Source organism: Podarcis raffonei, chromosome 8 (genome assembly GCF_027172205.1).
Source record: "Podarcis raffonei isolate rPodRaf1 chromosome 8, rPodRaf1.pri, whole genome shotgun sequence".
NCBI lineage: Eukaryota > Metazoa > Chordata > Lepidosauria > Squamata > Lacertidae > Podarcis > Podarcis raffonei.
In genome coordinates, this window is record NC_070609.1 from 22,587,886 (window position 1) to 22,659,974 (window position 72,089).

General features: G+C 43.9%; 1 protein-coding gene across 1 annotated transcript; it reads left to right on the forward strand.

Annotated features, from left to right (window-relative positions):
* The first annotated feature begins 14,412 nt into the window (after positions 1–14,412).
* MATN1 (matrilin 1) lies at positions 14,413–32,827 on the forward strand. Its single transcript, XM_053399962.1, has 7 exons — positions 14,413–14,686; positions 17,391–17,737; positions 25,967–26,189; positions 27,471–27,596; positions 30,601–31,008; positions 31,889–32,041; positions 32,736–32,827. Exons 1-7 carry the CDS (start codon positions 14,599–14,601, stop codon positions 32,825–32,827), a joined length of 1,437 nt encoding a protein of 478 aa, XP_053255937.1. The 5' UTR covers positions 14,413–14,598.
* The last annotated feature ends 39,262 nt before the right edge of the window (positions 32,828–72,089 follow it).

Consider the following 72,089-nt stretch of genomic DNA (forward strand, 5'->3'; position numbering starts at 1 on the left):
TTTTATGATATGATGGTATAGAAATACTTCCATAAATATCTAAAAGAAATAAATTTGCTATGTGGTGACCACACTTAAGGAAGGAAGGATAAATTTTTATGTGAAAGATGATACCTGTTTCTATTTCAAGTACTTTTATGAAGTTTCTGTAAAATTCAGCTCAGAATAGTACTCTATGATAGATATTATGCTGATGATTTATGCTTACAGTATCAAACAGCTCCCAAATCTACCCTAAATATCACCATTTTTATCATGTCCATCAACGCCTTCTGCATACTGTCTACATGTTTTTTGGGTCTTCTTTCTTCTTTCTTTGGCGATCACTTGTAGCCGAGTAAGATTGTCTTCCATAAACATGGTTTTAACAGTGAGTCCGTAAGTGACTGTGGAGGCCAATTCTGGATCCACATGTCCTTCCACAGTGGGGACATTGGTTTCCGGGCAGGAGTTGATCACAGTGTGGATTTGCCAAGCGTGCCTTCCTCTTAGCTCATTTCTCCCTTTCATCCTGAGTTCGAGTATCTTCAAAGCCCATGACACCTTTGGTAAAGGCTGTTTTCCAACTGGAGCACTCGTAGGCCAGCGTTTCCCAGTTGTTGGTGTTTATACTACATTTTTTTTATTTGCCTTGAGAGAGTCTTTAAACCTCTTTTGTTGACCACCTGCATTACGCTTTCCATTTTTAAGTTCAGAATAGAGTAGTTCTTGGGTATTGTAACCTGGATTTGAGACATGAGCAAACTGCTGTACCACATGGGGATTATGTTGAATCTTACACTTATACTAGATGATAAGGCTGGCTCCAGTTTTTGGGTAGCTCTTGGCATGGGTCTTTGGAAAGCTTCCTCCATTGTGGCTCCCATATAGTAAAAATAAAGGTACCCCTGCCCGTATGGGCCAGTCGTGTCCGACTCTAGGGTTGTGTGCTCATCTCACTTAAGAGGCCGGGGGCCAGCGCTGTCCGGAGACACTTCTGGGTCACGTGGCCAGCGTGACGAAGCTGCTCTGGCGAGCCAGCACCAGCGCAGCACACGGAAACGCTGTTTTCCTTCCCGCTATAAAGCGGTACCTATTTATCTACTTGCACTTAAGGGTGCTTTCGAACTGCTAGGTGGGCAGGAGCTGGGACCGAAAGATGGGAGCTCATCCCGCCGCAGGGATTCGAACTGCCGACCATGCGATCGGTAAGCCCTAGGCACTGAGGTTTTACCCACAGCGCCACCCGCATCCCATGTGGCTCCCATATACTGGTAGATAAATATGGGTAGCCAGATCGCCCTTCTTCCACTCCTTCCTCATATTCATTTCTGCCTGGGCATGCAGGCTGGGTGGGTGGGGCTGCTGGTGATGGCAACGATGAAGAGGATTGATAGCAGTAATAATACTATGATCAAGATGTGCAAAAAGTGGTCGAGGAGCAAGATAGTGGCAGGAGGAGCCCCTCTCTGTCAAGTAGCCGCCTAGGAATCATTGGAACACCAGAAACTTGCTCCCAAGGTGCCTGCACCAGCAGCTGTGGCCCTTGGACAATGCTGGCACCAGACCTCCCTGATGATACCTAAAATCAGAAGCAGAGGTTATATCCAATGCTGGCTGTACTCAGATATATTGACACTAATGGGCATTACCAACTTAGGTCCATTAATTTCAATGGGTTGACTCTGAATAGAACTAACTTGGATATAACCCCAGGTGCCTTACCAGATATAGTAGTTTGCTACAATGTAACTATGGGACAGCAGTTCCAATCCCCACGTTGGCATTATCAGCACCATGCTCTAACCAACTGAGCTATCTTTTGTGCCTCATTTGCTCTGTTTGGGTTATGGCTCCCCCCCCCCCTCACTTGGTTCATTCATTTTCACTTTACTTTAATTCAACTTGCAGATTTTCTAACTCTCTTAAGTATAATTTTAATTCTTAAAAAAATGAAAGAATCCACTTTACAGTTAATTGCAGGCTTTTTTGGGGGGCTTTTTTTTTTACTTTATCAGCATTTTTAACTGAATACTCTTACACAAAATCAGGGACACTTTTCCAGACTGAGGGCCACATTCCCTTCTGGGCAACCTTCCAGGGGCCACATGAAAGTGGTGGGTGGGGCAAAAATGGGCAGAGCAACAGATTTTAATTTTACATGTGCAGTAACACAGCATCTCTAACCTCCACACAGGCAATCAATAATCATAACAGAGTGCAAGGACACATTCCAGCCAGATAAAACACTAAAGAAGGGTGCAAAATGCAGTCATTGAGGGAGTGTGGCTTGGAGAATGGTGAGAGTCTAGAACAGGCACCCCCAAACTAGGCCCTCCACATGTTTCAGGACTACAACTCCCATCATCCCTAGCTAACAGGACCAGTGGTCAGGGATGATGGGAATTGTGGTCTCAAAACATCTGGAGGGCCAAGTTTGCCTATGCCTGGTCTAGAAGTCCTGTTAAAGAAGCCTGGGAGGCCACAATTGTCCCCCAGGCCTGAGGTTCCCCTTCCCTGATCTAACATACCACCAGCAGATGCTTAAGCTGATATTTTTGCATTGCAGGGGGCTGGATTTGATGACCCTTGGTGTCCCTTCCAAGTCTACAAGGCCAACAATGTAATCCTCTGCATGCCTTCTCAGGAGTTAGTCTCATTGATCTCAACGAACCCGACTTCCACAAAAGAGTGTAGGATCACAGTCCAAATGTTGCAGTCTAATATTATTTTTAAATAGTAGTTTGCTTTATGCATACTAAAACCCTCCAAACCCAACAGCAATGATGCAACATGGGGACTGGCGCGTTGTGCTGTTCTGCTCTGCTCCGTATAACCTACACAGAGACACACATCACTGACACTCCAATGGAGAACTTCCAAAATGAAGTTTGTTGGTCCCAGAAAAAGAGGAAAGACTCCCACTTCCAGAGACCAAATCAAACGTGAATCCTTGTGGCAGTAAAACAACTTCCTTCCTGATGAGGTAACCAGGACTCTCTAGGGGGGAAAAGGATACTGGGTGAATATGATTAAGGACTATCCTTAAGATATGGTCTCACTTTCGAACATCTTTCCAGATCAGTTTTTAAAGGAGGAGTCACAAACCTTTTTGGGGGGCACCCCTTGGCACATTTGCAAACTCTTGTGGGCATTGCGGAATAAATTAATGTTTTTTTTTAACCATCGACTGGCCATTATATATGTAAACAAACTCACAGCCTCAGAAGAATAAAGGTGAAAGCTGACAAGTGAGGAATTAGCAATCATTGTGGGTCTAAGAGATACCAGAACATTCAGATGTATTGCCACCTGTTCAGGAACAGATTTATGAGGCCCCTCAAGGAAGGTACTCAAAAGGGTCTCTGAGCATTGACCAGGAAACTGCCTCATAGGGGACTAAATTATGTGTTCTCTGACCCCTTGATAGAATCTACAGTAGAAAAACACATTAGAGACTGTTTCAAGCTCTAAATGATTGCGAGGGCAGAACCTTTCCTTGAAGGAAGTCGCACACAGAGAGAGACAGCAATCTATTCTATTAGCTACAATGGAATGCTTCTGTTAAGTCTACTTTCCGCTGGGGAGGAGCAGGGGGAGATAACCCTGTATTAAAAACCGATGTATAAAAGCTTTCAAAAGAAAGAGGTGAGCACTTGTGCCGATGGGATCTTTCCCCTATATGCTGTGGCCCTGAGGAAAATAGTTTCCTGTGTTTATTACGAAATAAACTCAATGTGTTTCAGGGATCAATAGCTGTTGGAATGTTTACAGCTGACCGAGGTTCTGTGAGTGAAAGGAAAGGTAAGTTTGTCTGGAATTATAAAATCTCACAGAGGCCTTGGGGACAGGAGTAGCTTTGTGTGCTAGACTGTGAAGGTGTCCCAGAGGATAAAGATGTTACAGGGAAAGAAGCCAGGTGGTTGAAGAAAGGAAGCAGAGTAAGCAATGAAACGTACAAAAAGAGAAGGTGAAAAAAGGTGACTTGAGAAAAGGGACTAACTGAACTGAGGCAAGAATGAGAGAAAGGGCTGTATGCATTGCCAAAAAACACACACCCAGAAACTGCATCACCACAAAAGAGGACACATATTTGCATAGAATTTGCCTGTGCCTGTTTATATTCATAGACAAAAAAATTACAATTCATTACTATCATTTAAACAGAAATGCAATCCATCACAGAATAGTGGAGAAGACTGCGAGAAGGTGCCTCAGGTGCCTCCTCATTTTGCTGCCCCTCTGCTAACAGTTGATCAATAATTTCAAGGTCCTTCTTAGGGTTCTCCCTCCTTTGAGTTTTCTATCTTCACATTTCCTTTAGACTGGTTAGCCCTTTAAAGAGAAGACGCCTTCCTAGAGACCAGGTATGTCCAAAGTCCGTTTCGGGGGCCAGTCAGTTTAATCTGGCCCCTGTGCCTCAACAACTTCAATCCAATAGAAAGCTCAACAACTTTAATCCTAAAAAAAGGTCAACAACTTTGGTCGGCCCCCACGGCCCTTCACTTCATCAAATCTGGCCCTCTTTGAAAAAAGTTTGGACACCACTGCAATAGACAATAGTCCTTTGTAAAGCGGGACATTTGGTTGGTCACCCTACTCTAAAGAAGCATTGCAATATCACGATAACCTTAAACGGGCAATGAGGACCAGAAAACAGCAAGGAGTGTAGAGTGGATTTCATACATCAAATTTAACTCCTAAGCCAATTGCTTGACTGCAGGACTTCAAGCCATGGATGTTCTATGCAGAATCAATGAGCACATTATGCACAAAGATGCATTTTGTATGGGGATTCTTTAGTCTAAGATGACTCAGAAGTTCAGCCCTGTGTACTTGGCTTTCTAAATGGACTTCATGTTCTAGGGGCTTACAAAGCCAGGCAATTGCTTTGCACTCTCTATATTATTTTAGACCCAGGACTGAAAATAGTGCATCTCACACAAAGCTGCCTCAAAGGGGTCTTGCAAAATCAGATTTTTTTAAAAAATGCATGGATTTATTGTGAGTTTTTCGAGCCTGGTCAGGAGCTGGATGCTAGACAGGAAATGATTTTGGTTTCACGAAAGGGTTAGATGCTTTGGCCAACCCAAACTAAAGGCGAGCTGACACAAATCTGCTAATAATAAGTCAAACGGCGGCAGTATCAATGCTCCATTTGAGCTTGATAAAAAGGTCTCTTTTCGAGAGTGCTACAGTTACACTGTTTTGCTTGCTGATCTGATTTACTGAAATGACAGCTGGAAATGCAGACTTGGGAGTGCAGGTCATGAAGTAAGAAAGTAAAAAAACCTGCTGATGGATATCATCACTCCTTTCGCTTGCAAAGGAAGAAAGAATATCTTACCATTGCTTCTCTATGCAATGGTGGCCTTCAGTGAAAAGGGTGTTGAAACAACAAAGAAAACAGAATCCTTTTGAATGAACATATTATCTTGCTCCAACACTGAGGCTGGTTGATCCTGATGTTGCCAAGCACTGCTTTAGTGACCTCGGGCAATCAGTTGGTAAATCAGCTCCCCAGTATTAATGCTAAAGTTGTAGAGAGCAATTCTAACCCCACATACCTAGGAGTAAACCCCACTGAATTCAATAGGATTCACTTCTGAGTAGAGATGTTTATGATTGTATTGCAAGGCTGGAATCTTATACACACTTGTTGTTGTTGTTTAGTTGTTTAGTCGTGTCTGACTCTTCGTGGCCCCATGGACCAGAGCATGCCAGGCGCTCTTGTTTTCCACTGCCTCCCGCAGTTTGGTCAAACTCATGCTGGTAGCTTTGAGAACACTATCCAACCATCTCGTCCTCTGTCGTCCCCTTCTCCTTGTGCCCTCCATCTTTCCCAACATCAGGGTCTTTTTCCAGGGAGTCTTCTCTTCTGACGAGGTGGCCAAAGTATTGGAGCCTCAGCTTCAGGATCTGTCCTTCCAGTGAGCACTCAGGGCTGATTTCCTTCAAAATGGATAGGTTTGTTCTTCTTGCAGTCCATGGGACTCTCAAGAGTCTCCTCCAGCACCATAATTCAAAAGCATCAATTCTTTGGCGATCAGCCTTCTTTATGGTCCAGCTCTCACTTCCATACATCACTACTGGGAAAACCATAGCTTTAACTATACTGACCTTTGTTGGCAAGGTGATGTCTCTGCTATTTAAGATGCTGTCTAGGTTTGTCATTGCTTTTCTCCCAAGAAGCAGGCGTCTTTTAAGTGGCATTGAACTCAATGGAAGTCAGCTCTGAGTAGAAATGTATAGGCATTGTATTGTATGGATAGCAAAAGCATAAAAAGAGCCCTACTGGATCAGGCCAAAGACCATCTTGCTCTCACAGTGGCCAACCAGATGTCCATGGAAGGCCCACAATTGCATCTGAGTCAACAACACTCTCCCAACTTGTGGTTCCCAGCAGCTGGCATTCAGATGCATGATGCCTCTGACAGTGGAGTTAGAATATCACCTTTGTGGTTAGTAGCTACTGATGGCCTTATCATGCACGGATGGTTCTAATTATCTTTGAATGCTATCCATGTTGGTGGTCATCACTATCTCTCATTGAAACAAGCCAAATATTGACCCCAATGGAGCAAAATGCAATTGCAAAAAACCTCATTGTTAGTATTTCATGGATGTTTCAGATGTATGGTGCTTCTATTCCTGGTGGTGGTAGAGGGGAGGAGAAAATAAAATTATAGATCCCAATTGCATTGTCAGTTCCCTGAGTGCTGAAACTGTGCCATCCACTTGTAAGAAGGTAAAATAACAAAGTCTGCATATATATGGAGAGAGAGAGAGAGAGAGAGAGAGAGAGAGAGAGAGAGAGATAATATCACCACCATATGAAAGATTGAGCATGCTTACACTGACACAAACTCAGATACAAATCCCAGAGTAGAATCCTAGAATTCCATGGAAATAGGGATTCGACTCTGGACTTATATCTCTCTGAGCTCAATAGAGGTCTTCTAACAACTTTCAGCACCCTTAAAGAATGACAGTTCCCAGAAGCCATGACTGTTTTCAGTGACTCAATACTTCTTTAAATGTACAGTGCAGAAGGGACCTTGGTGAAGGGGAAGGGCTACTCATGAGGAAGGGCCCCTCCTTATGAGACGTGATCCCCACCATTAGCCTTCCCACTTTTCCATAGCTAGTATTCAACAACAACAATCCAGGCAACTGATACGCAACCTGGTATCTAGTTTGGCCCTTGGGAGACAGGAATAACAGCATAAACTGCTGGAGAAGTTCCAGTAGGAGTTATCAAGGCACTTTGCTCCTTCATGATTCAAGCTCTTACCACCTTATATCATCCTGCCCTTTTCTTGCTGGACAGGTATGGCACAAACATGGTATCAACAGGTTCTTTTTAGGGATCCAGGGAGCAGAGGAATATAAATACTGGTTCTGGAGAAGATTTTTTTGACAACAACTGGGTTTACTGCCTAAAATTAACCTCTACAGTCACCTATGGTGTAAAGAACACATTATTAGTTATGTAAAAGTCCTTTGAGAACACAAGCCGCAAGCAGGCAGTGAGCAAATGTGATGGTGGTGGTGAAATCTAAATTTAGGAAAGAATAGAAGCCAAAGAACTGAATGCCTCCCAGATAAAACAAAATGATCATTGAGATCTGCTGATTCAACGACGCTCCTTTCTCCACCTCCTAGATCCCTCCTCTGCTCTCTCCTCCCTTCTTCTCTTCTCATTGGTAGAGGTCCAATGGAATTTCTCCTGGCTGTGTTGACATAGGAGAAAGAGGCACTGGACATTTGCCTTGGCTATTACACAAATGTTTAGAGAAATCTGTGGCTATGTGATAAAGAAATCCAGAACATGGGTGGACAATCACATCACTCGACAAACTGCCTTTTCACATGCCTGTTAGATGCTTATTAAAGTCACATTCATATGAGAAAGCTTGGGGACAGACCATAGTTCAGGAGTAGCACATATACTTTGCATGCAAAAGGTCCTGTGTTCTCTCACCGGCTTCCCAATGTGATGTATAAATTGAACTAAGAGTTGGAAAAATAGAAAAAAAAATTACCAGTTGCAGCTGTTTGCATGACGCTGTAGTCTAAACCACTGAGCCTAGGGCTTGCCGATCAGAAGGCCAGTGGTTCGAATCCCCGCAACGGGGTGAGCTCCTGTTGCTCGGTCCCAGCGCCTGCTAACCTAGCAGTTCGAAAGCACGTCAAAGTGCAAGTAGATAAATAGGTACTGCTCTGGCGGGAAGGTAAACGGTGTTTCCGTGTGCTGCTCTGGTTTCGCCAGAAGCGGCTTAGTCATGCTAGCCACATTACCCGGAAAAACTGCCTGCGGACAAATGTCAGCTCCCTCGGCCTATGAAGCGAGATGAGCGTCACAACCCCAGAGTTGTTTGTGACTGGACTTAACTGTCAGGGGTCTCTACCTTTACCTTTTTACCATTACAGTCATACCTTGGGTTATGAACGCTGCGGGTTGCGCGTTTTCGGGATGTGGACCGTGCCGAACCCAGAAGTACTGGAACGGGTTACTTCCGAGTTTCGGCGCTCGTGCACATGCGCAAAAGTGCAAAATGATGTCATGCACATGCGCAGAAGTGCCGTATTGCATCATGCTCTTTCGCAGATGTGGCGCTGCAGGTTGTGAATACTGCGGGTTGCAAACGTGCCTACCGCACAGATCATGTTCAAAACCCGAGGTATGACTGTAGTGATAAGGGAAGCTGCCTCAGGAAGAATTTTCTCCTCCTGCTCAACTTAAGGAAGAACCAAAGAAACTTGCTCTCACTGTGACTCATATGGCAAAAAAAGAGGGGACTTCTATTTATCAAAAAAGAGGGGGTGCTGGGTCATATGCTCATTGGTCATTCTAGCTCAGCAGTGTTCACACATTGACTAGTAGTGACTCTCCAGGCTTTAAGACAACAGTTTATTCCCACCCCTACCTGGATATCTTTATATTTGAAGTAGAATTTCTGGATTCTGGTTTAGCTGTTATCAAGCTAGATGTTTGTTTTGTTTTATGAAAAACACCTCTTCTAAATGTTAGAAAATGTAATAAATGTTCAAAAATGTTCTACATGTTAGAAAATGTACTAAGTATTCTGAAAAATTCTGAGAGATTTGGAGTGGGTTTAGGGAAAGAAAGTTATGCTTACTATTTATTTAGGTTGAACTAAAGCAAATGAAAAAATAGCAATGCTTGGAGGTTCAGCTTGGACTTGGCTGGGGAAAATTGATCATTCTTTCTAATTCCATCATGGTGGCCAATTAGAATGACTTAGCCACATATCTGCATTCCTCCCCAATGGTATTTATCTGGGTAGACAGAATATACAGGCTTTGGTATGTCCTGCTGGAGTTGGGGCTGTAAAGTTAGCAGAGTTTGGCTGTAAAAAGCCACAGCTCATTCCCATCTCTGATGGTGACTTCGCTCTCTCTCTTTTTTTTAAGTATGGAAAAGGGAGAGTTAAGTGCTTTGATCTATGAAAGGCTTTCCTGTTACCTGTATAGTTATTTATGGACCACATTTTTTTTGATGTGTTCCAAACTATTTCAGGGTTGAAAAATTAATGGCACAGTTCGTTGAGTGATGGATGGCTTGGACCAGAGCTATCTTACCCTTTGCTACTCAGAAATAAGTGCAATATAAAAGCATGGAACTTACTCCCAAATAAGTGGGGTTGGGATTTCAAATGTCCATAGACCAACCCACAGTCTACTTTAGTGGAAGATGTATGATCCGCCGCTTGAGCTTCAGAAGGAAGCTCCAGTGTGTTGAGTTTTGGTCTGCTCCCCAAGCAAGTGTTCTTAGGATTGCAGCCTGGTCCTCCTTCTAAGATGGTGCTCCTTCTAAAATTTCCTAATTCGTACTTTCCAAAACAAAATGCACAACCATCCTTTGAAATTCAAGCTTCTCTGAATTTTGCAATGCAGTTCTCTGGTCAATTATTGTGTTAAAACGCATGTATTAGGATCAAGGGTGCATAACTTGCATATATTCGTGAAAACAATATATAAAATGCATTATATTGGGGGAAATTGCTTTGCAAAAATGTGCATATTAAGCAAAATTGCATACAAAAAAATTGTTAGAAGAGATTTGTTCTGAAGTGCAGGTGAATTTTAATGAGGACCTTTTTAAAACACACACGCGCACACACACACACACACACACACACACACACACACACACACGTGCGCGCACACACAGCAATGTAAAGAATGGAACTTAAGAGCTGAGAAGTGAGAAACCAAAATGCACTTCTGTTATCGACAAGGTAAGTCCATATCCTATCCCATCAGCCTACATTCACATTGTGTGTGGTCCAGTGTTGGGCTACTTTGTGCCCCCCACCCATCCTTGTGCAAATAATGCTGCCTTGTTCCATGGTTTGTTTTTTGGGGGTGGGAGGGGGCATTTCCTTATAGTGATAGACATTGGGAGAGTTTGTGTGATGCAAGCAGCAGTGAACATGGCGGGAGTTCAATGGGCTTATGGACTCTCATGTGGAAACTGCCTGTGGATACATACAAATGAAGCCTCATGCGTGTCTGCACATTTTTTATGTTACACAAATTCCAGCCCCTTCTGTGGAAGTCTGTCTTATATGCCTGTGCACTCCTGTTAGCCTAGTATTTTTATTAGGGCCAAGCCAAATTGGGCGGTGTGGAATGCTGATTGGCTGCATACCTATGGTTGGTTAGAGCATGGTGTTGAATATGCAGGTTCAATCCCTGTATTGCAGACATAGGCAAACTCGGCCCTCCAGATGTTTTGGGACTACACTCCCAGCATCCCTAGCTAACAGGGTCAGTGGTCAGGGATGATGGGAGTTGTAGTCCCAAAACATCTGGAGGGCCGAGTTTGCCTATGCCCACTGTATTGGGTAGATCAGAGATGTTCAACTGGTTGACCGTGATCGACAGGTAGATCACCGGGGTGATCCTTGTTGATCACGGGATTAAATCAAGTGGGCAAGGAATGTTGTCACCTCCCGCCCCTGGTGGTATATGGTAGGCGGCAAGCGCTCGGAATGACACCCGGCCCAGCTTTCCCATTAACTGGGCGGTCATTTGACCATCCTCCCCCTCAAAAGCTCAGCAACTCCGACAATGGGTAGATCACTGCTAATTTGTTTAATGCTTGGAGTAGATCGCAGTCTCTTGGGAGTTGGACGCGCCTGGGGTAGATGAATATTCCTGGATTGCAGGGGGAGTCATGTACACTATTCTCTCATAAAGCCTATTCATCATTTCAAATTTCTATTTTGCTGCATTCCATACTTTTATAAAGAAAATTTAGAGAGCAGCAGAGAGAAACAAACAGACTTGTAAGCATTAGACAAATTCATGGAGGAAAAGGCTTCCAGTGATTATGTTCTACATTCACTTTCGGAGGAAGTATGCCTCCGAATATAAGTGTGGTGATCACACAGGGTCCCCGGACGTTTAACGGTCTATTGATCCCTGTGCCACCACTGTGCTCGCTTCCCCACTGCCACAAACCAGTTACTCTCTGGTAAAACACAGAGTCCAGTAAGTTGTTAAAAGTGAACCAAAAAACACACAAGTTTATTTTACAAACATTAACAAGTTTATGGTTTCTCAGATAATATTCCTGTCAGTATCTTAACTTTAGTTTCTTTACCGGCCTATACCTTCCTAATACCTTCTGACTGATTATCTCAACTGTTTGATTGACTCCTCTTAACAAATTTTCTCGCTCTCTCACACCAAACTAGCCCAACCCACCGACTTATCTTCTCTGTCTAACTCCAGACTTTCTTCTCAAAACTCTAACTCCCTAAAAACCTCTGTGCTTAAAACTTATACACAGTTAACTCTGCCCCCTGGGTTCCCATTGGTTAGTCATTTTACAATTAGTTAACCCTTTTCCCTATGAACCCAGTATGATGTCACACACATATGAGGGCAAACGCCACAACAAGTTATGGGGAATTTACAAGTGGGGAGAGCACAGTTGCACTCAGATCCTGCTCGAGGGCTTTCCATAGGCATCTGGTTGGCTGCTTGGAGAACATGATGCTGGACCAGGTTGGCCTGATCCAGCAGGTCTCTTCTTACGTACTTACGACTCCCCCACTCTGAAGCCAATCTCAGTTGGTGGGCAGCCTGATGATACTAAATAAACACAGTCTGATACAGGTGCTAAGGTAGCAGAAGACTTACAGGATGGGACTGTAAAACAGCCACTTAGAACACTGCAGAATGGCGTGTGGAGTGGGAGTCTTTCCCCATAATAATCCCTCAATAGCTCATACATCTCTGTTTCAAGTGGACTTGGGAAGAATCCAAGAATGCACATTTTCTTCTAGGTCAATTGGATGCAATGTGCTTGGTCTTTGAAGCCCTGGGGGGAAATTATGTTTCATATTTTGATACCAAACATGCTTTTGCCCCTCCACACATCTATAAATACAGATGCACACTTGTATCGCCCCTCCCGACTTACTTTGTTTTGAAAGCTTTAATGTTTTTTGTATACCACAAATGGTGCTAGCAAAAAGGCCCCACTCCCAGCGATGTATTTATCTTTCTTTGCTCATTAGCTGAAAAATGACACAGAGAAACCTCAGACTTCTTTTTCACAGTGAGAACAGCCATAGAGACTTCATTTATAGAAGGATGTGAATGAACCCTATTCATGGCCATATGGACTCTCGGTACCAAAAGGGCTTTGTGTCCGTGACAGCTGGTGAAAAATATATATAATATAGTTCTGGAATAGGGACACTTGTTCTGTACATTTCGAGTTCACTTTGTTCCCTGATTATGTTGGTAGAGTTTTATTACTTGGGAACAAGTGCTAGTTCCATGTTATTGGAATAAGCGTCTTACATCATACAAACACAGAGGTACACAAACATTTTTTTAAAAAACAGTGGAGGTAAAGCCAGGAATGACTTTCCTGTGCTGCCCCAGATGTTGCTGGACTACAACTCCCATCACCCCTGACAATTGACTATGATGCCTGGGACTGATGGGAGTCGGAGTCCAACAACCTCTGGAAGCCATAGTCATCTCCAATATTTGCACATATACCCAGAAGGTCTGTATGTTCTAGTCCAGGGTTTCCCAAACTTGGATTTCCAGCTGTTTTGGACTACAACTCCCATCATCCCTGACCATAGGTCCTGCTACCTAGGGATGGTGGGAGTTGTAGTCCAAAAACAGCTGGAGGGCCAAGTTTGAGAAGCCCTGTTCTAGACTCTGGAACCAGGGCTAGCCAACAGATGGTGAGACAGCTCTGGGAGAAGAACAGGGGCGTCCTCATGACTCTCACAACACTTAACAAACATTCCAGGATTCTTTGAGCGAAGCCATGACTAATTTGCATCCTCCTTACTTGGCTGGAAGGTGTCCTTGAACTCTGATAATGCTTCTTCATTGCCTGGATGGGGGGGGGTGGGGAGAGGCGTTTGAGTCCATACAGATAACATCCTTGTGCATAAATGGAAAATTTAAGTCGTTTCTACACCCACTTTTGCCTCTGGCCACACCCACTACTGGCATGTGGCCCTTGGCAGGTCACCCAGAAGGGAATGTGGCCCTCAGACTTCCCCAATCCCTTTAATAAAGTATTAACATGCTTCTGATATCCAGCTTGGCTGCATCATTCGGGAGGTTTTTCATGTCATTTTCAAAGGCAGCCCCATGTAGAGCACATGACAGAGGACAATATAACTCAAGTATGGGTCACCATAATTGAAACATCACCTGTGGTTTCTAGTGAAACAGAATACATGCTTTTTCCATGAAATGGATTCTAAATGGGAAATGGATTGTAGAATAGACCAGAGGTTGTTCGCTTTGCTTCGGGGGTTCATATACTCGCTTCCTTTTGTTGTATGAAAGAGGCATATTTCTAGACAGCTCTCTGTCTTGTCTCTTCCTCCTCCCCCTCTCTTTCCTCGCTTCACAATACATTGAAAGGATGTCTTTAACGTAGGAAAGTGTCATGCAAATTGATTCCTTTGCTAATTCCTGTATCGTTTTATGCCTCCAACCTCCCCATTGTGAAAAATCCACGTGCTCTCCTTTTGAGACCTCCTAGTCAGAATTAATAAGAAAACTGCTATTTCTTAATGCCGACATTTCCCTCCACTAACATTCTGTGTGCCCGTGCAGCTATTTTTATGCAACCCACCCAACTCCATCCTGTCCCCGTCCCTAGTGGTCTCGAACACGGAAAAGTCTTTGGCCCAACTCGCTGGAGACAGTTTACTTACTGTGGCAGACCCCAGGCTAGATTGAAGCTGGTGATTGGCAGATTAAAGCCCTTTCCCTTCAGATGGATGTGACTGGCTTCACTGTTCAGGTCTCAAATTCCCTGCATTCCAGGTCCCTTTCTGGTCGCTTTTACTACTTCCCACTTCCTAGTCAAGCAATGAGGCTGTTGTCGCAAGTCCAGGCAATGGGAAGGGCCAAGGGACTTTTCCTTGTCAATATCTGTCCTTCCACACTTCCATTCAATCTCCTCCCTCCCACCTCCACCCCATCATTCACACATGCTATAGGTTGGCTTGCTGCCTTTCTGAGGAGTGGCCCATTAATACCTCAGGGCCAAAGCCGGTGCCTGCCACTCTACTCTCTGCCTTCAGTCCAGCCATCATGACAGCATTTTTCCCCGGCTTCCTGATCTCTGTGCTGCTGCTTTTTCAGGAGCAGGGAGTTAATGGGGTCCCTCCTCAGATGAGAGGTAAGTGATGCAAATGAATTTGTCAGTCCTCTCCATTCCACCTGGGCCAGCAGGCTAGGCAACAGAGAAGGGAATTAAAGCATAGCAAGATTTGCGAATTGTGAGAAAATGCATGCATGTCGGTTGGCTGAGAGTGTGGATATTCTCCTAGGGCAAGGACACTTGCAAAGCTCTCTTCTCTGTTACTGCTTGCTTCTTTATTTTGGAATTAGCAGCTGAGATGAAGGCACACATACCTAGATCTAACAGAGCAACAGTATTCATTTTCCTAGTACACACAAGCATCTGTCTTGTTCTCAGACTTTGCCTGTTTCAGATCCCAGTACAAGAGATTTCATTCTTGTTTGGAGTGAGTCAGGTGCTTCTGTGGGGAAGAACATTTTTTGAGAAACGAGTCATTCAGCTAAGGTTGCAGTCCTAACCCCCATTCCCTGGAAGTAAGCTTTTTTTTTTGGGGGGGGGATTCAGTAAGACATCTGAGTATGGTTCTGCACTTAGGCAGAAAGTACCAGATGCACAAATATAAGATGGGGGACACCTGGCTTACTAGCAAGTACATCTTCTCCATCTTCTCCATGCAGTAGGTAGGATGCATAGTAACAAATCACCTGGCCATTTTCCCCCCTTAGCTCAGTAGGAGGGCAAAAGAAATAGCTTTGCTCAGTGGTAGAACATGCAGACAGTCCTACATCCAATCCCCAGCATCTCCAGGTAGGGCTGGGAGACAAACCCTGCAGAGCCACTGCCAGTCAGTGTAGACAATACTGTGCTAGATGGACCCCTGGTCGGGCTCAGTATAAGGCATCTTCCTATGGCTATTCTTTGAATGACAGTAGCAGTTCAAACAAAGGATCTGAGAGCAGGAATGTGAGTAGTTTGAGCATGACCATCCTTGAAAAAGAATTTCCGTTCACACTGATTCAGTTGTTACAGCTAATTGTCTCATCCAGAAAACCATGAATGCAGCAGATAGACATATGTAGGCTATGTCTATAAGTGGCTACCAGGCGAGATATCTAAAGGGAATTCCTATCGCAGAGTCAATCTTGCATTGAATGCCTGTTATGCCATTGCCTTCCTGTTCTGCTGTTTCTTGGGCTTCCCAGAGACATTCCACAGTGCTTAGCATATTGTTACTAGGGAAATGCCAATATCTGCATGCAGAAGTTCCTAAATTTGATCTCCAACGTTTCCAGGTAGGATGAAGATACACTCTGGTCTGAAATCCTGGAGAGCTGCTGCCAGTTGGTGCTGGCAATACTTAGCTAGATGGATCAATAGTCTGACTCAGTATAAAGCAGTTTCCAGTGTGGAATTTTTGGCTCTCCAGATAGTGCTGAACTATACCTATCATCATCCCTATTGGCCGTACTGGGCAGGGCCAGAGGCGCCAACTTTTAAATAAGATTGTGGGGGCCCAACATGAGTCATGTGTGCAATGTTGTGAGGAGTTGGGGTGGAGCCAAACGCAGCAGCAGCACAGTCCCAGCAGCCAGTGGCTCCCATTCTCCCCCTTCCCCTGCCACACAAGGGCAGCAGCAGCAGCAGGAGCCACAAGTCACTGAAGCTGTGCCACGCCCAGCACTGTGCTCACCCTCTTCTGCCCTCTGAACAATGGCCAGCCCGACCCCCTCAATAAATAAATAAATACTGGGGAGCCCAAAGTGCTTCAACCCCTAGGAGTTGGTGCCTATGGGTAAGGCTCAGGGGAGTTGGAGTCAAACAGCATCTGGAAGACCACCAATTCCCCATCCCTTCCGCTCCAGTTGATCAGCACAAAGTATTCTATAATCACATTTTAGGTTTTCTGGGAGACTAGTCTTGTGATCAAAAAGCAATAAGAACATTTCCAATGTAGGAAATCATCTGCATGCATCAGGTAAGGGAATTTTGCTTTCAGAAGGGGCCAGACAGATGTCTCTGGCTTCTCAGAAGTGCACTAAGTTGATAGCAATCTCCTGTCCCCAGACACAGGTTGCTATGAAGAATACTTCCTCTGAACATGGATACCTGTAGTGGTCATGGGTGACAGACATAGCTAACTTAGTTACAGGGATGGTGAAGTATGGTGGTCACTTCCAGGTTTTTTTTTGTAGGAGGGGTACTTCCTCACTCCTTCATAATGATACCATATGATGTCATCTGAACATAGGCAATGCTTACAACCAAGAAAGGCAACCCTAGAAATTTCCCAAAGCATGTCCAAGTGTTTGCTTTTAGTACATCTTTCAGATGATGGTCTGAAAGATTGCAAAGATTTATCCCAGTTCTCTTGATTTCACTTACTTAGTGGATTGAACAGTAGCAAAATAAAATACAGTGGTACCTTGGGTTAAGTACTTAATTCATTCCAGAGGTCCGTTCTTAACCTGAAACTGTTCTTAACCTGAAGCACCACTTTAGCTAATGGGACCTCCTGCTGCTGCCATGGCACCGCTGCACGATTTCTGTTCTCATCCTGAAGCAAAGTTCTTAACCCAAGCTACTACTTCTGGGTTAGCGGAGTCTGTAACCTGAAGCGTCTGTAACCTGAAGCGTCTGTAACCTGAGGTACCACTGTAAGGTTTTAAAATAAGGAGGATGCTGAGGTTGCAATCCTGTGCCATCTATATACCTGAGACTCAACCTCACTGAGCTCAGTGGAGCTTACTTCCAAATTTAGTTTTCTCAAGGCTGAAAAGGGCTCTTCATTTTTCACACACAGGTGTCCAATGTAGGACAAGACCTACAGACCTGCTCTTCATCATTGACAGTTCCCGAAGTGTGCGCCCCAATGAATTTGAGCAAGTCAAGGTCTTCTTGTCCAAGGTCATTGAGTCACTTGATGTGGGACCAAATGCTACACGGGTTGGCGTCATCAACTACGCCAGTGCAGTCAAGAATGAATTGTCCCTCAAGACTCACCGTACCAAGGCCAGCCTGCTGCAAGCTGTTCGCAAGATCGAACCACTCTCCACTGGGACCATGACAGGCCTGGCTATCCAGTTTGCAATCAACAGAGCATTCAGTGAGGTCGAAGGCGCCCGAGTGAGATCTCCAGAGATTAACAAGGTATGGAAACTGTGTGGACTTGCAAGAACCTTTGTGCCTCCTGTTTGCTTTCTAACCTTTCTTGCAAAAATATAAGCTTGGATAAATAGTTCCTGCCAAATGGAATAAGCCGGCTATCTAGGCAGATATGGAGGGGGCTGATTTTATGCTGTATCTGGAGCTGGGGGAGAAATTTGATTCAGTTTGGATTTAAAAGTGAACCTAGCTAATTCACAGTTCCTGAAACAATATGGGAACCAAAACACAGCCATATTTCAACATTTTGACTTCTCTGAATTTTGCAATCAAGTTCTCCACCTAAGAAATGTGTACAATAATTCCTGCACTAGGATAAATGTGCATAGAAACGCATTATTTTAGGGGAAACTGCTTTGCAAAAACCTGTATACTAGAAGGAATTAGCACTAAAGTCCTGATGACTTTTCATGAGGACTTCTTTTTTTATTTTTAAGAATTACATACTGGTGTGGCAATGTGGAGAATGCGGCTTAAGAATGGAAAAAGGAAAAACTGGAACTGAAATTGACAAATTTGCTCATTCCTGGCTGTATCCCTACTCTACACTGCTTTGAAATTGTGGGTTTAAGTGGTATATAAATTTAAAAAATGAAGTCGTAAGTAGCAAAAGAAAAAAGAAAGAAAGCAGCAAGCAACTTCTAAGATGAATTTTGCTTTCTGTACATTTTTGAAAAATATAAGCTTGGAGAGACAGCTGACGAAATAAAACGAAATATGCAGAAATTTTGGTCAACACTTCTGTGGAAAGCAGGGGACAAAGAATCTATTAGGGGAAATCCTTTGTCCTGTCCTGTCCCCTAGTGTCTGCTTACTTCAGTTTGCCTCTTCTTTGTAGCAGGAATTCCTGGGAGAGGGATATAATTTCATGCTTGAATGACTGTTTGCAGTCATTTTAATTCACACTTTTGTCCCCACAACGGCCCCCGCTACACCACTTCTGTTTTCTGCTTATCCAATTATTTCCTAATTTCAGCTCCAGGCAGACTCCACTTGCCAAAAGCAACCTGGGTTTTCCTTATCAGAATGGCCCTTATGTAGAACAAGGTAAAAAGTATGCCTAAGTCAGGCCACAGCTCTGCTTGGGTTTTTAATTTGACCCTTCTATGGAATACCAATTTTGTTAGGGGTGGGTCACAGTTCAGCAGTAGAGCATGTGCTTTGTGTGCAGAAGGAAGGCCTCACATTCAAACACAGGTAGCAGGTGCTGGCAAGTGTTTCACCTCATCTCCGTGCCAGTGGAGCGAATTAGGGAATCTGTGACCCTTCAGAAGTCACTGAGCTCCAACTCCCATCATCCTTGACCATTGGCCATGTTGGCAGGGGCTGATGGGAATTGGAGTCCAACAATATCTGAGAGCCTATCCCTATCACTGGAGTAGACTAGCAGCTCAACTCGGCACGGGGCAGCTTCATGTTTCGCTTTCTGAAAAAGCTGGAAAGACATTTGAGTGGAGCTCTGGAATGTAATGACAGATATCCACAGAATCTGTCCAAAAAAGACCCCCCTGATGAGCTCATCTGAGCAGTTCAAAGAGATGATTTTCAGGGCACAATGGTTGTTTTTAAGTCCAGTCTTCCAATTAGCATTTGGACTTCTTTTTAAAACGTAGTTCTGTACAAGTTATCATGGAAAAAGCTAATATGAGTACAGGGAGGTGAGAAAAAATGAGGAAGTGATAAGCTAGGAAATGGGATAAGATGAAACAGTAGCTGTTTACACAGGGCTAAGTCAGGCTATTTTGGTGCTGTGAGGGTGAGCTACCAAAACAAGAGCACATGAAGCTACTTAATATCAGCTATTTTAACTCAGCTTTGCCTACACTGACTGGTAGCAGCTTTCCAGGGTTTAAGGCAGAGGACATTCCCAAACCTAGCTGGGGACACCAAGGATTGAACCCTTTTGCCTTCTTTAATTGCCTTCTTTAATTCACTTGGGGAGTAGGAGAACAACTTTGCAGCTGCCTCTGTGCTTGATTGGCTGGAGGAGAGTGAGCTTTGGTTATGAGAGGAAAGGGAACTTGATAGAAGGAATAATGTGTGGTTGCCCAGAAATGCTTTTATTTATTTATTTTTACTTCCACTCAGTACAAACTCACGTCACTTCTTAAGCAAAACTGTCATTTCAGAAGTAATGCTGCTGCCATAATGCCATCACTCCTGGCTTGCTTTTCATTTAATGTAGCAAGGGTCTTGCATTGTGAAATTAATGTAGTGTAAGTGGCTTTTTTATAGCTATGTTATAGATACAACCAGTGCGTTTTCTTTCTTTCTGGGGGTACTCAAGGGTACACAGTACCAGCATCCCCCCCCAGAAGAAAAGCACTGGTTAAAAGTGTGACAGTTACTCTAACAACTTCATGCTGAGTACTGACACATTTTATTCTGGAAGAAAAGAGACGGATAACAACTCTTCAATTATGTCTCACAGGAGGCTGACTTAGACTGAATCAGACTATCAATCCATCTAGGCCATGGGTAGGCAAACTAAAGCCCAGGGCCCGGATCTGGCCCAATCGCCATCTCAATCCGGCCCATGGATGGTCCGGGAATCAGCATGTTTTTACATGAATAGAATGTGCCCTTTTATTTAAAATGCATCTCTGGGTTATTTGTGGGGCATAGGAATTCGTTCTTTTTCTTTTCCTTTCCCCAAAATATAGTCCAGCCCCCCACAAGGTCTGAGGGACAGTGGACCGACCCCCTGCTGAAAAAGTTTGCTGATCCCTGATCTAGGCTAATGTTGTCTGTACTCGGGTTAAGTACTTAATTCGTTCCGGAGGTCCATACTTAACCTGAAACTGTTCTTAACCTAAAGCACCACTTTAGCTAATGGGGCCTCCTGCTGCTGCTGTGCCACCAGAGCACGATTTCTGTTCTCATCCTGAAGCAAAGTTCTTAACCTGAAGCACTATTTCTGGGTTAGCGGAGTCTGTAACCTGAAGCGTATGTAACCCGAGGTACCACTGTACTTCCTGGTAGTGGCTCTCCAGGATTTAAGAGAGGAGCATCTCTTGGAAGTACTGCCTTGGAGATGCGGCGTATTGAACCTGGGACATTTGGCATGCAAAGCCCTTCTCTGGATGGCCATTCAATCTTCAGTGAAGCAGAAGTGGTGATTCTCCTTCACTGGGTTTTTAAAGAAGAGGTTGGAAGACCACCTGTTACGGATTCCTTAGCTGTAGTTTCTGCATTGCAGGGTGTTGGACTAAGTACTGTGGGGGTCCTTTCCAACTCTGCAGTTTTATAATTCTCTGATTCTATATGAGACTAAACTTTGCTTGGAGTAGACTTGCTGAAATTAATGGACCTAAGTTTTCCACGTCTATTAATTTCAGTGAGCTCACTCTGAGCATATGGCTAACACTCGACGCAGCTCCAAGTTAGCTGAGTTAAACTTCAGTCATGTTGATTTTAATAAGAACAAAGTTCAGCTCAATCTGCATCCAGCTCATTGCCTTCTATGTCCATTTTGGTGATGCCAGATTCTTCCTGTACCATCCCTGCTCCATAAAACCTTAATTTTTGTTGTTGTTGTTTAGTCGTGTCCGACTCTTCGTGACCCCATGGACCAGAGCACGCCAGGCACTCCTGTCTTCCACTGCCTCATGCAGTTTGGTCAAACTCATGCTGGTAGCTTCGAGAAAACTATCCCACCATCTCATCCTCTGTCGTCCCCTTCTCCTTGTGCCCTCCATCTTTCCCAGCATTAGGGTCTTTTCCAGGGAGTCTTCTCTTCTCATGAGGTGGCCAAAGTATTGGAGCCTCAGCTTCAGGATCTGTCCTTCCAGTGAGCACTCAGGGCTGATTTCCTTCAGAACGGATAGGTTTGATCTTCTTGCAGTCCATGGGACTCTCAAGAGTCTCCTCCAGCACCATAATTCAAAAGCATCAATTCTTCGGCGATCAGCCTTCTTTATGGTCCAGCTCTCACTTCCATATATCACTACTGGGAAAACCATAGCTTTTACTATACGGACCTTTGTTGGCAAGGTGATGTCTCTACTTTTTAAGAGGCTGTCTGCTTCTTGGGCGAAAAGCAATGACAAACCTAGACAGCATCTTAAAATCTTAATACTTGAACCTAAATAAGAGTGATGTGTTGTCTGCATTTTGGTGAAACCCAAGAGCAGATTTTTAGGTGGATTATTTTTGAAACGTGGAAAGCAGCTTCCAGTCTCTGTTTTCAGGTTTTCATAACCTGCAGGGCGAAACATTCCCAGACTGTATTATTTTCCCTTTTTACAGGGATAGAAAAGGTGCCGAAATAAAGATATTGTTACATACAGTTGAAGGGGCCTTTTAGCTTGCTGAAAGGAACTCTGTGGACTGTGGAGGTCTTTGTCCTTTAGGAGAGCGAAAGAGCCCCATCTCGACTGACAACCCCTCGCCTTTAAACCCATTGAGTTTAAATTTCACGGTGATATGGCTTAAGTGTATTCCAAGCCATTAGGTTTAGCATAATATCATTTTATGAAAAGACAATATACAGCATTGTGTCTGCCAGGTTGGCCATGTGTTCTACTTTATAAAGGACAGCCCTCTGTTCAGAGGCATCCTCTATTTGAAAGGCTGCTCAATTCAAGTCCACCTTAAACTTAAAGAGTGGGATTATGCACAGCTCTCCCTCCACCCCCGCAATCTGGTTCAGGGTTCAATCTAGTGTTTTGCAGTAGCCCCAATATGATCTGGGACAATCCAGGGATGAACCAACACAGATCCGGGCCCCAAATCAATTTGGGGGGGCCTTGCAGAGTCATGCAGCAGTGAGGGCAAAAGGGACTGTGGAATTCTGGCTAGCTCAGATGGTATTGTATTTGACTTTGCTGCTTTCCTCCAACAGTGGAAGTAGAACAAAGCCATTGTGGCAAGTTGCTGTTGCCAACTCTCTCTCTGTCTCTCCCCTGGCTCCATTTTCTGCCATGGTTTCTATGCTCACAGCTGCACCATACATTTAAAATACACTTATACCACTTTAACAGTAATAGAGAATCCTGGGAACTGTAGTTTGCTGGGCGTACGGGGAATTGTAGGGCTGTAAAGTCAGTACCCTTAAGAAACTATAGCTCTCAGGTTTCTTTGGGGGAATCCATGACTGTTACAGTGGTATAAAAGGTAAAGGGACCCCTGACCATTAGGTTCAGTTGTGGCTGACTCTGGGGTTGCGGCGCTCATCCCGCTTTATTGGCCGAGGGAGCCGGCGTACAGCTTCCGGGTCATGTGGCCAGCATGACTAAGCCGCTTCTGGTGAACCAGAGCAGCACATGGAAACGCCACTTACCTTCCCGCCAGAGCAGTTCCTATTTATCTACTTGCACTTTGACGTGCTTTCAAACTGCTAGGTTGGCAGGAGCAGGGACCGAGCAATGGGAGCTCACTGTGTCCCGGGGATTCAAACCGCTGACCTTCTCATCGGCAAGTCCTAGGCTCTGTGGTTTAACCCACAGCGCCACCCGCGTCCCTTACAGTGGTATAAGAGGGCTTTAAAAGTATGGCATGGATGTGACCTACGCCCACAACAAACATAGGCTTACATAAGAAATTGAACAGGCTCTTTGAACTTTGTGGCTCCTTTACCTAAAGGCTATAAAGAGAGAGATGGAAATTTATGGAAGGAATATCCTGGAAAGATCCAGGGGGAAGGCAGCTCCTTAGAAGGCTACAGTCCTTATGATGAATGTGGATATACTAGTAGTAAACTGCTTTTTCCTGTGTTGTGGGATATGAAGGAAGTTGGCTTTTTCCTTAGCTGCATGAGATTTCAACACCCAGAAGAAATCTTTCTTTAAAAAATTGGTCTGTTTTCTGACCTGTGCCAAAATGAACTGGAAAAAGTGACAAGACCCAGATTTACCTGACCTGCCAAGAGTTTGATTCCCTTCCCTCCACCCCCCCTTTCCTTTACGTGTTGTGTTTTTTTTTAATCACGTAAGCCAGCAAGCAGGGGGCAGTCTCATTTTAACTATGTACGCCACTCTGGAAAGCTTAATGGCACATGCGCTAAATAAATAGTAAATAAATTGCAATATTTTTGGAGGTGGGGTTGAAACTGCTGTGTAAAGGTCTGTCATATTGTGGAAGGCTGGTTTTGATTTGTTTTAATTGACAAGTTGAAAACCACCCCTCCACCTCTCTTACACACACATTCTGTGTGCAAGGGAAGCCCCTCTTCTTCGTGTCTCCCCCACCCAATTTGTTAAATAAATGGCTCTCTCTTCTGGCAAACAAGGGGCATTGCACTGAGTGCTATGATCCTTTGTCAGTTTTAAGGAGCAAAATACAGGGTACATTGTAGCCATATGTGATGAAGCCTTGAATACAATGGAAAATGCCTTTGGGAAGTGTGGTTTGCATGTAAGAAGGGACAGGACAGGAAAGAGTGCATAATTCTCCCCCTGCCAGTTGCTTTCAACTTGAAACTAAGGGTTCATCTACAATAGTGGCATTCAGTAAAATTTTTCAGAGGGGAACAGTTAGAGCCAGAGGCTCCAGCTTGTGAGGATTATTGGGGGCTCCCCGGCATCATGCGTGTGATGTCCTGACATCACACACATGAGCATTGCACCTCCCTCCCTAAGCTGGGCAGAAGCTTCCCAGGGCTTTGGGAAGAAGGTGCTAGGCATTAATACTTTAGGGGACTAGCCTAGTCCCCCAGTCCACTGACAGCACACAACTGATTCACACTTAGCTTTTGCCCTATGCTGTCTAGGCACAGGTCCATGCTTTAAAGCTGTGTGTCTGAGTGCACATATATATATATATATATATATATATATATATATATATAATATATATATATATATATATATATATATATATACACAAGGTAAATATTGTCTGGAGGACTTAGAAGGCTTATAAACACACTTTCCAAGAAACCAAAAACCACGTGACCGAAGACTAAACAAGCAAAGTGACTGAGCTACGTGGGGTCTTTGGTTTAAGCAGGTTTAACTTGTGTTTGCATTTCTATCTGATGAACCATTGGCATCCTTAAAGCATGTGGCTGCTCTCATTTCTAATTCTTATAACATAAAATTCCAACATATGACTATTTCTCTTGTCTCCAAAGGTTACTAAGGCTGAATCCTGCACTCCCTTACATGCACAGTTGGATTTGTAAAATATTCTGCTGTAAAAACTAAATATAGCTCTTTCATAATATATGCAGTGGTGTGTGTTCCTGGTGGTGTAGACTCAATAATTTCTGTGATTGATTGTTTATAGGAAATAGGATTATTATTGGTTCCAATTAAAGGTTGAGCAAGCTGAGTAGAAGAACTGACTCTGATAGCATGATGTGCTTCAGCAGGGGTCAGCAAACTTTTTCAGCAGGGGGACAGTCCACTGTCCCTCAGACCTTGAGGGGGCCGGGCTATATTTTGAAAAAAATAATAATGCTGCAGGAGCCCTAGTGGCTGCTTACTTGTGTCTTGTGAGTGGCAGGGATTGGCGGCGGGGGCAGCAGGACGATGAGTGGTGTGCAAAAGGGCTCCGGAGAGGGGCTGCTTAAAATGGTGGCCGCTTGAGCGCTGCTGCTGCTGGTGCCAACAAAGCCCAGCCCCCTTCCTCCTCTAGGCAGGGCAGGGAGAAGCCAGGAGGAGGGAGGGAGGAGGCACCACCACCGCTGTGTGAGGGACAGGGAGGGAGAGGGAAAGAACACGCATGCTGGCGATTCACGTGGCGATTCCTGGATCGTCCACGGGCTGGATCCAGAAGGCAATTGGTGATCCGGCCCATGTGCTTCAGGATAGATGCCATCCAAGTGAAGGCAGAATTAGGAAGGTTGGGACCTGGCTCCCTGAAATATATCTCCCTATAGGAACCTATAGGAGATAGAGCCTTTTTTGTAGCTGCTCCCATACTGTGAAATTCCCTCCCAAGAGAGGTGAGATTGTCTCCCTCCTTGCTCTCTTTCCACCAAAAGGCTAAGACCTTCCTATTCTAGACAGGCTTTAGAAACTAAGGAGCAAACAATACTGACCACTGGGCTGCCGTCAGGGCAAATTGTACTTTAACTGCTGTACTTTAAAATGTGTTGTGATGCATTTTAATTTTTATTTTCACTAGTTCACTTTATTAGTCTGAATTTTGTAATTGATATTTTGAACCATTGCAAGCCACCCTGAACACCAGGATATAAATATAGTAATAAAATAAAATAAATGAATGAATAAGCAGCTGGAGAGTCCTTTGCCACTCTCTTACCCACAGGTAGCCATTGTAGTGACAGATGGACGCCCCCAGGATGGGGTGAAGGATGTGTCAGCGAGGGCCCGAGCTCTTGGGATTGAAATTTTTGCCATTGGCGTGGGCCGTGTCGACATGCACACTTTGCGGCAGATGGCCAGCCCACCTCTGGATGAACATGTGGATTATGTGGAGAGCTACAGTGTCATTGAGAAGCTGACCAAGAAGTTTCAGGAGGCATTCTGCGGTAAGTTGTTAAGGAAGTCTTCTGCTGTGAAATAAGAGGTTGCATCCAACATTAGTCAGAGCAGACCCATTGAAATTAAAGGGCACAACTTATGGAACTTATATGTAGTGGACCTGTAAAAGGGTAAAAGTGTATTGGGAAATAATTCATAATGAATTGAAAAAAATGTTTTTAAAAAACAAAAAAACCCCCCAAAACCAGAGTCGTTTTTGTTGGGGATAACTCAGACGGAAATTCCCAGGTGTCAGAAAATGTTATTTATGTATGCTACTACTGTGGCCCGTGTTTTGTTAGCCCCCAAATGGAAAATGAGCGAGATCCCAACTAAAGAGGAATGGCAACTTAAACTGATGGAATATGTGCAACTTGCAGACCTAACATATAGAATAAGAGAACAAGAAGAACATATGTTTAAAGAAGATTGAAAATGTTTATTGAATATATTTGGGGGGAGTACACTTGAAAACTTGTGTACACTTGAAAACGTAGGCAGCATTAAGATAAATTCAACAGTGTAAATAAGTTTTGACGGATGCAATAATGGAATATTGAATGCTTTAGTTTTTGTAAAATATGCAGGGATTTATGTTATGCAAAATAAACCATGGAAAGAGAAGAAGGGAAGTCATTGATATTTTAAGGTTGTTTAAATATTTTTAAACTGTAAAACAGAAAATTTTATAAAAATTATATATATATAAATAAAATGAAAGGGCACAACTAACTTAGGGAAATTAATTACCATGGGTCTACTCTAAGTAGAACTTGGTTGGATACAACCAGAGGGCCAGAGACTGTTGTTACCCTTGGCGCAAGAAGCAAAGTTGTACATTGGAAATTACCAAGCAAAAGAAACTCATGTAATCCACTTTTGGCACAAGGCTTCACAAAGCATGTATTTTGGACCACAACTCCCATCAGTCTTCACCAGCATGGCCAATAGTCAGGGGTGATGGGAGTTGTGGTCCAAAACATCTGGAGGGTGCAGCAGCACAAGTCATTTTCCCATTGTAGGCAAAATGCCTCAACACCACCCCAACAATGATGCCATCCCACTGCAGATCCAGATCCTCCCACCTCCTCTCTGACCCCTTTCTCGCACTCATGCTGCTGCCAGCCCCATCAGCACAACTGTACCCTCAGGGCCACCTGTGTCCGTGCAATCAAAATAGTGGATGTAAGTGTTCCAACGCCTTTGGTTTCTTAGAATTCCTGAGCTACATCGAGTACTTTCCGCCAGTATAAATATATGTTTTAACATTGCATGTTATTACTTTGCAGCTGTGTCAGACCTGTGTGCCACTGGAGACCACGATTGCCAGCAGATCTGTGTCAGTACAGGGGCTTCTTATACCTGTGCATGTAAAGAGGGGTTCACGCTTAACACTGATGGAAAAACCTGCAGTGGTAAATAATGTTGTTTTCAGCTTGGTAGAGTGGGCCAATGTTTTGAATGCATGCAAATTTCAACTTTCAGGAAGCATGCCATCTTCCTGATCTTAATCTCAAGTTTGCAAGCATACACGTGACACGAAATATGCAGGCTGTTTAATTGCTCTTCATATCCCTCCTCGCCACTGCTTGAGGGGTTCATCTGGAACCATGGTTTTGGTCACCAGCGGTTGTAGATGACATGCTTTAAGAAGGTTGTTGCAGACCAGGGATGGGGCTCCTGTGGTCCTCCAGATGTTGTTGGACTCCCATCTTCCCAAACAAGCATGACCACTCTCTAGGAATGATGGGAGTTGTAGTTTAACAAAATCTGAAGAGCCACAACTGCTCCATCTTTACTGAGGACAAATGGGAATGAGTTCAGAGGAGGGCAATGAAGATGGTCAGGAATATGGAAAACAAGTCATATGACAAAAGGTTGAAAGAACTGGGTAGTTTTAGCCTGGAGAAGAGAAGGCTACAGGGGAACTCTTCTAGTACTCTTCTAATACCTAAAGAGTTTTTGCATAGAAGAAGGCAAAGATTTGCTCTCTGCAGACCACAAGGGAACAACTAGATCTAGTTGGCTTAAGTTAAGATTGGGGAGAAATTAAATTTTGTTTGCATTTTTGTGAGAAACTAATTAACTCACACTTTGAAATTTACACTTATCCAAAAGTTGCACTGCAGTTCACCAATGTATAAAAAGTGCATTGTATCAGGGAAAAGTGCTGGGAACACAATCTTACAGGGGGGAAAGATGCCCTTAGTGAACCTTAGAGGTAGTCCAGATATTTTGGACTCCAACTCCCATCAGTCCCAGCCTGCATGCCCAAGATTAGACATGATGGGAGTTGTAGTCTCAGAGAGTCTCGAGAGCACTACATGTGCTGCCTCTGCACTAAAGACTCATGAGTTGCATATTCTTGCAATATTCTCCCTCCATGAGCACATTGCGACACTTGTCCAAGAAGCAGGTCCTTTCCTCTAGTTTAGATCACTTACATTGTTTCTGTGTCTCTTAAACCATCTTTTCCTTGGACTTCCATGTGCCAGGAGAGTCATAGGTAGGGTGGATTAGGGGCTATATTTGCAATGAGGTGATACAAGCAGCTCATTCTCACAGGGCCATGGGCCTGCTGCTGCATGAATGCTTTGTCCAGGGCACTCCCTGCAAAACCTCCTTTCCCCCTCCACAAGCATAACTACATTGCTTGCGTCACTTCTGGAATCCTTAAGTAACCTTCTCCAATGGCCTCCAAAGAGCTGTAAAAGCAACAAGGAGTATAGATCGCCCAGTTTAAAACTTTGCACCAACTTCCCCTGGCAGAACAAGGTGACCACTGAAATGTATAACCTCCTTGAGTAAACTTTAGAAAAACCTAGGCAGTGGCTGAACTAGGAATGGTATCCAATAGCTGAAACACAACCGACTCAGTTTTGGAAAGCTGGGATTTGGGAAGGTTCCATAACACAAAAGAGAGAGAAGCAGACTGGATCAATATCTAACATCTCGAACGCATGCCAGTTGAAATGACTTTCCCTCATTTCCTTTCTGAAAATAAGTACTTTCAAGAACTGATGCTTACATAGCCTTTGAGTTTCTCTTGTGCTTTGTATCTCATTTTCAAGAGACTGGAGGGGGTTAAACAAGGTGAGACGTAAATTATGGACACAGCTTCTCCCTGTTCCAGATTGGAGCACTGACATAGCGTTGTATTATACGGATGGTTCTAACACTGCAACTGGCCCAAGGTCCTGTCTGAATCACACTTTATCTCTGTGCCTGCTGTTTGCATTAGAATGTAAGCTCCCATTTGCCCCAATAGAAGCTTTTGGTCTAGTACAAACAAGGGCCCTGCCCCCCCCATCTAGCTTGGGATTGCAACAGAGGGAAAAGGGTTAAAGCCTCACTGCAACCCGTATGGATTAGGACCTGCTTGCCTGCTATTTACCACGGAAATTGATCACACTGACCTAAGTTATAGACTCTCCAAATGTCCCTGTTTTCCAGGGGCAGTCCCAGATTAACAGAAGCTGTCCCAGTTTCTGATTTGATCCCAGAATGTCCCACTTTTCCTTAGGACTTCCCTTTTTTATTGGAGAAATGTTGGAGGGGATGGAATAGGATTTCCCTACTTTCATTGGAGAAATGTTGAAGGGTAGGAACTTAACCAACTGTGTTCGATGGAACTAAATGGGACTGGGAACCTGTGGCCCTTCAGATGTTGCTGATTTCCAGATCCCATCATCTCTGACCATGTAACATCTGGAGGACAACTGTTTCCTTATATCTGGAATGAAGAATGTTGACTTAATCAGCCATGTATGTTTGCTAAATTCAGCCTTTAAAACAGGGATGGGGAACATCAGGCCTCAGGGATATACCGTATTTTTCGCTCTATAACACGCACCCGACCATAACACGCACGTAGTTTTTAGAGGAGGAAAATCCGTAGGCATGCCACCCGTAGGCATTCCCTCCATAACACGCACAGACATTTCCCCTTACTTTTTAGGAGGAAAAAAGTGAGTGTTATGGTGCAAAAAATACGGTATTCAGCCCCCGTCCCACCTCTGTATCTGGCCCTTGAGACTCTCCCCAGGCCACATACCCTTCAGAGACACAGTCCCTCACCAACCCCACCATGCAACTGCCTTGAGCATTTTCGCCTGGTTGTGAATGTATTATTGAACTCTGGGAATGCTTCTTGCTTACATGGATGGAGTATACAGATGGCTGTGTGAGCTCCTGTAGAAACTAAGGCTGTGAAACTGGTTTAGCTGAATCCTGGATCCTGAACTGATTTGGGCCAATCTGAGTTGACTTGAGGTTCAGCTGGAATGAACCCAGAGCAAGAAAGGAATGTGGCCTTCATGATTGAAAAGCCCCCCCCCCCGCATTTTAAAAAGTGTTTCTTTAAATGAAAAAGATGACTAGCTTCAGCTTTCTGCCCCCTCCCACTTCTCTTCTCCCCAGCCTGCAGTGGAGGAGGCGCCACGGACCTTGTCTTCCTGATTGATGGGTCAAAGAGTGTGAGGCCAGAGAACTTTGAGCTGGTGAAGAGGTTCATCAACCAGATAGTGGATTCCTTAGATGTGTCGGACAGGAATGCACATGTGGGCCTGGTCCAGTATTCTAGTTCAGTAAGGCAGGAATTTCCACTGGGGCAATACAAGAACAAGAAGGACATCAAAGCAGCAGTGAGAAGGATGTCTTACATGGAGAAAGGCACCATGACTGGCCAAGCTTTGAAATTCCTAGTGGACAGTTCCTTTGCCATCTCCAGCGGTGCAAGGCCTGGAGTCCCCAAGGTAGCAATTGTCTTCACTGATGGCCGGTCACAAGATTACATCAATGATGCTGCCAAGAAAGCCAAAGAACTAGGTAGGTTTTCATAATTTAGTATCACTGTTTTGCGATGGCCTGATTAAGATATAATGGCCTGTATCCAACATTAGTCATACTTTGAGCAGACACACTGAAATGAAAGGGCATGACTAACCTAGGTCCATTCATTTCAATGAGTCTCTTCTGAGTATGTCTAATGTTGGATACAACCCAATGATCTCAGTCTCATAAACCATGGTTTCTTAGACCAAGAATGAGTTATACATGTGTGCTCACTTTCCCCCTTCCCTCCTTCTATCTCTTATGCACCAGTTTGCAAGACTTTCAAGGTTTATTAAACCAGAGTTTCCCACTGTATCCAAACCAGAAAACTGTAGTTTCCAAACTAGGATATGCAACCGGGGTTATATTCTGGTTTCCTGGTTTATAAACAAAGATTAAACCACAGTGTGGTGCATTAAAGACTGAATGCTAAACCATAGTTTAAGGCTACATGAAGGAAACAAATTAAGAGTCAGGGTCATACATTCTGACCTCCTCTCCCCACTTTGCTTTGAGGAGAATAGAAGTGTGTGTGTGTCCTGGCTTAAAGTACCCAGGAAGGTTTTTTGGGTTAGATTTGAACTGGGGAAACTGGTTAGTTCAAGCTGTGGTTTGTTAACAAGGCAGGATAAAAACCCGCCTCTAGTTCACACATAACTAGAAACTCTGCTTAGTTTAAACCAGAACACAGATACTTCTGATTCCTTCTTTGTGTCAGAGGAGGAGAGCACAGCATGTGAGTCCACAGCTCATGTTTGCTCATTCACATAGCGCTAAACCATGGTTTACTGTCGTGTTCCTCAGCCTGGCATATAAGTCTTGGTTGTTCTTTCACAAAGCAGATCAGCAGTTTAGCAATTCTTGCTTGTTTCAGGTTACAAGATGTTCGCTGTTGGAGTAGGCAATGCTGTTGAAGACGAACTTAAAGAAATTGCCTCAGATCCGGTGGGAGAGCATTACTTCTACACTGCCGATTTCAGAACCATCAATCAAATTGGAAAGAAACTACAAAGTAAAATCTGTGTTGGTAAGGAAGGTCATGCCTGGTATATTTACAGCACAATCCTCTAACCCTGGCTACCCTGGCAAATAAATGTGCAACACGAGGCACAATGACTACTATGGCAGTACAGCCTAGCTACACCACAAACCCATACAGTCCATTGGCAGGGGGCAATATGAGCAGCAAGGGAGGTTCCTCTGACTCAGCCTTCCCCTTTATGATGCCCTCCAGATGGTTTGGACTACAACTTCTATAATCCCTAAGCATTGCTCATGTTGGCTGAGGGTGATGGGAGTTGTAGTCCAAACCATCTGGAGGGCAGCAACAGATTGGAGAAGACTGATCTAACAAACCCCTTTGTCCAAGAAAAAATGATGGAGGAACAGAGTCAACACCCACACCCACCCCTCCTTGCTTTACTGGCAAGAAATTCAGGGCAGTACATGTGTCTTTAACCATTATCCCAAAACCTCTATGAGCTTTCTGCTGATAAGAGCTGTTTGATGGTGGAACGGACTCCCTCAGAAGGTGGTGGACTCTTCTTCCTTGGAGGTTTTTCAGCATAGGTTAGATGGCCATCTGTCTTGGATGCTTTAGTTGAGATTCCTGCATTGGGTTCCCTTCCAGTTCTATGATTCTAAGTGCTTCCACTGATGTCCAGCCAGGATAATCTATCCAGTGTATGATTCATTGAATGGCTTTGTTTTCTCTTCCTCAGAAGAAGATCCATGCGAATGTGAAGCCATTGTGAAGTTCCAGACAAAGGTAGACAACCTCATAAAGGCACTGACACGGAAACATATCCTTTGAGAGCTATTTGGGAAAGAGTGTATTTTGGGTGTGTGCTGAGTTGTTTATGGAAGGAATAAACTTTAGGTTACTGGGTGAGCCACCTCTCTGGGAAATCAACTAGGTGGCCGGGTGGTAACACTTGTTTTTCCAGGTAGGTTCATCAGTTGATAGGGATGGTGGAGAATTCCTACAAAAAGGGAAACAAACAGAAAACGCTGATATTTGTTTATTTGTTGCATACCCAGAACAGAAATCAACCAAGTGAATATGGCCAGTATTTGCTGTTGTTTATTTCACCCACAAGTGATGCATAACAGATTATATTAGCTTTCTCCATTTCCATTTTGTTCCCTTTGCATTGAAATGAATGGGGTGGAATAACCTAATGACAGCAGTATAGATGTAAATTTGCCATAGCAGACAATAACATAGCTTTTGGTGGAAGATGAACTGCAGTGGAATGGAAACATTGCTGCATGCATTGAAGACAGGGTGGAAGGGGAAACTATGCTTTCTTACACCCCTAGTTGCAAAGGAGGATGGGCTTTTCTATCTTCAATGCTGATGCAGAAGAGGAAAGTTGAGCATTTCCAACTTTCTCAATTCTGCATAACAAGTGGCTCTTGTTAAAATCCCCATTTCCCATAAGAGCCAGAACATGCAGCAGTACTCAGCAGTACTGAGCACAGGAGTATTGAGCTAGATTGACCACTGGGTCTAATGCAGCTTCTTGCATTGTGTCCAACTATTCTGAGCCAGCACTATTTGGGGGGATTTTTTAAAAATCCAACTGATCTAAATCAGCCTAAACCTTTCAGAGGCTTTTCGTCTCCACACTTCTCTGAAATAACCCAGGACTGTTCCTTAATTCTTGCTCACTGGAAGCCGTGTCAAAGAAGCTTGCCGCCCTAGAAAACAGGATCACCGTTTAAAAAGCAGAATCATTTCATCTCCTTCCCAACTCAAAATAAACACACCAGAAGACCCTGACAGATGTGGATGGGCAGGTCTTCTCCAGTGCTGACTATACTTCTTTTTGAGAAAGAGGAAAATTTGTGATGGTATACAGGTCATGGTAATGCACTAGAAGTCCATGTGTTACCAAACACCATTAAACTTTCCTCGCACCATAGAATATGCATATATCAAATACCCGGAGAATTTGTTTTAATCAAAAGCTTAATATATACATCTATATTGTTTTAATATGTTATTTTCTATGAGTTCTGTGAATGCTTGGTGGGTTCTGTTTTGGTTGCTGTGTTTGCTCTCATTTTGTTTAAGAACTGAATTTGACTCATGTGACTCTGAATGTTTTTTTTATGGCAAATGTATAATTTATGCATAAAACATATATCTAGAAGTAGATGAAACAATTAAAGAATATTAAGCACAGCACGCAAGGTAAGATGCTCCTGCTGCAAACTCCTACTCCTGGAATGAGAAGAAAAAGCAAGCACGGTTAGATCGCCTGGAAAACTATGGCCAACGTTTCTGCTCACCAACAATAGTCTCTCCCTAGCTTCAGAGAATCACAAAATTATAGAGGTGGAAGAGAGCCCAAGGTCCTCTAGTCCAATCCCCTACAATGCAGGAATCACAAGGTTTTTCAAAGTCAAGTCTGGTTTGGTATGAAGGGCTAAATCCATGGACTTGTTTGCAGTTGCACAGGACAGCTTAGCTAGCACAATGGGATATTGCAGCTTGCCAACTCCTTACCTACGCAACCCTCTCTAATATCTTGGTGGCCACATCTCAAGCAACCAATAGGTTCATAATCATTATAAGCAAACAGTGCAGGACACTGCAACTGGAGGAAACCCTGGCCATGAAATTTCCAACATAGGTTAACCAATCAGCTTTCCTCTATGGCATAGGGCTGTGGCTCCGTGGCAGAGCATCTGATTCATGTTCAGAAGGTCCCAGGTTCAGTCCCCAGCATCTTCAGGTAGGGCTAGGAATGTTCCCTGTCCGAATCCTTGCAGAACTGCTGCCAATCAGTGTAGATAATGCTGAGCAAGACAGTTCAATGTTCTGACTCGGTATAAGGCAGCTTGCTATAAGTGCTGCCTCTGATGAAGGTGATACAAAACCAAAGGCCAATATGACCCCACTCCAGGGTTTCTGTTGCTCCCAGTAAAAGTCCTTTGACTCCATTGACCTAGATGTAACTAGTAATGCCAAGGCAGGCTATGTAAAACACACAAGCATCACCACTGCACCCCTCCAAATGTGAGCGCAAGGGGCTGGGCTTTGGTTAATTTTGTAGGGGTTTGTATCAGAATATTTATACTTGAGAGTATGTAAAAGGCTTTTCAGAATAACATGAGTACTCAGAAATGTCATCGTAAAAATTGTTTTTGTGTGTAGGCAAAATAATTAAAGTTCAGTTAAATATTTAAGCTGAGTTTTGTTGATTTTGTTGAGGCTATTTTAAAGATGGGTTAGAAATTTGATGATGAAGAGGATCATTACCCTGCTCCACCATGAGGCAACAAGATGGGTCACAAGAATGTAAAATGCAACATTAAAAACAGTTTGAAGATGAATCGCTGCAATTTAAAATTCCTGAAACTATATGGAAAGAGAAACACCCTTTGAAACCCACACTTCTCTGAATTTTGCGATGCAGGTCTCCAGCCATATGGTGTGTTTATATAAATAGGGGAAATACAGGCATGAAGGCACACATTAGAGAAAATAACATACAAAAAGGCATTATATTGGGGGGAAATGCTTGTGTGTGTAGCACGCAATTGTGTTTAGCATACAAAATGGACTCTGTAAACTAAACCAAGAGAAATAGCAGGATCAAAGAAGTGGAGAAGGTTGCTTGGGAGCTACCATGCCATACCCTCCAACATTCCCCTGATGGAAATCAGGATGCATGTCTTTTGATGCTGCTGGCTCATGCAAGAGCATGCATCACAGTAATTCATGGACAGTAATACTAAAAGGAAAGGGAGTTCATGATGGCTGGGAGTTTGTTAAGAGGGAGATAGTAAAAGCACAACTTCAGGCAATACCAATGAGACGGAAATATGGAAGGTGCCTAAAGAAGCCAGGGTGGCTATCTAAAGAACTTTTAACTGAGTTAAGATTTAAAAAGGATGTGTACAAAAAATGGAAAAGGGGGGAAACCACCAAAGAGAAATTCAAACAAATAGCCAGCACGTGTAGACACAAAGTCAGAAAAGCTAAAGCACAGAATGAACTCAGGCTTGCTAGAGAGGTTAAAAGGAACAAAAAAAGCTTTTATGGGTATGTTCGTAGCAAAAGGAAGAACAAAGAAACAGTGGAGTCACTCAGAGGAGAAGATGGTGAAATGCAAACAGGGGACACAGAAAGGGCTGAATTCCTCAATGTCTTCTTTGCCTCAGTCTTCTCCGATAAAGAAAACAATGCCCGACCTGAAGAATTTGGAGCAAATGATTCAGCAGAGGAAACACAGCCCAGAATAACTAAGGAGATAGTACAAGAATACTTGGCTAGTCTAGATGTATTCAAGTCTCCAGGGCCAGATGAACTGCATCCAAGAGTATTAAAAGAACTGGCAGATGTGATCTCAGAACCACTGGCAGTCATTTTTGAGAATTCCTGGAGAACAGGCGAAGTCCCGGAAGACTGGAGGAGGGCAAATGTTGTCCCTATTTTCAAAAAGGGGAAAAGAGAGGACCCAAATAATTACCGCCCAGTCAGTCTGACATCAATACCAGGGAAGATTCTGGAGCAGATCATTAAGCAAACAGTCTGTGAGCACCTAGAAAGGAATGCTGTGATCACCAATAGTCAGCATGGATTTCTGAAAAATAAGTCATGTCAGACGAACCTGATCTCGTTTTTTGACAGAATTACAAGCCTGGTAGATGAAGGGAACGCAGTGGATGTAGCCTACCTTGATTTCAGCAAGGCATTTGACAAGGTGCCCCATGATATTCTTGTAAAGAAGCTGGTAAAATGCAGTCTTGACTATGCTACCACTCAGTGGATTTGTAACTGGCTGACTGACCGAACCCAAAGGGTGCTCATCAATGGTTCCTCTTCATCCTGGAGAAGAGTGACTAGTGGGGTGCCACAGGGTTCTGTCTTGGGCCCGGTCTTATTCAACATCTTTATCAACGACTTGGATGATGGACTCAAGGGCATCCTGATCAAATTTGCAGATGACACCAAACTGGGAGGGGTGGCTAACACCCCAGAGGACAGGATCACACTTCAAAACGACCTTGACAGATTAGAGAACTGGGCCAAAACAAACAAGATGAATTTTAACAGGGAGAAATGTAAAGTATTGCACTTGGGCAAAAAAAATGAGAGGCACAAATACAAGATGGGTGACACCTGGCTTGAGAGCAGTACATGTGAAAAGGATCTAGGAGTCTTGGTTGACCACAAACTTGACATGAGCCAACAGTGTGACGCGGCAGCTAAAAAAGCCAATGCAATTCTGGGCTGCATCAATAGGAGTATAGCATCTAGATCAAGGGAAGTAATAGTGCCACTGTATTTTACTCTGGTCAGACCTCACCTGGAGTACTGTGTCCAGTTCTGGGCACCACAGTTCAAGAAGGACACTGACAAACTGGAACGTGTCCAGAGGAGGGCAACCAAAATGGTCAAAGGCCTGGAAACGATGCCTTATGAGGAATGGCTAAGGGAGCTGGGCATGTTTAGCCTGGAGAAGAGGAGGTTAAGGGTGTCGAATTCAAGCCAGCAGAGCCAGCGAAGCTCTGAGGAATTTGGCCACCCTCCAGGTGCCCGGCTTGAATTCTTGTTGACCTCCTGTCTTCCTCCCGGCAAGATCAAGGGAGGTCTCCAATCGGCAATTCTTCCCAAACGTGAAGAAGAACACACCATTCCTCCCCCTCCTCTCCGGGGGGGGGGGGGAAAGAGACAGACAGAAATATATCTACATACTTTTATTCCTGTCTTTCCAGCAGTACAGAGAAAACATGTCTGTACCCTCACATCCCCAGCTGCAGAGAGAGAATAACTCCACCCATGTACTTCCAGTACAGGGTCATGTGACACTCTGAGCTAACTTCCGGCGCTCAGAGCACTGAACAGACTGTCCCTGGTTCCCATGGTACAATCCAATAACCTCAGCTTCCTGTTTACCATTCCAGCCACCTGGAGCTCGCTTCTGCATTGCTCCTTTTTCGTAAGGGAAGTAATAGTGCCACTGTATTTTGATCTGGTCAGACCTCACCTGGAGTACTGTGTCCAGTTCTGGGCACCACAGTTCAAAAAGGACACTGACAAACTGGAACGTGAGGGCAACCAAAATGGTCAAAGGCCTGGAAACGATGCCTTATGAGGAATGGCTAAGGGAGCTGGGCATGTTTAGCCTGGAGAAGAGGAGGTTAAGGGGTGATATGATAGCCATGTTCAAATATATAAAAGGATGTCATATAGAGGAGGGAGAAAGGTTGTTTTCTGCTGCTCCAGAGAAGCGGACAAACTACAAGAAAGAAGATTCCACCTAAACATTAGGAAGAACTTCCTGACAGTAAGAGCTGTTTGACAGTGGAATTTGCTGCCAAGGAGTGTGGTGGAGTCTCCTTCTTTGAAGGTCTTTAAGCAGAGGCTTGACAACCATATGTCAGGAGTGCTCTGATGGTGTTTCCTGCTTGGCAGGGGGTTGGACTCGCTGGCCCTTGTGGTCTCTTCCAACTCTATGATTCTATGATTCTATGATTCTATTCCAGCTGCCTTATTAAGACTTGCGCTCTCAGAATTCTATGATTCTATGATCACTGGGACATTCTGGGATGAAATCAGAAACCTGGATGGCTTCTGTAATTCCATGAATGTCCTAGGAAAATAGGGATGGTTGGAGGGTATGTGAGGGCAGAGAAAGTCCCAAAGAGACCTGAGGCACACCAGGCCTTTGTTTAGGCTACTCAGCCTCCCCACTTAACAGCTGACCTGTGTGGTAGCGCAACAGCTGCTGTCACTTACCTGCATGTCCTTTAGCCTCCTGCTTGCCTCAAAGCTTAAACTGTACATATTTTGGTCTGGACTGGAGAGGGAGCAGGAGAGAGAGCTGGTGAGAAGGGGAAAATGGACATCTAGAGGACTTTTATAAGGTGCTCCCCACTTAAGCTATTTTCACTTATGCACTCAGGGGCATGGAATGTAACACCCGCATAAGGGGGGAGGACACCTGTACATAAATAAAAATTATAATATTATGAGCCAAATACCATGTCGAGATGAGCACGTCTCAAGCTATTAGATTATAAACATAGCGATAGCTGGCATATATTAACAGTCGGTAAAAACTGCTTTTGCAATTAGTTTTTGTTTTCGATCAGATGGATAAAGGGAAATAATCCAATTAATCTCTTCCTCAGCATTTGCACTGGTCCAAAATAAGAAAAGGTTCTTTCCTGGCTCTAATGTTAATGAGTCATTGGCAGAGTTTGCAATTGTAATTAGACTTCATGAAAAGATCTCTTGTCTCACCCTCCTGCTATCAATAGAAGGAAGAATAGGCCTCCCTCTAGACAAGGTTTGCTTTGCATTCTTCATGTTTTAATTACATGTTTATTATGGAAATAGAGGCAACCCATACAACAACAAACTCATCCGTATGCTGCTGATGCACTGAAAGCAATGAAGGTGTTGGCTTGATTTGCAAATCAGCTTATCATCAACACACTCCAGGGATTGGCAACCTTTTTTTTTACCCTTGGGCACTTTTGGATTATTGAGCAAGTGCTGTGGTCACTTCTCTGCAGGTAAGAACCCTGCTCCCTCGCAAAAGTGCATGTATAGAGCCTTCACTTTCTCAAGGGTTCTGGTTAAAAGACAGATCCAGCAGAACTAATCTGAGCCTTGAAAAGCACATAGAGCTGAAAGAGGACAAGGAAAAGAACACCACTCTTCCCGTTTCACACAATCCTGATGTGCCTGAGGGTGGGGAGCAAAGGCCTAAAGCTAGTGGCTGCTCGTGTGGTAGAGGTGAGCCACTGAACCTCCCTCCTGACTCCAGCTTACCTGAACCAGAGTGAGTGGTGATGAAGCTGACGCAGCAGAGATGTACCAATGGGAATGCCGGATTAGCTCCAGCAGTGCATCCATGCAGCCCTGACTTTGTACCACCCTAGCACAGCTCTTCCAGGTAAGCTGCAGCAATGCTGGTGTCAGGAGGGTGGCTCTGCCACATCACAGAACCCCCTGTTGGCTAAACCCTCACTGCACTCCATTTCCAAACCCTGATCAGGGCTCAGGGCTCTTATGTAAGGTTGGGGGAAAATTCAATTTGGTTCATGTTCAAAGGTGAACCTACATAATTCACACATTCTGAAACAATGCAAGAGCCAAAACACAACCATCCTTTGAAATTCGCATGTCTTTGAATTTTGCAATGCAGATCGCAAGCCAGTGTGTATAAAAATGCATATGCTTGGCTAAAGTGTCCATAAAAATGCATTATATTAATGAAAATAACATACAAAAATGCATACTATGGAAAATTGCTTTGTTGTTTGACATTGTTGTGCAACGTCTTCATAAATGACATGGATGGAGATATCGAGAAGATGCTCATCAAATTTGCAAATGACACCAAGGGGGAGCTAATTCCACAAGACAGAATCAGGATTGACAAGGACCATAAGATTAGAGAACTGGGTCAAAACTGACAAAATGAATTGACAAAATGACAAAAGTAAGGTTCTGCATTTAAGCAGGAAGAACCTGCTGCACAAATCTAAGATGGGGGACACCTGGCTTGCTAGTACTCCTTGTGAAAAGGATCTTGGGGTCTTAGTAGACCACAAGCTTAACATGAGTCAACAGTGTGAGCAGCAACAAGAGGGGCTAATGTTATTCTAGGCTATATCAACAGAAGTATAGTGTCCTGATCAAGGAAAGTAATTGTACCCTTCTATTTTGCCTTGGTCAGACCACACCTGGAATACAGTGTTCAGTTCTGGGCACCACAATTCAAGAAGGATATTGACAAGCTGGAATGTGTACAAAGGAGGGCAGCCAAGATGATCAAGGGTCTGGAAACCAAGCCTTATGAGGAACGGTTGAGAGAACTGGGTATGTTTAGCCTGGAAAAGAGGAGAGTGAGAGGTGATTTGAAAGCCATCTTCAAATATCAAAAGGGTTGTCACATGGAAGATGGAGCAAGCTTGTTTTCTTCTGCTTTGGAGAGTAGGACCCAAACCAATGGATTCAAGTTTCAAGAAAGGAGATTTCGACTAAAGGTCAGGATGAACTTTCTGACAGTAAGAGCTGTTCAACAGGGGAACGGACTTCCTTAGAAGGTGGTGGACTCTTCTTCCTTGGAGGTTTTCAAGCAGAGATTGCATGGCCATCTATCATGGATGCTCTAGTTGAGATTCATACAATGCAGCAGGTTGGACTAGATGGTGCTCAATATCTCTTCCAACTCTGCAATGCTTTGATTTCTATGAAAAACATGAATCTTAGGGGAAACTGCATGCAACAATGTAATTTAGGTGAAATTTGCCCTGAAATGCTGATGAATTTTCACAAGGACTGGTTTAAAAAACATATTCACAAACTAATGTGGAAACGTGCAGAACTGCGCTCAAGACTGGGAAAATAAGAAACAGAGATAAATCAGAATTGACAGATTTGCTCATCTCTACCCTTGAAAAATTATTCATGTAATTGCTAATTGCACAAATAGTGTCTTGTCTAGTTTGGCCCCAAGAGTACTAAGTGAATACTTTTTCACTTCCTCTCCCTCCCATTCTGTCATGTAAGACACAGTAGAGTTTTTGTCTGACAACTTTCATATTGTTTATGAATTAGCATGCTGTCAAACTGCTTTGGTATACAAATGCACTTTTATTTATTTAACACACATGCCAGAAAGTCTCAAGAAAGGACTGCTGACACATCAAAGCTATCGAGCTGCATGCTCTCTAGCACATTAGATAGGCTCCCCCAAAGTCAATAAAAAAGAGGTTTAAACCTGCCATCAATCAGCAAGTGTGATTGGCACTTAGCACACAAAATCACTAGGAAGGAATGGACAGGTGAGTATTTTATCACTGACCAGGAGCCCCCCAAATCTGAGAAGAAAGGGGCCAAATAATCATTTTCCTGAGCAACCTTTGATGTCTCCTTAGATAAATTCTGTGTTTGAAATAATTAAATGCAGATTGTTAGACAACAGATTCCAATAACTTAGTAGCCAAATCAGGAATAGTGTATGTGTAAGTCTGGGTATTAGGACACGGGTGGCGCTATGGTCTAAACCACAGAGCCTAGGGCTTGCTGATCAGAAGGTCGGCGATTCGAATCACCCAGGGTGAGCTCCTGTTGCTCAGTCCCTGCTCCTGCCCACCTAGCAGTTTGAAAGCACGTCAAAGTGCAAGTAGATAAATAGGTACCACTCTGGCAGGAAGGTAAATGGCATTTCTGTGTGCTGCTCTGGTTCGCCAGAAGCAGCTTAGTCATGCTGGCCACATGACCTGGAAGCTGTCTGCGGACAAACGCCGGCTCCCTCGGCCTATAGAGTGAGATGAGTGTGCAACCCCAGAGTCGTCTGCCACTGGAGTCTGCTTCAGAGTCGTCCGCCACTTTACCTTTAAGTCTGGGTATGGCATGAGGTGGTCAGTCAACGGCGTCTTATCTGTCCCATTTGACCAACCAGAATCAACACAGGACCTACATGCTAGCGAGACTAGATAGGCTACCTTTGGCAATACTACAGGAAATACTACAGAAAACGCAGCTCATATAGAGACTATTCCCCTGTGGACCAATAGAATCAGTTATACATGTTCTTTTGCACTGTAACTGGTATCAGACAATTCGATCTAAGTTTATTAATCAGTTGGTCATGATTATTAATCAGTTGGTCATTCAGACAAATGCAAAGTAGCCTTCCTTATGTTTACTCAGGATGGGGATAAGACGGAGATAGCTGCAAGGTTTCTGCAACACGCAGTGAGGATTCATAAATGCTATTCAACACTAACTTAAGTGTTAGATGCTGGGTGTTTTTTTAGGGGGGGGTGAGTGTGTGTATTTTGTACTGGAATCTTGTACGTATGCCAATAAAAGTTTGAGAATCTGAGCTTTCCAAGTGAAGTCCATAAGTCAATAAACTTTTGTCTGTCTCTCTCCCTCTCCTCCTCAGTCAGCTTCTGTTTTCAGTGGCCACTAGATGGTACCCTCGGAATACAAATAGAGGGATGCTCCCCTGCTTTCCAATGCAGATAAACTCCCCCCACCCTCCTCCTCTTTCTCTCTCACCAAGCTCTGAATGATTAGGCTTGACACTGACTATAATGAAGGGTAACACCATTTAGCCTTCTGTCATTTGCACTGGATCAGTAATGTTTGCTCCCCACCCCCACCCCCTGCACAGCTTTGCGTCCTGCAATCTACCCACCCCACTTCCCATCTGCCCCCCCAAACGACCCGAGCTGTTTCTTTCTAAAACACCAAACGAAAAATTCACAGCTGTGATGAAGAAGAGCAAACCGCAAAGGGCCATGTTAAAGCCTCGGGGTTGTACGGTTTCTTATTGATTCTTATTTGATGCACTCTCTGTGAGGATCAAGAAGAAGGTTGTTGGTTTTCTTGGGGTGTTTGTGAATCACACTCAAATGGGCATCCCCTTCTGAGTGTTTGGAAGTTCTCTCTGTGCCTTGTTCAGGATTTCTGATCTTCATCCATGCTGTGCTCAGAGTCAACGAATGCCTGTCTTAGCAATTTCGTATCCTGCTGTGTGGTGTGTGTGTGTGTGTGTGTGTGTGTGTGTGTGTGTGTGTATGTATGTATCTCCCTCCCTCCCTTCCTCCCTTCCTCCCTCCCTCCCTTCCTCTCTTCCAAGTGAGAGACCTCGAGAAACAATAATAAGTGGTTCACTCAAATCTTCCAAGGCAGGCAATGTCACAGGCTCAGAGCGCATCTAGGGGTTTGTGGCTCTGTAACTTTGAATGAAGCCATTTTATTCTTTTATCAAGGTCAGATTTCTTTCTTTCTTTCTTTCTTTCTTTCTTTCTTTCTTTCTTTCTTTCTTTCTTTCCCCCAACTGGGACTCAAGGCAGCTAACGCAAATTAAAACAACATAGATAAAATAACAGAAAACTAAGAGCCTATAAAAGATAATGGTTTAAAAGTAATTAAACTCTAATAGAATTAAAACAGTATGTTAAAAACAAATACATTAAAATGCAGAAAATAAAAACAGCACAGAACTATTAAAGCCCTTCCTTAAAGAAAACCCAATCCAACAACCACAACGAAAACCCCAGTCAGTTCTCAGAGGCCTGTTGGAATAAAACAGCCTTCACCTACCAGTGGAAGGACAACAAGGACCGAGCCAGTTTAGCTTCTGTAGGAAGGGAGTTCTGAAACCTGGGAGCAGCCACTGAGAAGGCCCTGTCCTTCATCCCCAGCATACGTGCCTGAGAGAAGGGCCTCCCTCAAAGATCTCAGAGCCCAGGCAGGTTCATGTGTGACAATACAGTCCTTCAGTCAGCTGGGACCCAAGCTGTATAGGCCTTATCATTTGCCAGAGTTAGGCAGCTGCCTGAAGCATCAAATGTTGTGGGGCTGTGAATGGGCCCTTTGCAGTGGGTGCCATGCCATGACTCTCTTTTTATTTTACTTTCAAAAACCCAATCTTTTATTTATCACTGGGGCTGTGAACACACCATTTTAGAGTGTGTTTAAAACACCACCCAAAGAATTCTGGGGGCTATATTTTGTAAGGGGTGCTGGGGATTCTGGGGGTAAACTACCATTCCTAGAATTTTTAAGGGAAAGAAGATATGCTTCAGCTGTATGGTGTACACAGCTTGAGACAATTTGCTGGCTATATTTAAAGAAACGAGATGATTTGTCCCATCATTATCAAATGCTTAGAAAAAAATGCGAATGCTTTAGCATTTCTGTCCTAGTAGAAAGACAGAAAGCAAAATTTAAAGGTAGTAGTCCTATCCACTGAACAAAAATAGAGGGAGTGCATGTTCTAGGACACATTTCCAATTCTAATCATAAGTGCCATGAAGCCGGGTGGATTTGCCTTGCCAATCAACATCTCATTCATTCCCCCACCCCCCCACCCTTGAAAAATGATGTTTCTTTATGCCGTGTCCATCACTGTCTCTGCCACATATGAAGATTTTTAAAATCAAGCGTGCTGAGCTATTTTAGTATTTCTGTTTGGTTCAGGGTACAGCGGGATGAATAAATATGCCAGATGTAAATGGAAATTGTTAAGGCCTGTGATAGCAAAAGGCACCAATTTGCAGACAATCCTGGGGTGCAGCATATGCTATTATAATAATTATTTATATTTGCTATCGTGATGAAAGAGACCACTGCTGAGACCGTAGTTAGCCACCAGATGCGCAAATGTGTCAGTTCCATGGGTGGGCGAGATTGGAACATTTGTGAGAAGGAGTGACATGTCCACAGACGGGCTCCATCACAGAGCTAGGGTCTGAGCATTGTTCTACTACAAGGGTGGGAAAGCTTTTTCAGCCCCACACAGATCACATTCCCTTCTAGGCTACCTTCCAGAGGTAGGCAGGTCCAGAAGCAAAGATGGGTAGCATAATGACTACATAATTTTTTTAAAAAAATGCACACCCTACAATAGCCTACTTTCTACACTACATTTGGAATATAGTGCTATTTTGAGGATGTTTTAGCTGCTGTGCAACAAATACTACTTGCGTACCAAGAAATCCTCGGGGTCCTGTGCCCTTTAATTCTGTCTACGCTGTGAAATATTGCTTTCCCACAGCTAGCTATAAGCTAACAGGGTACTGTGTGGGAATTTCAGTCTTTAAGATAGACTTCCAGAGAGACTCACATTGACACCTGATGTAGGGAGTATCTGCTAGCCTTAGAAGTTATGTTTGTTGGCTGCCTTCCAAATACTAAGCAGTCCTTCGTCTTGCAAGAATGGATAAACATTGTCAAGGCCACAGACGATAACCCAAATACCAGATGTGATTTATGTAACCCCACAGCATATAAGTCCTGAGAACACCTCTGCTAGTCAGAACCTTGATGCAAGCTAGGCCTGGGAAGGGCTGTGTACCAGCCACACCTCTAGCTTGTTGGTTGCTGATGGAGTTCCCAGGAGCCATAGGAAGGGATATAAGATAATTGCAATGGTCTGTAGCTTTCTTTTAGCTTCTAATTGCAATCTTAACTCTCACCCCATTTGTGTCTTGCTTCTGGAACTGAAAAATAACCTTTGCAGAAGATCCACACACTCTTCTCTATCTTCCGTGTAGCCAAGCAAAGGTCATTGTCAGGGGTTCAGGGTGCATTCCAGTCAGACAAAACACTCAAGGGTGTGAAGCAAGACTGGTGTGGGGCATGGCCTGGGAAGAAGAAGTGTGGTTGGGAAGGGAGTGTGGCTTGGTGAGAGCCACAAGGGCCTGATAGGGAGGCCTAGAGGGTTGCATTTGGACCCCAGGCCTAAGGTTCCCCAAACCTGTTCTACAGAGTAGTAAAGGTAAAGGTACCCCTGGTGGTTAGGTCCAGTCGTGGTTGACTCTGGAGTTGTGAACTCATCTCGCTCTATAGGCTGAGGGAACTGGTGTTTGTCCACAGGCAGCTTCCGGGTCATATGGCCAGCATGACTAAGCCACTCCTGGCGAAACCAGAGCAGCACACGGAAACGCTGTTTACTTTCCCGCAAGAGTGGTACCTATTTATCTGCTTGCACTTGGATATGCTTTCGAATTGCTAGGTTGGCAGGAGCTGGGACCGAGCAACAGGAGCTCACCCTGTTGCGGGGATTCGAACCACCGACCTTCTGATCAGCAAGTTCTAGGCTCTGTGGTTTGGACCACAGTGCCACCTGCGTCCCCTTCTACAGAGTAGAAACAGTAGTAACTCAGAGCTAGATTTCTCTGTGTTGAGTGAGTCCATGGCAAAGTGTTATTTTGTGGAGCCCCTCCTCATCTGTGGTCCTCCAAACCATGGTTAGTGCCTGTACTGTCATCTATATTTATTGATTTTTTAAAATATGTTTTGGGTGCCACAGGGCAGGTATCAGCCGTGGGCCTATGCTGAGGCTCCAGCATATCAACAAGGATGCTGGTTGCTGATGTTGTTCATTAATCAAAGGCATTCTTTCTCTTCCTCTACAGGTTTTCAGCTTTCTTACTTTATGCCCAACTCACTTTACAATTGCTTATTTGTTCCAGTAGATTTTGGAATAGCCTGAGATTTCTTTTGTACCTACCACGTTCTAAGCATAACACCTCCTACACTCCATGTGGGGAATAATGCAGTCTGTATTGCTAATAAGTGCCATCAAAAATAAACAAGGCTTATAATTTTGTATTTAAAACCTTTGACCTGCAGCAAATAGTGATGGGGTAAACTCCCTTGTGCTCAATTCAGAATTAGCTCTGTTCATTTACAAGATTCCTTAGTGAGTGTTCAGGGGGGAAACCCTCATCTGTTTTCCAACGCTGACAAGTGCCCACCACCTGCACTTTCTAGAAACAATTAAAGAACTTTTTTTTTTGTTCTGACAGGCTTTCCCAGCTGGATAAGTAGGCCTTTGCCATGCATGTCTATTTTGCATGGCAAAATAGTGTTTTTTATGTGTTTTAAATGCTTTTTGTGTGTGTTTTAAAGTGTGTTTTAATTTTTTTTATTAGAAATCTCCTTGAGACCATTGCGTAGAAGGCATCAAATACATTAATGAGCATAATAATAATAATAATAATAATACATTGATTAATTTCTTTATTATGGTCAATGACCAGTATCAATCATAATACTATGTGACCACCTCATGTGACTCCTGCTGGATTCAGTGTGAGCCTGCTGGATTCAGAGCCAGTGTGGTGTAGTGGTTAAGAGTGGTAGACTCATAATCTGGGGAACTGGGTTCGCATCTCCGCTCCTCCACATGCAGCTGCTGGGTGACCTTGGGCTAGTCACACTTCTCTGAAGTCTCTCAGCCCCACTCACCTCACAGAGTGTTTGTTGTGGGGGAGGAAGGGAAAGGAGAATGTTAGCCACTTTGAGACTCCTTCGGGTAGTGATAAAGCGGGATATCAAATCCAAACTCCTCCTCCTCCTCTTCTTCTTCTTCTTCTTCTTCTTCTTCTTCTTCTTCTTCTCCTTCTTCTTCTTCTTCTTCTTCTTCTTCTTCTTCTTCTTCTTCTTCTTCATGTGTAAGCAACGACATGGCGGCTGTGCCATATGCTTAATAATTATACCATACAATCCCTGTTATGGCTTGGGGGATACATAATAATGTGAATTACTTCAGAGATTCTCTCTGCTATTAAAATAGGGGTTGGTGTGTTGCTTGCCTAGAGGTCTGCATTATTTCTACAACGCAGGTAATGCTACTAACAATTCTAAACATTCTTTGTTAAAACTTGAGGAAAATCAATCTGCTGTCCTTAGGAGCCTAACGGCATTTGACGCTAATGAAGTGATTAGCAATCACTTTATGTGTTTTATAAAAAATTAATAAATGTCAGGCATGTTGGGGGGTGGGATTGTTATCGAGAGCACAGCTTGTGGGAAACCTCCTCAGCCTCCTCAGCCCCAGTCTCTGTGAAATTGCCCCCAGTCTCCTGCACAGAGCAATTATCATGGGGGGACGGGACAAAACTCCCCTTGGCATCATTAATTCCTCATGCGGTTAGGCCCTTATTCCTCCATTTGATGCTGGATGAAGCTTGTTTGTGAACAGGAGCGGCCTTCTGACAGAGGCTAAAAACTATATTGCCAGTTTGTCTCAAATGAGGAGTGTGTTTCAAAGTTGCCTCTCTCTCTTTTGTTGTTGTTGAAGAATTCGAAAGCTTTCAGTGTGTGAAGTAAAAGTTCACATCTTTGCTTTGACAATGGCAAGGTTTTTCTTCTTCTTCTTTCCCTTTGGATTCTATTAAAGGTAGCATAACCATCACAGAGTGAACCTTTGATAGTAATCTTGAGGTGAAAAGAGAAATCAACAAACAAGATGCTTTGTGGGGGGAAAGAAAACAATATCGTTGCTTTTCTGCAGCTTATCGTTTGCCTTCCTGCCTCTGTTTAGCAAGTAACTTTGTTTTATTTTTCTACGGAGACTTTGAAAAGAAGAGGTCAGCAAAGCGAGTTATGAAAAGAAACTTTTATGTTCCCTTGCTGCAATCTGTTAAGAAAAGAATCTTAGGCTCCATCTGCAGTATACATTTAAAGCTGCATCATGTCACTTTATCAGGCTAGTAGATTTCTGTGGCCACATCCACCCCATACATTTAAAGCACTTTGGATCCCACAAAGAATCATGGGAACTATAGTTTGTTAAGGTTGCAGAGAGGTGTTAGAAGGTCCCTCACAGAGCTACAGTTCCCAGGGTGTGAGTGTCTGGAGGCGGTTGGAGGATGGATGGCGGCTAATGGATTGAGGTTGAATCCTGACAAGACAGAAGTACTGTTCTTGGGGGACAGGGGGCGGGCTGGTGTGGAGGACTCCCTGGTCCTGAATAGGGTAACTGTGCCTCTGAAGGACCAGGTATGCGGCCTGGGAGTCATTTTGGACTCACAGGTGTCCATGGAGGTGCAGGTCCATTCTGTGTCCAGAGCAGCTGTCTGCCAGCTCCATCTGGTATGCAGGCTGAGACCCTACCTGCCCACAGACTGTCTTGCCAGAGTGGTGCACACTCTAGTTATCTCCTGCTTGGACTACTGCAACACGCCCTATGTGGTGCTACCTTTGAAGGTGACACAGGACCTGCAATTAATGCAGGATGTGGCAGCTAGATTGGTGACTGGGAATGGCCTCCGGAACCACATAACACCAGTCCTGAAAGACCTACATTGGCTTCCAGTACATTTCTGAGCACAATTCAAAGTGTTGGTGCTGACCTTTAAAGCCCTAAATGGCCGGGGGGGGGCACCAGGTGGCGCGTTGGAAGATGGCCGACAATAACATCTCTCTGACCCATACGAGGTAATTAAGGGGCTGCTATGGGAAGTATGCAGTCTTCCTACCCCCCCCAGGAGATGGGGGGCGCTGCCTTGCCAGCAGTGTTCACAATGCACCCCCTGATCCGAGAGATGGGGGTGCCGAACACTTGGCACGAGCCCTCGGTGAAGTCAGATCTTCCTGACGCCGATTCCAATTAGCGCGTGCTGGTTAGCTTCAGCTCGGAATTATAATTGGAAACATGATTGGAATGAAGCTGAAGCACATACATCAAGTAATGTTCGAGAGATAAGACTGCTGATTAATGGATCTCTGTGACCGGGAGTGACGGATGGATAAGTAAATCTTCTGATGAATCACCACTAGGAGACTGTATGTTTGGAATGAAGGGGGGGTGGAGGAAAAAACTTTTTTTTTTCTTTGCACGATGTGATATTAATAACCCTTCACTCTAGATAGAAATAAGATCATTGCGTTTTTATTAATCACAAGCAGGAATTCAAGAACTGTGTGGGATGGATTATAACAGGAGAGAGGATTGGTGAACGGTGAGAAAGAGGAAAATTTTTATGACGCAGTTAAAAAATGGCGTCTCGCCAAGACAGGCTTGCCGGAGAAAGAAGGACAGGGGGAGGAGAATCAGGATCGTTCGAAAGAGAAGGAATGTTGGAACGCAAGCTTGACCTGACAGAGCCTCCTGATTCATTTGATTTATTTGGCAAGCCTGAGAAAAGTAAAGGACAGACCGAAGATTAATTTTTTTTTTTAATGGAAGCGTTGAACAGAGGCTGTCCCTGAGCGATATGATCTTTGAAGAGTACAAAACCCACACAGAGGATGACTGTTTTCAATCTGCTTGTGAAAATTATCAGAGATCGCAAAGAAAGGAATATACGATAACAACAAGAAGAGAAAGAAAGTAATAAAGGACTATCTGGATTGAACTGGATAGAACTGTCTAATTAAAGCAGTAATATAAGTGATGTTTGGACTCGTTCAGAGTTTTGGACTCATGCGGAGCTTGATGTATGGGTACCCCCAACAAAATTTAAAATTTGGCTGTATAATTTGGAACTAATGTGATTTGGATAATGTGATGTGATTGGCCTGTTAATAAAAATTATTATTATTATTATTATTATTTAAAAGCCCTAAATGGCCTCGGTCCAGGATACCTGAAGGAGTGTCTCCACCCCCATCGTTCTGCCCGGACACTGAGGTCCAGCACCGAGGGCCTTCTGGCGGTTCCCTCACTGTGAGAAGTGAGGTTACAGGGAACCAGGCAGAGGGCCTTCTCAGTAGTGGCGCCTGCCCTGTGGAACGCCCTCCCTTCAGATGTCAAGGAAATAAGCAACTACCTGACTTTTAGAAAACATCTGAAGGCAGCCCTGTTCAGGGAAGTTTTTAATGTTTGATGCTGTATTGTGTTTTTAATATTTGATTGGGAGCAGCCCAGATTGGCTGGGGAAACCCAGTCAGATGGGCGGGGTATAAATAAATAAATAAATAAATAAATAAATAAATACCAATCTATCTTCTCAGGGAACTCTAGGAATTGTAGATTTGTGAAAAGAATAGGATATAATAGACTAGACTAGACTAGACTAGAATAGAATAGAATTTATTATTTATACCCTGCCCATCTGGCTGGGTTTCCCCAGCCACTCTCGGCGGCTTCTAACAAAGTATTAAAATACAGTGGTTTGTTAAACATTAAAAGCTTCCCTAAACAGGGCTGCCTTCAGATGTCTTCTAAAAGTCTGGTAGTTGTTCTTCTCTTTGACCTCTGGTGGGAGGGAAACTTCAGACACACACACTTTGATATGCAGCTCCTGTAGATTCATCCATAGGACAACGTAACCCTCAGCCTGAAAAAAAGGTTAGCTGTTTTCAAGGATGTGACTCCTCTCAGGCCCTGTAAGAAACCAGAATTCCCATGATTCTTTGGGTGGTAGCTAGCTACTGCAGGGGGAGCCTTAGATGGTAAAACAGAATCGTAGAATTATAGAATTGTAGAGTTGGAAGGGAACCCCCAATATGTCATCTTGTCCAATGCAGGTATCTTTCACCCAATGTGGGGCTTGAATCCATGACCATGAGATGCACTCTCCCTGTAATAATGAAATGTTTGCATTCCACAACCTCCCTGTAGCTTTGGTTCTGCTGATAAGCAACGCTGGTCCACCTGCTAGGAATCTAGCTCCACAAGATGAGGGCTCATGTGCAAAACCCAGGGAAGGCAAGCTCTTCTCAACCTTTCTTGATTTGTTATCAGCCTTTGAATTTTTATTTCCTGCAAGAGATTATGGAGCAAGCTGAATCAGATTACCGTAGACTAAATATTTCTGTTCTTTAGGCAACGTTTATATCCAGGCACAAAAGCCAAGGTGCATTGTAGTAAAAACAAAGAAGTACATTTCCTGTCTTTCTGAAAGTATTTTGTAAAGGTGCACTTTATTGATGTAGCACAAAGGAATAATTTCCCCAACATTTCTTTCTTTCTTTCTTTTTTTGTCATTTGTCATGAAGAACTAATCCCGGGGGAGAACATTTGAGAAACTTGTGCCCCCATGTATTAATTCCATGGGATTTAAATTGTAATGCAATAAAATACAATATATAAGAAATAAAAGAAGCAATAAAAATACAATTAAATACTGCCCAGCATCCAGCACAGTGCATTGCAATTGCTACAAAAGGCAGAAAAATCATTAAGTGTTCTGCCAAGACCCTCAGTTGTTTTCAAGTGTTCCATGGGGAAAATAAATTTGGGAGCCCCTGCTTTATTTTAAAGAGAATTGTAGAATTTTTGTAACAAAGCACTGGAAACTCACAACATAAGACAAGGACAGATTTTCCTAGCATGAAGCATTTATTGCATAATTGACTCTGTGTGCTTGACCTCCCACCCTTCAGTTATTCGTTTACTATGAAAATATAGTAATACTAGGGGCTGCACCCCTGCTTGCATAGCTCACCAACCCTACCTGCCATGCCCCACCAAATTCCCCCCACCACACCCCCAACCCTAGACACCACTCAAACATTCGCCCCTCAAACCCCTTAGGACCAGGGATGGTTCTGACAGGTATGTGTCAATCACATGACATCATTTAAAATATTAATTTTATAACAAACATTATCTGGACAACATTCATGTGACAAAGGGATGGATGAAATTGCATTGCACTACGCAGATGAACTGGTAAATAACAATTACAGGCAAATCTGCCCTGCCGCTAACAAGAAGCTGCAGAAGTCTGATTCTTCCATTTGCACAGTCCCTTTAATTAAAAAGAAAAAAAAATGTGGAGCTGTCATCAGTAATTCCTCACTTCTGCTGCACATATTTTCAAAAATGCTCCTGCCATAGGGCCTTCTTCAGAGGATGCTTGTGTAAATATTTGTTTAAAATAAAATATGTGACTGCCTGTTAATTAAACCCTAATTATGGACTAATTTCCCCATACATTTTGAGATCCACTTTTACCCCATCTCAGCATTGTAGGATGAAGGATTAAATTGGCACCGAGAGATGGATTGGGATGTCTTAGGAAAAGAGGTAAATGATGGATACTGTATGGTGTGTGTATAAAAGCTGTTAAAATGGCATAAATAAAAGTTAAAGATAAATAAATAAATTGGCATTGAGTAGCCTTCACGGAGAATGTTTATTCACCCCCCCCTAACAAATAGGCAGTAAAGGAGAGAAGAAAACTATCGGTGTTTCATTTATCAAGCAAATCACGAGGATTCAAATGTACACAGCAAGATTAAGATAGCAAAATAGACATAGGGTTGCCTCCAATGTAGTGCTAAATGAAAATCACTCACTTGTTCTGCTGGTGAAACAGAATGCTCTTTGACAGGATAATGCATAAGCAGGTTGCTGCTAATTTTGTTAAGTGTTAGATTGCAAAATCTGTTGTGCATTGAATTTCCACTAGTGCAACTGCTGCATTGCCTTCCCCAGTTGCACAACATTAAAACCCAATAACTCTTGCACTAGTGAACAGAGAAAGCTGTGTTGGTTCAAGTTTAAATCCTACTTAGAGTAGGATTAAAACTGTCCCACTGAAATAATGGGACACAAGTTAGACATGGCCAATTTAAGCCCCATTGATTCAATAGGTCTATTATAAGTAGGACTAAGGCTGATTGCTAACCATGTCTAGGGCCCATTGAATCCAGTGGAGCAGGATCATAGCCTAACTTGAGATCCAACCCATAGAAACTCCCCTCCCAAGACAAATAGGTGGCCCAACCCTTGCTAGGCTATTGTGATTACTTGAAACTGTGCATCACCCATAAACTGGAAATTAATATAAGGCTGCCATCCTAACCATGCTTACCAAAAAGCTAACTCTGTCAAAATCAGTTGGAAATACATTGCAGGGGAGAGGTGTTAATGTGAAACAGGCCAGAAGGGGTTAAAAAAAAGATATACGAGATTCTGCAAAATATGGTGTTATCAGACATGATCTGATGACAATGTGCATGGTCCATATACAATTATTGATCTCTGACGAACAAATACAGACATGAAATCAAACAAATATAAATCAACCATAGGTATGTGAATGCATAGAAGGCAGCGAGTGGTAGCAGATAAACAAGACACGGTTACAAAACATGGACCCTATGATACCAAGGGAAAGTAATTAAAGTATTCAAATGCTCCAAGTCACTCTATTGGCCATATTAATTTATGGGCCAAGGGGGGTCCCAGGCCACGTTCCTTCTTGCTTAGAAATGAAATAAAGTCAGATCAAATAGGTATGGAATCATCCCTTTGACCCTCAACTTATCAGTTAGTTTTTCTCGAAGGGCAATATCCCACACTTTAGTGTGCCAAGTAGTAACATTGGGCCCATCTAAACTTTTCCAAAACTGAGGGATGGTCATTCTAACCACTAAAAGCTGAGTCTTTATTATGCAAATTTTGATTACCTTTGTCCATTATAGGTAAATGTGTTGAATGGTTTATTTAAATGTAAAGGTTCATCATTGTTGCACCCGATGTGTATGTCTTTAAGGGGCCAGAGCAAGGGCCAGAGTAAGATAACGAGACCCAGCTTTACAGCTGTGAAACGTAGCAGGTGCTGCTGAGTTGTATTTGATTAAGGTGTGTCAGCATTTGGGTGTAGTATATAAGGAGCAGCACCTAGCTCTCCCATTACCCTGGGGGATGGGTTGGTGGTTGGGTCTGGTTTGGTTGTTAATGTACTTAGAGTAAAAGGAGTTTTTGTTTTTCTTATTAAAACCTTATTTAAGTTATTTTTGAGTCCTTTCTTTTTAATGCATGGTCTCCCCAGCAAGCTCTCTGCAGCGTTACCATACTGCAAAAAGCCAACATCTTTGGTTATGGGCCCAGCTGCTGAGTGGATGACTGCATATTTTTGGACTCTGAGAAAGGTTTGAAAACTCCTTCTCCTGTTAGCGTAGTTCTGTGGGTCTGGAAGAGTTCCAGAATGGTTGACCGGGTTCCTGAAGCTGAGAAGGCTCTGGTCTTCCCACAGCTAACAGATGAGAACTATAGTTTATGGTCTTTTCGGGTGGAGGCGCTTTTGACCTCTAGAGAAGTATGGACCTATGTAACTGACGACCCTCCTGACCCTGTGACTAATGCTTGGTCGAAAGGAGATGCAAAAGCCAGGGCGATAATTAATTTGGCAGTCAGCGACCAGCAAGTAGTCTATATAAGAAATAAGAAAACTGCCAAAGAAATGTGGGACAGTCTTGCAGCAGTGCATGTTAGAAAAGAGTCAGCATCTGCATTGATGTTTTTCAAGCAGTTGTACCAGACGAAGTTGCAGCCTGGTGGTGATTTGGCAGCACACTTGAGACGTCTGGAGGCAATACGCTGCGAATTAATTCGAAGGGACATGGAGATACCTGATATTCAGTATGTTTTTATCATTCTTTGTTCCCTTAATGAGGACTTCGATGGTATAGCTAGCCAGATATCTGCCGTTCCACCAGCACAATTAACTGTGGAAGGGGTAACGGCAAGATTAATGGGCGAGTTGGACAGAAGGGAGGCTTGTGCCATAAGCACTCCTATTTCCAGAAGTAATGAGGACCGCCATATGCAAACCTGTGGTGATACAACTGCATTTAAAGCTGCAAAGCGTTGTTGGTTCTGCAATAAACAAGGACATTTTGCAAAGGACTGCAGATCCAAAAGAAAGCAAAGTACTCCCAAGCCTGTTTCTGTTCGTCAGTCACGGTTGTCAGCCCAGCAGCCGACATCGTATAGTAGAGACAGAAACGAGCCGCGAGTTTTCCATGCTAGGACAACAGATCGTAAAAGACTTAAACGTGCCAAGTGGAAGTCTTTTGTTGTGGACTCAGGAGCATCTCAGCATATTTGCAACGATCGAAGCTTGTTTATTTCTTTCGAAGAGGAAATTGGTAATGTACATTTAGCCAATTCACAAGTCTTGCAGTCGCTTGGCAGGGGTACTGTTAAACTTGACTCTTTAAACATTACAATAGCGAACTGCATTTACTGCCCGTCAGTGGACAATTTATTGTCAGTAAGGTGCTTTGCTCGTCAAGGCATAACTGTGCGTTTCTTAAAGTCAATGTGTGAGTTTTTCGATGGGAACAAACGTCTATTATATGCCCGGGAATCTGATGGTTTATATAGACTGTATTTTCGCACCTACTCCCAATCGCCTATAAATTGCAGAGCAGCACAGTCAAGCCAGGGGTTGAGGAATGTAAGGCCACATTCCGGGTGTGTCCATGAGGCGCACAGAATTCTGGGACACCTGAATTTTGCTGATGTAATTAAGACAAAGAATATTGTTAATGGCCTCAACTTAAAACCATGTAAATTCTTTATGCAATGTCTATCCTGTTGCAAGAATAAGATTAAGGTTGCACGCAAGGGTAGGTGCTCAGATAGGAAAGTAAATGAGCCATTTGAGCGTGTACATTGTGATTTAGTTGGGCCACTCCCACCATCATTAGGAGGTTCTAAGTACTGGCTTACTCTGATAGACCAGTATAGTAGATATTGTTGGACTTATGCAATAGCTGAGAAGTCCCAAGCATTTGAGAAGTACAAAGTTTTTTGCAACTGGGTAAAAACGCACTTTAACAAATCAATTAAGAACCTGTTTTCTGACCGGGGCGGGGAATTTGTTTCTGAGGATTTTGAGAAATTCCTGGAAGCGCAGGGGACTACTCATGAGTTATCTTGCCCCCGAAGTCCCTGGCAAAATGGGCTTGTTGAAGTTGTGCAGCGTGACCTACAGGCAGGGGTTAAAACGTATCTGCACGATGCTAATCTGCCCAAAGACTTTTGGGCTGAAGCGCTTAATGCGTTTTGTTATGTAAGAAATCGCAGTTATCATTCTGGTTTAGATGTCACCCCCTATGAGAAGCTGTTTAAAAAACGCCCTAATCTGAAATACCTACGCATTTGGGGTTCAGATGTAATTATGCATTATCCCGCTAAGCAGAAATTGGGTGAACGTAGTGTCCAGGGAAAATTAATGGGCTACCAGCAGGGGGCATACAGAATTTACGTACCAGCAACTGGCAAATTTCATATTACCAGAAGCATGATACAAACTGTAAATTGGAATGGAGTTGCTGTCTTCCAAGATACTGATGGTATAGATAATACTGAGGAAGAAGAGGAAGAAGAAGCAGCAGCAGGAAATGGTGCTTCTGAATTAATGGAAAAAGACAAAAAGTCTGTTGAATCTGATTTGTTTGATGATTTAAAGTCACAGGCACCCAAGGGGAGGTTAGATTCTCTTGAGTTTTCTGATCGTGAGCTTAGCCTACAGGCATCTCTTCAATCTGACAATGGTTTACAACCTGAAACTAGTGGTTCACTTAGTCCCATTAAGTCTGAGGAGTCTGACTCTCCTTCCGGACTGAGACGTTCAGATAGAAAGAGACAGAAGCCACAACGTTTTGCAGATGAACATTTTAATACTGTGTATGCCAATAAGGCAGTTTTTGAGCCAAAAAGCTACAATGATGTTCAGAAATTACCTAAGCAACAAGCTGCAAATTGGTATAAAGCTATGAACTCTGAGATAGCTTCTTTAAAAGAGCATAACACTTGGTCTCTTGTACCACAAACCCCAGATATGAGACTTATTGATTCAAAATGGGTTTATAGAGTTAAAATGAATGACAAAAATGAAGTTGTAAGGTACAAGGCTAGATAGTTGCTAGGGTTCTCAACAAATTACAGGTGAAGATTATGATTTGTGTTATTCACCAAGCGTAAAATTTGAAACAGTTAAGCTTTTGTTAAAAGATGCATCACAACGTGGACATTCTGTTTTGAAAGACATGTACAAAGTATGCTTTATGTTTTTGTTCCACAATGATGAACCGCAGGGGAAATGTTGAATGGTTTATTTAAATGTAAAGGTTCATCATTGTTGCACCCGATGTGTATGTCTTTAAGGGGCCAGAGCAAGGGCCAGAGTAAGATAACGAGACCCAGCTTTACAGCTGTGAAACGTAGCAGGTGCTGCTGAGTTGTATTTGATTAAGGTGTGTCAGCATTTGGGTGTAGTATATAAGGAGCAGCACCTAGCTCTCCCATTACCCTGGGGGATGGGTTGGTGGTTGGGTCTGGTTTGGTTGTTAATGTACTTAGAGTAAAAGGAGTTTTTGTTTTTCTTATTAAAACCTTATTTAAGTTATTTTTGAGTCCTTTCTTTTTAATGCATGGTCTCCCCAGCAAGCTCTCTGCAGCGTTACCATACTGCAAAAAGCCAACAAAATGTGCTAACAGTGAAGTTGAAATAGTGTGGTGGTTTAAGATAATCATTTATTTTTTTCTGAATACTGTTGCTCAAAATTCTTGTATAACCTCACCATAGATGGAGGTAAGATCAAATATCTGAGCATCCTCTCCAGCACCTTGGAGATTTGGATGGGTTTATATACAAGAGTCTCCTTCATGGATCACTGCCTTGTCATGGTGAAGGGGCTTGAATAACTCAGAGAAGCGATCAGCTATGTCGTGCAGGGCCACCCAAGACGGACAGGTTATAGTGGAGAGTTTTGACCAAATGTGATCCACCTGGAGCAGGAACTGGCAAGCCACTCCAGTATCCCTGCAAAGAAAACTCCATGGACAAAGACAGCAGGCATATAAAAGTTATGACACTGGAAGATGAACCCCTCAGGTCGGAAGACGTCCAACATGCTACTGAGGAAGAGTGGAGGACAAGTACAAGTAGATTCAGAGCTGATGAAGCGGCTGGGCCAAAGCTGAAAGGTCGCTCAGTTGCGGATATGCCTGGAAGTGAAAGAAAAGTCCAATGCTGTAAAGAGAAAAAAAATTCATAGGAACCTGGAATGTAAGAACCATGAAGCTTGGTAAGCTGGATGTGGTCAAAAATGAGATGGCAAGAATAAATATTGACATCCTGGGCATCAGTAAACTAAAATGGATGGGAAGGGGTGAATTCAGTTCGGATGACCATCATATTTGCTACTGTGGGCAAGAATCCTGTAAAAGAAATGGAGTGGTCCTCATAGTCAACAAGAGAGTGGTGAAAGCTGTACTGGGATGCAATCTCAAAAATGATAGAATGATCTCGATATGAATCCAAGGCAGACCTTTTAACATCACAGTAATCCAAGTTTATGCACCAACTGAAGAGGAAAGTGAAATAGACCTATTGGAATAAATATCAACAACCTCATATATGCAGATGACACAACCTTGATGGAAGAAAGTGAGGAGGAATTAAATAACCTTTTGATGAGGGTGAAAGAGGAGAGTGCAAAATATGGTCTGAAGCTCAACATCAAAACAACGAAGATCATGGCCACTGGTCCCATCACCTCCTGGCAAATAGAAGTGGAAGAAATGGAGGCAGTGAGAGATTTTACTTTCTTGGGCTCCATGATCACTGCAGATGGTGACAGCAGCCACGAAATTAAAAGACGCCTGCTTCTTGGGAGAAAAGCAATAACAAACCTAGACAGCATCTTAAAAAGGAGAGACATCACCTTGCTGTCAAAGGTCCGTATAGTTAAAGCCATGGTTTTCCCAGTAGTGATGTATGGAAGTGAGAGCTGGACCATAAAGAAGGCTGATCGCCGAAGAATTGATGCTTTTGAATTATGGTGCTGGAGGAGACTCTTGGGAGTCCCATGGACTGAAAGAAGATCAAACCTATCCATTCTGAAGGATATCAGCCCTGAATCCTCACTGGAAGGACAGATCCTGAAGCTGAGGCTCCAATACTTCGGCCACCTTATGAGAAGAGAAGACTCCCTGGAAAAGACCCTGATGTTGGGAAAGATTGAGGGCACAAGGAGAAGGGGACGACAGAGGACGAGATGATTGGACAATGTTCTCGAAGCTACCAGCATGAGTTTGACCAAGCTGCGGGAGGCAGTGGAAGACAGGAGTGCCTGGCATGCTCTGGTCCATGGGGTCACAAAGAGTCAGACACGACTAAATGACTAAACAACAACAACATATACGAGAGTCTTCTAGGAGTCATGCGCTGCTTATGAATCACCCCTCAGAAGGGCCAATGGTGGTTGCAGGTTGTCCTACATTGCAGAGGGGTTGGGAGATACAAATCTGGAGGGCAGCCTTGGGGCAACTCCTGTTCTGGTCGTTGCATATTTCAAAAGCAACCGGAGGGAAATGGAGACTGCCAGTGGAGACCCATTTATTTCAGTAGGAGTCACAACTTTCCTGGCAATTGGATCATGCAATTCTGCTAGAAATAATGCCTGCCAGGAAAGGCTGCTGAAGTCAAAAGAACTGTAAAAAGAAAGAAATAACGGGGGAAGAAGAGCGAAAAAATGAATGCAAGTTGAGAAAATGAATGTACTTCCAAAGAACGAATGACAAAACAAATGTGATTTTAATAAATGACCGGCGAAATGAAAGAACAGTTTAATAACAGAGGAAAGAGGCAGTACTGTAACACTTCCTCCTTGTAGATCCCTACTTTGTATCTTTTGACAAAAAGCAAAGTTAAAGGACTATGATTAATATATCCACTCTTGGACTTGATTTGAAGGTTGAATTTATTGGATTATTTTTTTTAAAGCATTGAGTTTGATGAGTAATTGCACCTTACAAATTTTGTACCACTGCATACTATTATTTGGTACAACCATGACAACAGCTGAATGTGACTCAAGTCAAGTCATTGAAACAGAAATGACTCTGTAGATCTCCTCCAGTAGATGCACTGGCCAACAAGATACAGCGAGGATTTAGATGAATTGTCGAATCCTCCAGATCTGTCCCTTGTCCAATAAGGTCCAAATTCAAAGGATAAATCAAGCCCACCCAGGTGGAAGTTGGCACTTTGAGTACAATGGGAACTAACAGGGAGGATCTGCTGTTAAAGAAATGTTGAGTGGCTTTAAATATATCCTGCCTACACCACACTTGTTTGGAATAAACAGCTGCTAGCTTTTCATAGTTGATTTCATATCTTAGCAAGAATGTGTGACAGTTTGTCAGAACATGTTATAGTTTCCAGGTCTTTAATGCCTAATGAACCCTGTTTAGCAGCTCTGAAGCGCTATGTATGTGTTCTGTATTTTACCCTGCTCTTACGGAAGGGGTAGTAAGAAAACAGAGGGGCAGGGAAGAAGGGAAATGGGTTTGATTTGATTAGAAAGCCAAGGTAGAAAAGACAAAGACTCCCACAAATATACAGGGATGAACATATTAAATCACAGACAGCAGACTCACTCAGTCATTCTCTCTCAAGCGTTTATCCATTATTTCATGGAGGAAAGTAGAGATGTGGGAAGGGCCATAGAGTAGCTTAGCGGTAGAGCATCTGCTTTGCATTCAGAAGACCACAGGTTCAATCCCCGTCACTTCCAGGTGGAACTAGGGATGTCCTGTGTCTGAAACCCTAGAGCAGTGTTTCCCAACGTGGGTCTCCAGCTGCTTTTGGACTACAATTCCCATCATCCCAAACTGCTGGTATTGCTAGCCAGGGATAATGGGAGTTGTAGTCCAAAAACTACTGGAGACCCAAGTTTGGGAGCCACTGCATGTCAATGTAGAACAGCCAGAAGCTGTATGATTTTTAATTGTGTTTGCGTTGCTTCTTTTCCTTTCTTATATATTGTATTTTGTTGCAGAATTCCAATTGAAATAGAGTAAAATACAAAGTAAGAAATAAGAGAAACAGTTAAAATACAATCAAAAATCAATATGAATATTTGTATTTTTAATTTTAATTTATATATCAACCTTCGCCACAAGATCTCAGGGAGGTTTATAAGATAAAAATGCAAGGTAAAATCACAAATAAATAGTTAAAAGCAAAAACAACAAAACAACAACCCCTCGTACTACAGACACATCTAAAAGGCTGAGGAATATTAAGCAGCCAAAGGTCTTGGAGCCCAAAAGGTATATAATGAAGATGTCTGGTGAAGCTCCCTGGGGAGAGCATTCCACAAACGGGGAGCCGCTGCAGAAAAGGCCCATTCTCATCTTGCCACCCTCCAGACCTCACTTGGAAGAGGCACACAAAAAAGGGCCTCATATGAGGAACACAGATTTGGGGTTGGTTTATATGTGGAGAGGTAGTCCTTTCCACATACAGTGGTACCTCGGGTTACATACGCTTCGGGTTACATACGCTTCAGGTTACAGACTCCGCTAACCCAAAAATAGTACCTCGGGTTAAGAACTTTGCTTCAGGATGAGATCAGAAATTGTGCTCTGGCGGCGCGGCGGCAGCAGGAGGCCCCATTAGCTAAAGTGGTGCTTCAGGTTAAGAACAGTTTCAGGTTAAGAACGGACCTCCAGAACGAATTAAGTACTTAACCCGAGGTACCACTGTATTTTCTGCACTGTCTTCAACCACAAATCCACAGTGGACCCCCTGAGTGGAGCTCATGGACCACAGTCTTGGAACCCCTGGTCTAGAAGATACTTCTTATGTTGTGCCTGGTGGCTCAGCCCTCAGCACTGAATCCTCAGGAGCCCTGTTCCACCACTGCTTGCCTATGTTGGTTTGCACATCTGTAGAGATGAAGCTTGGTCTGCAATCTGGTTTTTTTGGGGGTGACTAGGGGCGCTGTGGGTTAAACCACAGAGTCTAGGACTTGCCGATCGGAAGGTCGGCGGTTCGAATCCCCGTGACGGGGTGAGCTCCCGTTGCTCGGTCCCTGCTCCTGCTAACCTAGCAGTTCAAAAGCTCGTCAAAGTGCAAGTAGATAAATAGGTACTACTCCGGCGGGAAGGTAAACGGTGTTTCCGTGCGCTACTCTGGTTCGCCAGAAGCGGCTTAGTCATGCTGGCCACATGACCCGGAAGCTGTACGCCGGCTCCCTCGGCCACTAAAGCGAGATGAGCGCCACAACCCCAGAGTCGGTCAAGACTAGACCTAATGGTCAGGGGTCCCTTTACCTTTAGGGTTTTGGGGTGTGTGAACTGTCAATTTTGATTTTTCTCAGTTTCTCGTTTTTCCAATCTTAAGTTCAATTTACCTCATTAAATTGTTTTTTAATAGAAGAAGTCATCACAAACATTTACCAGCAATTTCATGCCCATTTTTCGCAAACGTACTCATATTTGTATGCACTTTCTCTTAACATGCCCAGTTTTTTCAAGCAATGTTTCCTAATATAATGGGGGGGTTTTGGTGTTAATTTTCATTTATGCATTATTTTTGGACACACACTTCCCCCTAATACAGTGGTACCTCGGGTTACATACGCTTCTGGTTACATACGCTTCAGGTTACAGACTCTGCTAACCCAGAAATATTACCTCAGGTTAAGAACTTTGCTTCAGGATGAGTACAAAAATCGTGCTCTGGTGGTGCAGCGGCAGCAGGAGGCCCCATTAGCTAAAGTGGTGCTTCAGGTTAAGAACATTTCAAGTTAAGAACAGACCTCCGGAACGAATTAAGTACTTAACCCGAGGTACCACTGTAGATACATTTTTGATTCACATGCTTTGGTTGGAGGTCTGCATTTTGAAATTCAGAGAAAGGCACCCTTTGATGGATAGCTGCATCCTGATTTTCATATTGTTTCTGGCCTAGCAAATTAGGTGGATTTCCATTCAGACATATTAAAATGCAAAGTGAATGGAATTTCTGCCCCACCCCTAACTTCAGGGTATCTCAGCAAATAAGTGTGTGTGTGTGTGTGTGTGTGTGTGTGTGTGCATATATATTTGTGTGCAGATTTCCGCTCTGCCTCCTGTGTTTCTACACTTTCTCCAACTGTTAGAGAAAGAGATTCTTCAGAATTGCTAAAAGTCCACATTTCCTTCCCACATCTTCTACTTTGATTCATCCTACCATAAACCATAGAGATTTAACACAGTGTGCTGGCCCACGCTGAGCATAGAGGAAACTGATGGAAGACAAGGTCAAGACACCCTTGGCTGTTTTTGATGCATGAGGCATTTTGAGTGTCTGAAGCTTAGGCTCTGACAGAACCTGAGAAACAAACCAAAAATATATGAAAAGTTCCAAAATCAAGGCACTATAGAAGACAGTAACCATCACTGACTGGGGGAAAAACCAACAGATCTGGGTGTGTGTTTTTGTGGGCTCCTTTTTAAAGCAAGAAAGCTCTTTCCTTCCCTGGCTTTTCCAGCTGGTCTGCATTCATCTGAAGCCTCAAAGCTCATTAACGTTTTCACTCTCATTTCACCTCCTCTCTTTTGAAATGGTATCATTGCAAAATTGAATGCAATTTTCTCCAATTGATACTTGAGAGTCGCTGGAGCTCGTCCGCCAGGTTGCACGAGCAGACATCCTTTTGCTGTTCCATCAAAGGGGCAATAAATATAAATGTAAGTGCCAATAAAAACAAAACACTGATATTTCGGAAGGCTGGGTGCAACATGGAGGGTCATCCTCAATAAAGAAGTAGCCATCATTGGCACCTTGGGGGGATTTTATGCAATGGACTATAATGCCATTGCATTCCCCTCCCTCCCCCCAATTGCAGTCACTGGCTTGCTGTAAAAATTGATTAAAATCTTGATATTTCATGTTTGGCCACAGTTAAAGCAAAGCAGAGATGGGAGTGGAAATTGACAGCATTTTCGCTTATGACAGCCTCTCTGATATCCTCAAATGTTACAAAGGGTAGAATAATATAGTTGCTTATTTTACTGTATTGTGCTATTCTGCTTAACTCAGGCATAGGCAAATTCCGGCCTTCCAGATGCTTGGGACTACAATTCCCATCATCCCTAGCTAACAGGACCAGTGGTCAGGGATGATGGGAATTGTAGTCCCAAACATCTGGAGGGCTGGAGTTTGCCTATGCCTGGCTTAACTGATATCTTAAATGATTATCTAAACTGCTGTTCCTATTAGGCGAATACTAGGAACATGGCTTATCCCAGAGAGCTGTGATTCTGGGATATACTTGGCCAAGGCTTAGAATAGAGGAAAGTGAATATATCAATTACATTTTCTCTCAGTTTCTCATTTTTCTAGCCTTAACTTTGATTCTCCACATTTCCAAATCAGTTTGCATTTTTATTTTTAAGTCCTCATGGAAGTTCATCAGCATTTTAGTGCAAATTTCTTCTTATACACACTGTTTTGTATGTAATTTTGCCAAATACCCATATATATTTTCCTAAGGAATTCCCCCTAATAAAATGTGTTCCTGTATGCTATTTTCACTTTCATGTGCCTTCATATGCACAATTTAGCTGAGTATACACATTTTTGTACACATCACTTATCTGGAGAACTGCATTACAAAATTCAGAGATGTGTGAATTTAGAAGGATGACTGCATTTTGGTTCATGTATTTACAGAATCATAGAACTGTAGAGTTGGAAGGGACCCTGAGGAACATCTACTCCTGCAATACAGGAATATGCAGCTGTCTCGTACGGGGATCAAACCTGCAACCAACTGAGCTATATTGTTTCGGAAGCTAAGAATTCTGTAAGTGTACTTTCATTGTGAACCAAATCAAATCCTACCATCCCTAGCTCAGAATAAAGTTATATTTTCAGATTTTGAAAAGATGTTATGCATATCCAGTGAGGGTGACCGTTGGGCTTTACAGAGAATAGTTCTCTATTTGATTGGCTGTCAGATGGCATCCCCCCCCCAAAAAAAACCACCCACTAGCTTCTTCGGAAGAATATACGAACACTGCTTCCTTTGTTTCTTTGTCTGTTCCTCCTGTTTTTGTTGTTATAAAGCTCTTGAGGTGAACTTTCCTTTCCGATTACTGTGTGTAGCAATTCTTGCCTGTCAACTGATGTGAGTCAGGGAAGTGATGAAAGAAAGCCAGTATTCCTCTAAAATGGCTGTGAATTTATCCCTAATGGGCAATTCACCTGTAGGTATACGGAAGGTCACCTGAGACATGTGCTCTTCCACAGAGCTCCTCTGGAAGTTCCTCATCATGAACATTAAAAAAATTAATACATGAGAAACCGATATAGAAATAGAGAGAACTGAACTTGTTGTTGTTGTTTAGTCGTTTAGTCGTGTCTGACTCTTCATGACCCCATGGACCAGAGCACGCCAGGCACTCCTGTCTTCCACTGCCTCCTGCAGTTTGGTCAAACTCATGCTGGTAGCTTCGAGAACACTGTTCAACCATCTCGTCCTCTGTCATCCCCTTCTCCTTGTGCCCTCAATCTTTCCCAACATCAGGGTCTTTTCCAGGGAGTCTTCTCTTCTCATGAGGTGGCCAAAGTATTGGAGTCTCAGCTTCAGGATCTGTCCTTCCAGTGAGCACTGGAAGAATGGATGCGTTTGATCTTCTTGCAGTCCATGGGACTCTCAAGAGTCTCCTCCAGCACCATAATTCAGAAGCATCAATTCTTCGGCGATCAGCCTTCTTTATGGTCCAGCGTCCACTTCCATACATCACTACTGGGAAAACCATAGCTTGAACTATACAGACCGATCACTGCCTTGCTGTGGCGAAGGGGCTTGAATAACTCAGAGAAGCTATGAGCTATGCTGTTGAAGTAAGAGTAGTGAAAATGCAGCTAAGAAGCTTAAATCATATATATGACTGATACCCTTCTTTGGAAATTAAACCAATGTCCAGACTTTAACATTCAAAAACTTTACTTGCAGAAACCTATGAATTAAAGCATAATATTTACAGTCACATGCTTCTTCAAGCACAGGCTTACAGTCTCTTATTCTACCTTCCAAACAGCTGTATTTTCCTCTCTTTCCAGAATTCAGCCCTCAGCCCTCTGTATCTCAATTACGTCACTGCAGCTCCTATGATAGATTTCCGCTTTTACATTCTCCTGCAGCTTTGCTCTCTTTCTTTCAAGCAGAGAAGAAGCACTCCAACCAACACTCTATTCAACTTAGCAGTGTTCACAGTGGATTCTAAAACACAGTAATCCTGCTTCACATGAAATGGAGTCTTTCCTTCACTAGATACTTCCCATGTGACCAACGTTAGCCAATCACATGAGAACTACTAGAAAACTCTCTAGAATTCAGTTACCAACCAATCAAATTTAAACACCTATTACAATGCATACAAGCACCTTCAATTTCAGTGAATTAAATTACTATACTTAGCAAAGAGATGTACCAATTACAAGACTGTTCTACTATTTTACTAGCATTATTTTCTACTGTTCATGATTCCTGGAAACAACAACAACATCTACATGAGCATGTAGCTTGTGGTGGAGGTAGCTAGACTTGTTTCCCATCAATCTTCCCATTTACATCGATTATATCTGTGTAATTCTGTCTGGCACCCAGCTCTAAAGCAATCCTGTCTGAACAAGTGGGAGAGTCAAGACACATTACAATCATGTTGAGAATGTCCATTTCTGACAAGGTCCATGAGTCGCTCGTTACCACACAGATTGCATGCCACATTGTAATAAAGCCACTCTCCTTCTGAATCCTTATACGGTGACTGAAGGATACTGAATGATTACTGTCTCTTGTTTGTCTGAATAATTGCTTAGCACTCTGTTTTCAGAGCACTAAGACCTTCTAGCAATGGTTCCCTGCCAGAGGGAGAAGAGGTGCCTTTGGAAGTAAATGGGCCAGAAGAAGTGAAGTCTGACTGGAGGGGGAAGGTTGGTGGACCACTGAAAGTGGCCAATGAGTTTGCCACCCCTGTTGCAAATGATACAAAGGCCACATTCACCTTTAAAGCACCATGATACTTTGCATAAATCAAACCCCTGCGTCCAGTCACACTTCCCTGCGTCGCTCTGCTGGAAGTTGATCTGGCAGGGAGCAGAGTAGCAGCGGTCCCGTCCGTGTGAGATGAGGGATAAATCAAGTCCAGAGACAGTTCAGTTCTTATCTCTAGAAGCGTTTATTTACAAGGCAATAAAACCGTCCGATACTTCCGACATTCTCCCGTGCTCCAAGAGCACACACGCAGCTTCTGCTGCTCAGCGAGAAGTGAAAGGGAGTGAGGAAACAGCGAGACTTTGTGCGTCACTTCTCTGCGACAAGCCCCTCCTTCTGCTCCCCCTCCTTTCCTTCTCAGACACAGGACATACCGGAGTACTGACCCTGTCAGTTCCAAACTCCACACCCCCTCTTGTCCTGCGTCTGGAGACAGTAGCCATCAAAGCTTTCCCCATACACAGACCCTCACAGAATTCCTCGTGCTTCAGGAAGGTCAATGGTTTTGTAAAACCATCAGCGAGGTTCTTTGTTGAGGGACAGTATTTCAGAGCGACTAGCCCCTCATGAACGCTCTGACATACGTTCCGGAAACGTATATCTAAATGTTTTGTCCTTGCCTTGAATTGCCCTGTCTCAGCTAATTTAAGGCATGGTTGGTTGTCTTCATGCACCACAACGGGCTGACAACTCTCTTCACAGATTTCCTCGACCAAACACACATAGAACTCCAGTTCTCTGCAAACCTCTGATAGCGCACTGAACTCAGCTTCAGTAGATGAAAGCGCTATGAGACTTTGCTTCCGGGACCTCCACCCAATCACTGAGTCCCCAAACTTCACCACTAGGCCTGACACTGACTTGCGGTCCTCAAGGTTAGCCCAATCCGAATCCACCCAGGCGGTCAGCTTAACATCACCTTCAGCTGACATCTTGAGGCAAAAGTCTTTGGTATCTTGCAGGTAACGTAGCACCCGCTTAACACCATTCCAGGCCTGCACACTAGGACTTGAAGCCTCTCTACTGAGCAGATTGACAGCAAACGCTATGTCTGGTCTGCTCCACTGTGACAGATACAACAGACTACCCAGAGCTGACTGAAAGAGTTCAGTGTTTTCGAACACCACGCGTTCTACTTGCTGACACTCCTTCACGTACCCTGTCTCCATGGGTGATCTGGCCCCTGCACAATCAGACATCCTGAACTTCTCAAGCAACTGCTCAATCTTACCTTTCTGGCGAAGCAAAAAGCTTCCATCACTTGCTCTTGCGATCTCTACGCCTAGGTAGGACTTGACATCTCCAAGTTGCTTCAGCTTGAACCTCTTACCAAGCTCCTTAGCAAACTTCTCCACCTGTTCACTTGTCCTTGTCATCAACAAGATGTCATCAACAAACACCTGTGCCACTTGCTGTTGCAAGCCTGAATCTCTAATGTAAAGACAACTGTCTGCAAGAGATCTCTTAAAACCTAGCTTTTCTAAAGCTTCATGTAGACACATATTCCAATTCCTGGCAGATTGGCGTAACCCATAGATGGATTTGTGCAACCGCCACACGACGCCTGGCTCACTGACTTCGAACCCTGGAGGAGGACGCATGTACAACTCCTCCTGGAGATCTGAGTTCAGGTAGGCGACATCTACATCAAAGTGGTTCACCTTCCAACCTCTCTGAGCTGCTACTGCCAAAAGCATTCTCAAAGTCTCCGCCCTTGAGGTCGGCGAATAGACCTCTGTGAAGTGGACTCCGCGTCTCTGTGTAAATCCACGCGCCACTAACCTCGCTTTGTACTGTGGCTCTCCTGCTTCTGTGGGTTTAAGACGGTAAACCCATCTGCAGCTTACAGCTTGCTGGTTAGCCGGCAGCTGTGTGAGTGAGAACACTCCAAGAGACTCCATTGAGTTCATCTCCTTCTGCATCGCCTCATGCCATTTGCTGGCTTCTTCCCGAGGCAACTTCTGTACATCCTCAAAGGATTCAGGTTCACATCTAGCCACACCAACCCAGACACTCGTGGCTTCATACCTTTCAGGTGGCTTCCCTTTGGTTGATCTTGCTGACCTCCTCAGCGTGAATTCTGGAACTGCGCCTGATTCACCTGGATCAACCCTCCTATCTTCCATGTCAGAATCATCCCCCTCTGACCTGCTGCGCCGTTTAGGGCGAACAGCTGGTCCTGCTGGCGAGGATGGTTCACTCCTTGGCTCAGACTTGACAGAGACCTGTGGAGGGGTCCTGGGACTCCCCTTTGGAGAGACACGGAGCATCTCCCTTGGAGATCCCTGCTCTGGACTCAGTGGCTGTGGACTGTGCACATCAGCAACAGGTTCAGCCTCACCCTCCTCTTCCTCATCTGAGTCTCCCAGAACATCCGGGTTTCCGTGAAGCCGCTTCCACCCACTCTGCTCGCAAAACTCAGCACTGCCGCTAATAAGCAGCCTGGACTGGTTGCCAGTAGGGTATGCGAAGCGCCACGCCTTTGAACCCGGCTCATAGCCCACAAAGATCATTTTCCTGGATCTTGGTTCCCCTTTTCTGCGCATGGCCTTTGGAATCAGAACCCAAGCTGTAGACCCAAAAGTGCGCAGAAAATGTACTTTCGGCTTTTTCCGGTGCAGCAGAAAGTACGGTGTGTCCCCTACACTGGAATTGAACACTCTATTCTGCAGGAAGCAAGCTGTTCTATAACTCTCGGCCCAAAAGCGCTGTGGCAGACCTGAGTCTGCCAGCATAGCATTCGCTGACTCCTGTAGCGTGCGAAACTTCCTCTCTGCAACCCCATTCTGTTGCGGAGAGTGGGGGGCCGTCAGTCGATGACTGATACCCTTCTGCCTGAAGAACGATTGCAGCGCAGAACCTGTAAACTCCCCCCCACGATCGGACTGAAAGGAAACTACTTTGGTAGAGAACCGTAGCTCTACCGCTGTGATCCAATCCCTGATCAGTGCAGCTGCCTCTGACTTCTGTTGCAGCGCAAATAGCCATGCATGTTTTGTAAAATCATCAACCAGAACCAGAACCCACTTCGATCCAGCTAACGAAGGTGTCGGCATGGGTCCCGACAAATCTGAATGGATAAGTTCAAAGGGTTTACTGGTTTTCCTCTCAGACCTGGGATATGAGCATGTTACGACCTTGGATTGCTTACAGGCTTGACAATCTAGGTATTTGTCACATGCCTTGAACCTGCACCCAATGGTGTTGTCTGTGGCCTTCCTCACATATGACCACCCTGCGTGTCCAAACCTGCGATGCCATAAGTGTAAGCAACCATGGTGTGGTGGGATGTTGGCACACTGCCCTTGGGCATCGTCAATGGACTCTCCACTAGCCCCATTTTCCACCAGCCCCATTTTCCCACCAGCCCCATCTTCAATGGGCATCTCAATCAGGAAGAGTGTGCCTTTTCTCTGGACACTGTGGATCTTCTTCCCATTCCTGAAAAAGGAACACACATTGTTAGAAAACAAAACATCAAACCCAGCAGCCATAAGGGCTGGCACACTTAGAAGACAGTGGGCAAGCTCTGGTACCACAAAAGCTTCTACCCAATGATCTATGAAAGAGCAATAAAGAAGACCAGTTTCAGTCAATGGTCTTTGAGACCCATCTGCTAAAGTAACATAGCGTCCAGTTTTAACTGTCTTGCAGTTCCTCAAAAGCCCTCTAGAGGTCACAAGACAATGCGTGGCTCCGGAATCGATCACGAGAGATAAAGAGTGTCTCTGGTTATTTTCCACAGATGCCGTGGCGTTGCTAGCATTCCCATCGGTTGCCATGGCCACAGCCTCTTCCCGGCTAGGGCTCTTGCCTTTTCTCAGAGACGCTAGCGCAGCTGTGAGGTGATAAGACGCCTTGTCTTTGTTTTTCTCCTGGCCTGCTGCTTTCCCACGTCGTTGCTGGGAACCGGCCCTGGGAACCTGCTTTGTTGACATTCCACGCCGGCCAGTGTCCTTGGCAGCCTGGGCCTCTAGCGGATGCTTCCCAGCGCTGTTGGACGTCGCCTCAAAGCACAAACAACTTTCGAAGCCTTTCGCTTTCTCAGAGCTCTTGGAATGGCCTGCCTGGCCTGCCCCCCCACTGCCTTTTGGGGTGCAGCCTGCGCTCTCTTCCACAGCTCCCAGCTGCTCTCCAGCACACAGAGGTGTCGAAGCATAGAAACAGCCTCCCAGAACAGCCCCCTCTGGTCTGGCTTCCTCTGGGCATCCTCTAGCCCCCTCTGATGTGGCTCCCACTCCGGCCTGGAGCTTGCTCCCTTGGC

Excerpts from the sequence above, each read along its gene's own strand:
- MATN1 (XM_053399962.1), top strand. The coding sequence starts at position 14,599 with ATGACAGCATTTTTCCCCGGCTTCCTGATCTCTGTGCTGCTGCTTTTT. Across the intron at positions 26,190-27,470 it reads GTTTCAGGAGGCATTCTGCG|CTGTGTCAGACCTGTGTGCC; the intron begins GTAAGTTGTTAA and ends ATTACTTTGCAG. Across the intron at positions 27,597-30,600 it reads TGATGGAAAAACCTGCAGTG|CCTGCAGTGGAGGAGGCGCC; the intron begins GTAAATAATGTT and ends TCTTCTCCCCAG.